The sequence below is a fragment of the Neomonachus schauinslandi genome, chromosome 9, assembly GCF_002201575.2.
Source record: "Neomonachus schauinslandi chromosome 9, ASM220157v2, whole genome shotgun sequence".
Lineage (NCBI taxonomy): Eukaryota > Metazoa > Chordata > Mammalia > Carnivora > Phocidae > Neomonachus > Neomonachus schauinslandi.
In genome coordinates, this window is record NC_058411.1 from 90,921,562 (window position 1) to 90,993,650 (window position 72,089).

At 42.7% G+C, this 72,089-nt stretch overlaps 1 protein-coding gene across 2 annotated transcripts; it reads right to left on the reverse strand.

Annotated features, from left to right (window-relative positions):
- Nucleotides 1–10,408: 10,408 nt before the first annotated feature.
- Nucleotides 10,409–42,897, reverse strand: LOC110583928 (aromatase). Of its 2 annotated transcripts, XM_021693972.1 has the most exons (9): nt 42,745–42,897; nt 37,038–37,188; nt 27,787–27,941; nt 22,180–22,356; nt 19,634–19,748; nt 15,619–15,733; nt 15,020–15,182; nt 11,906–12,147; nt 10,409–10,704 (listed from the first exon to the last, which is right to left on the reverse strand). In XM_021693972.1, the coding sequence occupies exons 1-9, from the start codon at nt 42,887–42,889 to the stop codon at nt 10,456–10,458; spliced, it is 1,512 nt and encodes a 503-aa protein (XP_021549647.1). In that variant the 5' UTR covers nt 42,890–42,897; the 3' UTR covers nt 10,409–10,455. The 2 variants fall into 2 exon arrangements, with proteins under 2 accessions (XP_021549647.1, XP_021549649.1); XM_021693974.1 differs by lacking the exon at nt 22,180–22,356 and having other exon boundaries at nt 42,745–42,892.
- Nucleotides 42,898–72,089: the final 29,192 nt, after the last annotated feature.

The window sequence follows — 72,089 nt, forward strand, 5'->3', positions numbered from 1 at the left end:
GGACCTTATGCTAGGTGAAAGAAGCCAGTCACAAAAGGACAAATACTGTAGGATTCCATTTATATGAGATACCTAGAATAGTCCAATGCATAGAGACAGAAAGTAGAATGTTGGTTGCTGGGGGCTGTGGAGCTCAGGAAATGGGAAGTTATCATGAAATGGGTACAGAGTTTCAGTTTTGCAAGATGAAAGAGTTCTGGAGATGGATGGTGGTGATGGTTGCATAACAACGTGAATACACTTAATACCACTGAGCTCTACACTCAAAGATGATTCAGATGGTAAATCTTGTGTTATGTGTATTTTATGATGATAGTATTTTTTTTAAAAAGGAAAAAGAAAAAGAAAAGGTTTTCAGTTCGTGTCTCCCACATCTCTGCATCTCATGACTGTGTTTTTACTACAAGCTTGATGCCAGTCCCTTAGAAACGCAGGATGACTTGAAAACTTCAAGTGCCAATTCATTTCCTCCAATTTCCCCCATAATGAATAGAACTATAGTTCATGGCGAAAAGAAAAGTGACTTGAATATGGGCCAAGTAGACCAAGGCTGGCTCACATCCAGACCTTGGTGGAATGAAGTGTTGAAGCACTCAGCTGCATTCATCAATGGGAAAAAAATGTCTTTTGCCATTTCTATGTCACTGTTCACAGCCAGGCGAAGGCACAGTCTTCTTTATGCTTCAGGGAGACAGGGCCGGGGCCAGGCTGGGAGCAGAGGACAGGCAGGCCCCTGCACCAGCAGGTGGCCTTGAAAGCTGAATGAAATTTAGATCCCATCCTTGGATGGCAGTACCATTGCAGAGGTGATGAACAGCCTTCTCTGCTAGGCAGAGGGTAATCTGAGCCTTCTTGAAGGGACAATGAGAGTTTCATAAGCATGCAGTGGACTGAAAATTGGGAGACTGAGCTGCTTTCTCATCTTGCTGCCCAGGAGCTGTGAGGCCTTAGGCAGAGTTCGTCACCTCTAGGCCTTGAGGGTTTATAGGTGGATTGTGTCTTCCCCAACAATGACATTCCATGAATCTATGAAAACAGTAAAAATCATATAACGAATTTCTCCTGAAACCCTGAGATATGATTAATTCCTAAGAAAAGATGCAAGTGTTTCATCCTAACGAACTTAAGTCACTTTTATTTCCATAATCTATAATTGCAAGATCTTTCAAAAGAAGTGGTAGATTAACTTATTTTGTGTGTGTGTGTGTGTGTTTGTGTGTGATTAAAAGAGGGAAGCTGGGGCGCCTGGGTGGCTCAGACGGTTGGGCATCTGCCTTCAGCTCAGGTCATGATCCCAGGGTCCTAGGATCGAGCCCCGCATCGGGCTCCCTGCTCGGTGGGGAACCTGCTTCTCCCTCTCCTTCTGCCTGCTTCTTCCCCTGCTTGTACACTCTCTCTCTCTCTCAAAAATAAATAAAATCTTTTTAAAAAAATAAAAGAGGGAGGCTTCTTTGATTGCCCTTATGGCCCCTTTTAAATTATTTGAATTCGTTTCATAAATAACAAGAAGCTATGAGAAGTTATCAGCATTGAGTGTACATTTTCTTAAAGCTGAGTAAAAAGCAGGTTGTTTCCTGAGAACCGTTTTTTTTTTTTTTAAGATTTTATTTATTTATTAGAGAGAGAGCACAAGCAGGGGAGGAGGGGCAGAAGGAGAGGGAGAAGCAGGCTCCCCGATGAGCAGGAAGCCCGATGTGGGACTCCATCCCAGGACCCTGAGATCATGACCTGAGCTGAAGGCAGATGTCTAACTGACTGAGCCACCCAGGCACTCCGTGAAAGCGGTTTCTTGATCTGCTCTCCTTAAATGTTCCTAACCCAAGTGGCCTTACAGGGAACATGCTCATAAAGACTGCAGAGGGTGCTGAGCAGGATGTGTGTCATCTGAAAACATGAATAGCAACCTAGAAAATTAAAAATATACTGACGGATTGTGGAGAGTGGAGTTTATGAGCTGAAGCAACATTGGACTTCAAAAAAATTAAGATGACCCTATTTGGAGATAAGTGGACCACCGATTCTCTTGGAAATGTCCCTTCTCTGCTCTTATAGACCAAGTCACAGGTGATCAACCATGGAGGCAAACCACACCAAGAGGATCAGGGCAGCCAAAGTTCAACCTTAGCGGACTCCACAGTAGACACAAGTCATAATAGTCCTAAGTTCTGATTGTTTAGTGATTTGCAGTTTGTAAAAATGTCCTGCCATTGCCACTTGTTCCTGGCCTCCACTGAAGTAAGAATGGCAGGACGGTCTTCTGTGTTCACTAGTGCTCAGCCTTTCCGTGTAATAGAAACAATACTGGACAAGGAGCCAGTGGCCGTCTGTGCTCTTCCCCTGCCAACTCTCTGTACATCCATGAGCAAGCCACGAAGCTCCAGGCCTCAGTTTCTACATTGAGCAGAATGGGGGTGGAGCAAGGGCTCAGCCAGATGGTCTTACAGGTCCTTTAACTCTGAGAGTCTTTGAGGCTCTGATTCATTTTTGGGGGGTCTCAACTGTGAAGCCTGATACTGATGGTTATTTTGAGTGAAGAGGAGAGCTGGTTTACTGATTGAAAGTTCAGGAAATCAGTCCTGGGAGCAAAAATTAAAAGGGCAGGGTGGTCTGGGTTGAGGGAGAAGAGCCTTGATTTATAGAATTTGCCCATTTCCATGGTGTAAATACTCCCACTGAGGCCAATCTCAAGCCACCAACTTGGTGTTTACTGGCTCACACAATTTCTGAAAACTCAGCATTGACCTTTGTGAGCTGCAATGAGCCAGACCCAGCATACCTCTGCTCAGCTTTTTACTGTGGTCCCTGTGGTCCAGCTTGGTCTGCTGTCTCAGTCTGCTCAATCTGCTGTAACAAAATACTATAGACTGGATGATGTAAGCAGCATAAATCCATCTTCTCCCAGTTCTGGAGGCTAGCAGTCCCCGATCAAGGTCTGGCCAAGTCAGTCCCTGGTGAAGACTCTCTTCTTGGCTTGTGGATGGCTGTCTCCTCACTGTGTCCTCGTGTGCTGGCAAGACTCTCACTCATCCTACTGTGTTAGAGCCCCAACCTGATGGCTTCATTTAACTTAATTACTTCTGTAAAGGTTCTACCTCCAAATACAGTTACATTGGGGTTAGGGCTTCAGTACACGGATTTGGGGCCATGGCATCTTCCTACCTCATCAACCCTGTTTCATGCTCCCTCTGATTATGATATTGCAGCAGCACTGCTTGCGAGCCCTCAAGTACTCCAATCTTCATCCCACCCAAAGGCTTTCTCACTGGCTATTCCTTCTATCTAGAACTTTCTTTTCCAGATCTTGACTAGTTACTCTTTGTCAATCTGGTCTTAATGTCAGTATCTCAGAGAGGCCTCACCTGACCATCTAACACTAAAATAGGGCCCCTTCCCCCATCATATCTCATCACTCAGTTTATTTCCTTCGCTGTCCTTACCATCATCTGAAATGATCTTTTTTTTTTTTTTTAAGATTTTATTTATTTATTTGACAGAGAGCCACAACAAGAGAGGGAACACAAACAGGGGGAGTGGGGGAGGGAGAAGCAGGCTTCCCGCTGAGCAGAGAGCCCGATGCGGGGCTGGATCCCAGGATCCTGGGACCATGACCTGCGCCGAAGGCAGACCACTAATGACTGAGCCCCCCAGGCGCCCCCTGAAATGATCTTGCTTATTATCCAGATGGTCCTTTCAGCAGCCAAATTGCATGTCTGAACTGCAAGTGAAATTGCCTTATTCACTCAGTTTATTAGAGCCTAGATATAAAGGGGGAAATGGTGTTCTGTTTATGAAGCAAAATAACAAGTTAGAATGAAAGCATTGAAAATGACTAGAAGTCCTCTGGTGTAATCTGCATTTACAGATGGTCCACCGAGGTTCAGATTGGTGAGAGGACACCACAGTCATCTTCAGAAGATGGCCAGCTATGAAGGGAAGTTGGGCTGGGTGAAGTCAGACTTGGAGCTGGGATCCTTGGGGGGAATCTTAGATGTGGTCTTTACTGTGTGACATTGGACAAACCACTTGACCTCCCTGTGCTTTAGTTTCCTCATCAGTGAAATGAAGACTTCTTGCCTTCCTCACAGGGTGGTTAGATGGGAAGGGGGCATCAAAAAAAAAAAAATGGGTGTGAAAGGGATTGATGTTAGAGATCTTAAGCCATCAGCCCAGTCCAGCCCAAGGATGACTGGTCTGGCTGGCACTGTGCTTTAAGAGCATTGAACTTGAATGCCTTTAGGTAAGAATGCTCCTTTTTTTACACAAGCTCTACTTAACAGCTGGCCTGATCGTCTGATCTATGTTACCTGCCTGGCTCCTCAAGACATTCTGATTTGGGACCCCTAACAACCTAGACACTACTGTATAGGTAGAACCAGCTTCCTGTGTGGGTGAAGTAGGTGCTGTCATTTTAAGGGGTTCTCAAAGGCACTACCTCCTTTTCCCTCCTCTCTTTCCACAAGCCCAGCTTGCTGATGCCTATAATGCTTTTGGGAAATCCTCTGGACAAACAAAAACCTATGTTGGAAGGGAGGATAACATTTCAAGCCTTAGCTTTGCTTTATCATTTATAACTTAGGTAGATCTAAAAAGCAGATTAGAGGGGTGCCTGGTTGGCTCAGGTTGGTGGGAGTATGCAACTTTTGATCTTGGGGTTGTGAGTTTGAGTTCCACGTTAGGTGTAGTGATTACTTAAAAATAAAATCTTAAAAGAAAAGCAGATTGGATAAAAGCAGACTTAAAAATTTTTTGGAGAGCAGGTTTTGATAAGAGAACCTGAGACACTGACCATGTGTGTTGGGATATGTATGGGTATCAGAGAGAAACTCTAGCAAGCAGGTAGCAAAGGAATATAAATGGATGGATGGGGGAATTTTTCTGGAAATGGGGATAGTACCTGCTGCATAGTATTGTTGGGAGAATTAAATGAGAAAGTAAAGAACTTAATAGAATAAGAAAGTAAATGCAGGCATTATTGTTTTCTTGGTCTGAAAGAAGAAACACACTTTCACAATAACCTGGAGTGGAAAGGAAGCAAAAGGGTGATGTGCTCTGCTTCTTACCCATCCAAGCTTACCTAGGCTAGCAGCGGAAGCCTGTATGCACTATGTCTGTTTGCATCTCCTCCAGGCCAAACCCCTGACTATTTGGAAATAATGAGATGAGGGACTGAATAGTTCATTCATATCTGGAATCCTTATCAAATGAAGAAATTGCTTAACAGCTGTCCATCATAGTGGGCTTCTTAGCATTTTCCAGTTTGGCCAAAATAGAGGTGATTTTATGGCCATCATAAGGTGCAGTTTGCCCACCGTGTGTTTATAGTAAATTACTATTTTTTTCCTCCACTCTCCTTTTTTTACAGTGCACATCTGAAATGAAGTGAAATTGTGCAAAACTAGAAATGTTCCTAGTGGTTAGGGAATAGCCTAATGGCATCTGATAATTTCCTATTGAGGCAGATGTTGGTATCCACACGTTAGATCCCCCACCTTATACTAAGAGAATTTTTATAGCACTTTCCCGTGGACTATCTTTTTTTTTTTTTTTTTTGAGAAAGATTGTCCAAACATACCTGTGTGTGGGGTGGGTAAGGCAGAATCATCCAGATTTTATGGATGGAGAAACTCATCTGTTTCCTGTGTCAGATTCCTTGGGTAAGGAGGCAAGGAATGACAGGTCTCTAAAGGGGTTTACCTAGCATCACAAGGTGGGAGAGCTGGGAAACCGGGACTGACCTCCTCAGTCTTCCAGCAGTGAGTCCTGTTGCAAAGAAGCAGCTTGATGAAGGGGCCCAGGGCTTTGGAAGGAGAGGTGGACTTGAGGGTAAGTGTCCTAAACTCCCTGGGTCTCAGTTCTCATGGATACAATGTGGGGCTTCCTGGGGCAATCATACTAACATGAGAGTTGTCATGAAGCTTAAAATGAGAAAATGGATGTAGAAGTATCTGACACATCTTCTGCCCTCTCTACTGCATCGAGGGTGTCATGAGTCAACGTAACGACTGAGCATCATCATTATTATGCCTATGGTTTTTGAGAGGTTGCCCTGTACCAGACACTGTTCTAAGAGCTTCACATGAATCATCCCTTATAATCCTCACAGCAACCTTCTGAAGTAATTATTATCCCCATTGGATTGATGAGAAAACTGAGGTATGGAGAGATTGAACAGTTTGCCCCAACTATGCATTTAAGAAAAGGCTGAGGCCAGATTTGGCCTCAGTGCCTCCTTATTTATGGTGTAATAGAGCTGAAAGGAACTTAAAAAAACCACTGGGCCACAGGCTCAACCTCCAAGTCTTGTAATTTCAGATCTTCATCCCAAGAAATATTTTACTAATACAGTAGTCCAATTCATCCATGGGGGATACATTTCAAGACCCACAGTGGATGCCTGAAACCGCAGATAGTACCAAACCCTATACATACTGTTTTCTTCCTGTACAAACATCCCTATGCTAAAGTTTAATTTATAAATTAAGCACAGTAAGAGATTAACAACAATAGCTAATAATAAAATAAAACAATTGTAACAATAGACTGTAATAAGTTATGTGAAAGTGGTCTCACTCTTTCTCGGAAGATCTTATTGTACTGTACTAATCCTTCTTCTTGTGATGTTGTGAGATGATAAAATGACTATGTGATGAGCAGAAATGAGGTGAGTGATGCAGGCACTGTGACATGGTGTTAGGCTACTGCTGACCTTCTGATAGTACGTCCGAAGGATCATCCTCTCCCTGACCATGGGTCACTGAAACTGCACAGAGTGAAACCGTGGATAAAGGGGGACTACTGTAGATTAAAGTACTGAAGTTTGTGAAACATTTGCATTTGGTTATAATTAGAGTGGATTCAAGGTTATTCTTATAATAATTTTTATAATTATATTCTTTTTTTTTTAAAGATTTTATTTATTTATTTGAGACAGAGAGAATGAGAGACAGAGAGCATGAGAGGGAGGAGGGTCAGAGGGAGAAGCAGACTCCCTGCCGAGCAGGGAGCCTGATGTGGGACTCGATCCAGGGACTCCAGGATCATGACCTGAGCCGAAGGCAGTCGCTTAACCAACTGAGCCACCCAGGCGCCCTATAATTATATTCTTATAACGATTCCCATTTGTTTTATGCTTTAAAATGCTTTCTTGATAGAAGAGGAAGGGCAGAGTATACCTAATGGGCTGGGCTTGGTGACCAGGTTGACTTGTGTGAATGCATTATGTTTGTTTGGTTGACTTGGTGGAAACAAGGTATGGCCATTGGCTTCCTAGATATAGGCCAACATCTGCAAAAAGCTGCAGAAAAGTAATGAGGGAGTTCACTAGGGCAGGCCCTATCTGTTGAGCCCTGGAGAGTTCAGCCTTTGACTTTGCTTTTTGTGAGCTAAGTCCAACTAAAGTACCACAAATTCCATGTCACTCATTACTTTGACAGAATTTAATTTAGCAAATCCTTCTTCAAGTATGGGTGAGAGATTCAGTCACAGAGCCCAGCTGATACAGGAGATTGAGGAGGGTCCAGCTAGTAGTATTCTTTCTAGTGGGGCAATGCCACACACTTATGGGAATATTAGCATCATGAGTGACTAAAGGTGCTATTTAGAAATAAAAGTGACGACTTCCAACTGACATTTCTCAATATGTGGGACATTCTGCATAGGATTATTTTCTAGTTGGAAGAAGAAAGAGTGGGATGTCAAAGAAGGCAGATGGGGGGTGTCCAGTAGTCCTAAAGATAGGAGGGCACAATTGTCCTCACGATTTCACAATAATAGAGCCTTTATAATGCATGCATTTCACTGACAGTTTCTTTGAAAACTGGTGAAAACCGAATCCACAGCACATTCAAGATGACAATTAAGTACATAACAATGAGGCAAAATTCTGAAAACAGGATTTTCAAATATATGTTGATCGGCCTAATGAAAAGTCAGTGATATTCCAAATTCCTTAGGCAAAGCCTGTACAAACGTATGGGGTTTGTCAGTACAGACCAAGCAAGGTGAAAAGTTGAATGACTACCCAGATGATTTGATTCCGGGAGTTTGCTTGGATCATTCAAACCAGTACTTCCCCTCTTCCTATCCTTCCCTGCCCCCCACCCCCATCCCTAGCTTTTCCCCAGCATATTTTTATATCTACAATGTCTCTATATAACTATATAAACCTTCCATTTCACTTTGACTGTGTAGACATAGGCCTCAGCTACATATGTACATACAAAATACAGTAGAAGTTCCAAGGGAACTGGATGGGCGAAGTATACTGATCTGAAACTGTTTTCCTCTACCGTGCAGCTCCAGCAAGAGGCAAAGTAAAGTGTGTGAATTAACTTGGATACATTACATCTAAAATCCCGGCCTTTCTTTCCAGGGTCTGAATTATTTGGATGATTGTCCAGACCTTACTATGGATATATATCCAGGTACATAGGCATATTTCTGTGTATGTATAGGCCATATAAATGATCTATATAGTGCCAAGTTCAAATATTTCCTTCTTTACTAATACTTATCCTTGAATTCTTAGAATACCTGCCTCCCCTTTACTTGGATTCTGGGACGAGTTAGATTATCTATGAGCAAGAGTGTCTGTTCAGAGCTATCCTTCCTCCAGAGTAAATATAGGGAGTCAGAATGGGGGATTGGGATGGATTACAAAAGAAAGAAAAGAGCTCCTGCTCTCAAGGTGCTTACACTCTCATTTTATACTCAGCTGTTGTCCTGTTACCAAACAGTAGGATGAAAAGAATATTCAAATGTTGAGATGGCAGTTGACTCAACGGCAAACATTTACTTACTTGTAAATGAGTTTTTCAATTTCTTTTTTTTTTTTAATGTTTTATTTATTTATTCATGAGAGTCAGAGAGAGAGAGAGAGAGAGGCAGAGGCAGAGAGAGAAGCAGGCTCCCCGCCTAGCAGGGAGCCCGATGCGGGACTCGATCCCAGGACCCCGGGATCATGACCTGAGCCAAAGGCAGACGCTTAACCATCTGAGCCACCCAGGCGCCCTGAGTTTTTCAATTTCTAAATGGCATTCAGTAGATACAATCATATTGGCTATATAACACAAGTGGAGTGGTGTTTGGAAAATTAACTCATCTACTTGATTCTTTTTTTAAATTTTTTATTATTTATTTGTTTGTTTATTTTAGAGAGAGAGCACACGAGAGCGGGGCGGGGGGCACAGAGGGAGAGGGAGAGAGAGAATCTTAAGCAGGCTCTACACCCAGCACGACGGAGCCCAACAGGGGGCTCGATCTCACGACCCTGAGATCATGACCTGAGCCGAAACTGAGAGACGCTTAACTGACTGGGTCACCCAGGCGTCCCATACTTGATTCTCTTTAAAGAACTAATTTACAAGGTGTGCATTTTATCCATGGCTATGTATAATGATTCAATAAACTCAACAGCTGTTAAATCTCTAAGGTAACTATTAAATCCGAGGTAGGATAAAAGATGATTGCAGAGCCTCTACCCTGACCATGTTCTCTACTGATCTGTTGCTGTTGACTTCGGGATCACGGAAAGAAAGAGGGGGGAAACTGTTGAGAAAGAAGATGGAATGGGTTTGAACCCGCTGGGTTGTGGAATTAGATGTAAATGTAGAGGAGTTGTCCTCCCTCAAACCACTGGGGCCATTGTAAGAGTTAATAGATGTCATTATTTAAAGTTATCTCTTGGTTAGCACTAGTGGAGCTAAGCAATGATGCGAACATGAAGAAAAGAATTTTTATTTGAATTTGAAATGCATTGTGTGATTTTTTTTTTTTCCTACAGCAGATGTGTGGTCCTGACAATATTTTACTCAGGCTATTACTAAGTTACTTTATGTTACCCGAATCTGTATCTATTGTAGTGCAGGTGAGTGGCTGAGGCCAGTTGAGAGACTGGGAAAGGATAGTCCCCTATTTAACTTTTGCCACAGGCAAGTCACCTGTGGGTAATCAAGAGTTAATTGAATAATTCATAGGAAAAGTCAAATGTTGAATTTGTAAGCAGTTCTCCAAAGAATGTGAATGTTGGGGAGCCTACCACTGAAAACTAAATCAAAACACTTTTATTCACATTAGCAGGTATGTTTGGCCCTAAGTACCCAAGCATCAGGCTGACCTTTCCAATAGACTTGAGTGCTTCTGCCCCAGACATTAAAATGGTCTTGGGGCAGGGCAGTGGAGATTTTGTGGGAAGGAGGACCTAAGTTTTGCTGGTGGCCTATCTTTTCCAAAGCATGTTTTGTGGGATTGACCATTTCCCCTGCAAACTCTATTTTCTCTGGAAGTCTGGTTTGGACAAGAACAGATGACCCACATCTCCTGACTTGCTGACAGTCCATATGAGGCGTGCCTATAAAATGGCAGAGGCCACCGAATGTTCACCATGATGGTGAACGGGTGATTTCTATGTGAACTCCTAATGAGAAATGCTCCAGAGTAGGTACTGATCAGCCTTCTTTAGTGTTCGAGGCACTTTTCTGGATTTCTTGGGATAAAAACCATTTCCAGCAGGTTGCTAGTCTCCTCTGGGTGTAAGGACAAGCCATATTTTTTCCGTAAACTTTCAACACACTCTCCTCGCAATGTCTGCACGTGGAATCGTCTCAGTAGTGTAACCAGGACGACTTTCATCATCACCATGGCGATGTACTTTCCTGCACAGCTGCGGGGCCCAAAACCGAAAGGCTGAAAATACCTGTAAGGAACCTATGAAAACGATCAGACAGTTAGCCAGAGTCATGCAGTCTCTGATTCACCCTGAAACCACTGATGGGTCAGAACGCTGTGACAAGGTCCAAACCATACTGTCCCTCACTGAGATGAGTGACTGTAACTTCTTTATCCAATGTGATTCACCCCCTGTGATATATGCCCAGTTTGCACAGTCCCCACTTTTGCTTTTCACATAAATTTGCTGGGGTAAAGCAACACACATCATCTTATTACAGCCAGTGTTATCATACTCAACTAGGTCTGTGGGATGGGCCACAGCTTTACTACTCTTCTGCATGTCACCAAGGCAAAGATTGTTTCTGTGCAAAGATGTTGACTCCTGGCCTATTAGCACCAAGCATCCAAATATTTTTAGTTCTGCAAAAAATTAATGGGGACCATATCTGTCTGTCTTGTTACCACCTGTGCTTACATAGTACCTGGCACATAGTAGATGTTCAATAAGTTTTTGTTGACCAGTTGTCAATATAGCACGGGTTGCTCACATAGAAACGGAATGAATTAGGGAACTGGATTAATTAAGATCATGTTTCTACATTAGATGCAAATGGAAAAATAGAACAGTGAGGGAAATATCTGGAAAATTTTGGTTAATTAACATCATTGCCTAAAATTTGACATAATTGAAGCAGAATCTACAGTATATTTCAATGATAGAAAAAGCTGAAGCTCTTCTGATTACTGAATTCTATTTAGAATGGGAACTAGTGTTCATGGGGCCATTTGGTGAACCAAAGGCAGACTGCGAAAACTAAATCTTTTGGTCTCGTTTGATTTCCATCTGAAGCACAACTGGATTTTCCTTTGCTTAGATGGTGCTAGAGCTGAGTCTATGTGATTACAAAGTGACAAGTTGAAATGGAAAAGTAGGTTGGTTGGGTTAAACAACATTTGCCTCATGGTAGCCAAATTAAGGGCCTGGACTTTTCACATTTTGACCCATTGTGTGGGCACCATGTGGATAATTCTCAGAGCTGGAGACCCAGCATCCTTGGCTTGAGGATGAATATGGTAGTCATGTTCTGAGCCAGAGGAAACATGTTCTTCTGGGGAGGCCATAGAGGGGAAGAAGTAAATAGAATGAAATGTACATGGTGCAAACACAGAACCGGAGAGGGTTTAACAGTTGACATTTTTAAGAGTGGTGCATTTGGTTTTAAGGAAGGGCTCTTACATTCTTTGCAAAGTTTTCAAGAGTAAATTCATTGGGCTTGGGGAAAAACTCTAGTCTATGCATCCTTCCAATATTTAGGATAATGTTAGTCCCCTTTTTCACTGGGTAGCCATCGATGACATCATCCTGTAAGGCTTTGCGCATGACCAAGTTCACAACAGGCTGGTACCGCATGCTCTCGTAGATAAAGTTTTCCACCACTTTTAATTTTTGCATATCATCAATTCTTACATCTCTTTCACCTGCGGGAACAGATAAACAGGACAAGGAGGTAATGATAGTTTCAATACGTGATGGGCATTAAAACTCCCATAGTTTCCATAGAACAGTCTGCTCCTGGCTGAAAAAAAATTTTTTTTTTCCTAGAATTCTAATGCAAACCAGTAACCTGGGCCAAATATGTCATTTAGTTCACAGCGTGTTTTGTAAAAATTCAGATTTGAAGCCAATTACTATAAAACCTAGGAGATTTCATGGAAAAGCCTGGATCTCTAGAAAAGTCAGAAAACCTGGTGATATTGGACCCACATCCCTATATGGCAATGACGGGCTGAACTTGAGTGGCCGAAGAGCCCTTTAGAGGGACATCCACCTGCAGTTATATGTAGACCTACACAGTCTGCTTCAAACATTTATCTGCCTGGCCTCTGAGGTCTTTGAGATTTGTCTCCTCCTCTAAATTCTAGGGGACATTCACTCCTTCTCTAGTCAAAGTGAAATGGTGAATTAAATCCCTTTCAACGAAATTTTCTTCTCTGGTTGCCTGTGCAGTCATCTGCCTGGAACGCATCACTGAGAGTCCCTCCTTCCATCTCATCAAGAACAACCTATTGCGGTAGAGTGGCAAGAACCTCTCTCCCTACCACAGCAAAATAGGTGTCTCAGCTAAACTCTGGGTGTCCTGGGGATTGACAGATACTCCCACTGTTTCAGGTTGGCCTGACACTGGTCAGAGAGGCTTGGATTACTCCCAGAATTGGCAAAGTTTCAGAGCAGCCTTGAATGGGTTACCACTTTTGCAGAATCAAAATCAGTCCGGGGTCCTGAGGCAGCCCTGTCTCCTATACTACTACACCATTCAGAGAGGATCTCATTTGGTCAGAGAACTCTAACAGCCCTGCCCCTTGCATACTGCCCTCTGTACACTCAAGGTCTAAGGGGGTACATTTATCTGGGGTGAGGGGGTAGAAGGGAAGACGACAGAGAAGGTAACCAGAGGCATTCCCTAGGAAGTAATTAATGTGTGTGTGTATCTAGAGGGAGCACGAACACACGTACAAATGGTTCAGCTGTTTTCCATCTTTGCAGAGGTTTATTAAAGTATCAGGGGGACGTCATGGGACACAAACACTTTTCACCTCTCAAGGAAATTGTATTAAAGGCTCATGGTTTCAAGAGCATTTTCTCACTGTTGCCTGAACTCCCTCATTCTATGACTCTTCACTCCACTGGGTTTGCTTGTTAAGTTCTCTTTCTCCTGCCAGCCTGTGAGCCCCATAAGTATAGGAATAGCTCTGGCTTAGTCACTGATGTGTCCCTGCACCTAACCCACAACCCATAACCTGACGGGGGCACATGAGAAACCATTCTGGAATTTGGGGCTTGGATGTTATTCTGGCTTCCTGCTATCTATCTTCCCAGGCAATTTCCCATTTACAGCAACACATCTGTAGACCCTTTCTCTCACGTATTTAACTCTTCTGTGAAATTTCCCCTTATTATCAACTATTTCAAGTAGCACTCAAATGGCTTTATTTTTTTTTTTTTAAGATTTTATTTATTTATTTGAGGGAAAGACACAGAGAGAGAGGGAACACAAGCAGGGGGAGTGGGAGAGGGAGAAGCAGGCTTCCCGTGGAGCAGGGAGCCCAATGCGCAGCTCTATCCCAGGACCCTGGGATCATGACCTGAGCCAAAGGCAGATGCTTAATGACTGAGCCACCCAGGCGCCCCTCAGATGGCTTTAAAAAAATGGTGCCACTCTACAACCAAATAAGTCATTTCACAGGGATTTTGTATAAGGTCAAGAGAGAAAAGTCTATGTCATTACTGATATCTCCTCACATGTCAGAAATGTGTTCCTAAAAAGACTATCCACGTAGGGGCGCCTGGGTGGCTCAGTCAGTTAAACTTCTGACCCTTGATTTCCACTCAGGTTGTGATCTCAGGGCTGTGAGATCAAGCCCTGCCTCAGGCTCCACGCTGTCTCTCTCCCTCTCCCTCTGCCCCTCCCCAACAACCCCACCCACCCCATGTGCATGATAGCTGCACGCGCTCTCTCTTGCCCTCTCTCTTTCTTAAAAAAAAAAGATTATCCATGTGAAGGACATTTCAAATAAGGAACTCTGTTTTTTCCCCCCAGAATGCAATTGTGATTTCTTCCGAATGTGACAGTGTTTGTATGGAAGGAGGTGGCAGCGTCAGGAGCAGTGGGCGGAATGATGCTCAGGGAAAGGCAGAGCAGGGAAAACGTAGTGTTGGGAAGAGCTGAGCAGGGACCTGGTGGAGGAGGAGAGGGCAGGGGGAAGAAGGGTCCGGCATCACTGGATTTGGGGGGAGGGAAACTGATCACTCTCCTGCCTTTGCTGTCATCCTCCCCTTGTCCTTCTGCCACTGACTGGAAGTTCACTTGTGGACAGACAGCTTGAAACCCAGAAACACTGCTGGAGATGATAGCCAGTTCCCTGGGTGGACCCACAAAAGCATTTGGCCCCGGTAAGGTAGGCAGAACATTTACGTGCACATTAAGAAAGACCTTGAAGAATACACAGCAAAGTATTAACAGTGGTTCCCCCTGGGGAATGCAAATGAGGCTGGTGAGGAGAGTGGAAGGGGTAGGGAATGTCACTTTCTGCTTTATACATCTCTGTGTTATTTAATTTTGTTTCAATGAGCATGCATTGTTTTTATAATGAAAAAAAAAAACCACAGTAAGAATGGAACTAACTTTGCAACCTATCTGGCATAACAAGTGTGGCAAAATGACTACCTTTATTGTTCTCTGGGTGGATTACAATAAAGATTTTGTTTGAAATCAGATTCTTAGGACATAAAAAGCTGACGTTCAGAAGGAATTGTTATCTAAAGCTCTATTATTATTTGATCAGTTCTTACCAATAACAGTCTGGATCTCCTTCATTATTGCCTCTTCAACCTTAGGGTGCTTTGCAATGAGAAATAGCATAAAGAACACAGAGACAGACATGGTGTCTGGTGCTGCAATCAGCATTTCCAGTATGCACTGGTTCACATTCTCTCTTGTCAGGTCACCACGTTTCTGAACAATTGGAAGAAGGGAGAAAAATTGGAAAAGTGAATCAAAGCTTCCAAAAAGAAGGGAAAGGGACAGTCGGGATCAAAAACATCAATGAAATGAAGTCATAAATATTAAATCTCTGTAATTGACTATGGACATTTTTCATAGTAGTCTTCAGCTGAAAGAGGAAAAATTTAACCAATTATCTACGTATTTACTGTCTCTGGGCTCTCTCATTTTCATATTTTGTATTGTCCAGACACAGTAGTTTCAGTCTTAAAGGTTAGTTTTGCCAGAATGTCTAATGAGTGGGCTCTTTGGGTCATCATTATAGAAGTACTAGAGCAGATACTTAAAAGCAGAAGTATGAAGCAATTACAAGAGGGGGTCTTTACATAACCTACACACAGTCAAGTACATATATTGTATGGGAATTATGGTTAATCCAGGTCAGTACCTCAGCAAAGATCAACTCGGTGGCAAAATCCATATAGTCTTCCAGTTTCTCTGCTGTGGAAATTCTGTGTCTTTTTTCTTCTATCAGAATTTCCATGGCATCTTTCAAATCCTTGCTAAAAAAAAAAAGTGAAAATATAATCTATCTGTAGTCAGTTAAGACATCTAGAAAAATGAATTCACTTGCCATTTGTTTAAATAAAATTATCTGCTTTAATTGAAGCCATTAGCACTCACGAATAACTGAATTTAAACTTAATTCTTCATAAAGATCCTTAAATTACATATTCATTATACTTCATGTTAAGGAACCAAATTTAGCTAAGGTTTCTAGGTACTGGCAGCAAAATGAAGGCTGTAACCTCTAGTTAAAGGTTAAAAGCTGGTACCAAAATGGTAAATGTAGCTGTGTTTTCTGATTTTTGATGTGTCCAGTACAGTGTCTAAATTGAAAAACAAAACCAAAAGCCAGTGAAGGTCTTCAGTGGAGGCAGGCACTCTCCAATTTGCCCCCAGCACCTTCATTTCCAGTGGACTTGTAACCACCCAGCCCATTTCTCTTTGCCCAGTTCTGGAAACAATTGAGTTTGAGATTTCCTACTCTAGAAAGTGAACACAAGGGATCAAGTATTATTCTTGATATTTATTCTTGTACCTTGCAGTTTCTGCCACATAGTAAACATGAAGTAGATATATACTGACTGACTATCCGCATGAGTATGTATAGCATATGCATTTTGACAGTGTAGTAGAGGGAAGAGCACCTTGGAAAGAGAGAGTCAGGTTCTAGTTCGGATCGTTCTCTTTCTATGTAACCTACTTTACATCTCTTACATCTCTTTTAAAGGGAAGGGCTCAGACTCAGTGAACAAGAAGTTCATCTTAAGATCTAGATTCTGCTATTCTTGCCTTTGTCTTAAAGTGTATGCCTCCATGTGTAAGTGTATTGTCCCCTAATCTCAGGGAATGGTATTCTGCATTACATTAAATGTACAATAAATCTTTCTTTGAAATTTTTGTTGACATGGTCACCTGTACACCCTGTTGATGATGTTGACGTGAATAGCCTCTATGTTTACTCCAGTGCAGTAAGAAAAGTAAGGGAAGATTCTTTAAGATTCCTCCCACTTTTTAAAGTTTCTTTTGGGCATCTCAAGGAAGGTGTTTATTTTTTTTTAAAGATTTTATTCATTCATTTCTCGGGGTGGGGGGAAAGAGAGCAAGCAGGGGGAACGGCAGTCAGAGGGAGAAGCAGGGTCCCCACTGAGCAAGGAGCCTGAGGTAGGACTCGATCCCAGGACCCTGGGATCATGACCTGAGCCGAAGGCAGACGTTTAACTGACTGAGCCACCCAGGCGTCCCTCAAGGAAGGTGTTTAAACATTTGAAGAGGTATTCTTCAGGCTAGTATAGTAATTGTGTCACTCAAAATGAGGTGCCATCTATTGTGTATCTCTGTAGGTGTGAATATAGATACATACATACCGCCAGGAATACACCAAGGATATATTCACATTCATTCATTCATCTACCAGTTCATTTATTCAGCAAATATTTGTTGAAACCCTTACATAGAAGGGACGGATATTCACTCAGTTGGTGGGCTGTGAATGCTCGTAGCATTCCTACCTGAGCAATTGCCCCTAAATGGTCTAGGAGTTGTTGAAATGCCCTAAGACTATAAATTCATGGAGAATTCCTTGATGGAACTACAGCCACTTCTGAACATATACTTCCTCCCTGGGCCAGAATTGGGGGTCTGTGAATGCCCATTGGGATCCTCCTTATTCAGGTTAATGTATGCATCTGAATTTATATGCCCTTAAAAACTGGGAGAATTGAGTTCAATGACAGTCTTCAGGGAATAGGAAATCTGACTTACAAGCATGTATTATAAGAATATATCTGTGAGTCTGTGTTTTGGAACTCTGAGCGTATTTTTCACGCAAACAAGGGTGGCTAGGTTATCAGTCCAGGCCACAAACACCTATTTAAGGTACTCTGTGGCTAAAAAGCCTTAAACTTGCCAGAATAAAAAGTAGAAAACAATATTGCTGCAATATTGGGAATCAAGACAGGCAGAAGTATAAAATCAAATAAATAGGGATGGGAGTAGATGTCCCAGAATCCTTTCCATCAGTATATTTCTAAAAAGTATTGGCATGACAGAGAAAGACAACTAGTATATGATCTCATTTATATGTGGAATCTTAAAACAAAAAAAAACTCTAGCTCATAGATACAGAGAACAGATTGGTGGCTGCCGGAGGTGGGGGTGGGGGTAAGGCTGGGCAAAATGCCTGAAGGGAGTCAAAAGGTACAAACTTCTAGTTATAAAATAAATAAATCATGGAGACATGATGCACAACATGGTGACTATAGTTAATACTGTATTGCAGATTTGAAAGTTGCTAAGAGAATAGATCTTAAAAGTTTTCACCACAAGAAAAAAGTTTTGTAACTAGATATAATGGTGATCATTTCACAATATATACAAATACTGAGTCATGATGTTGTTTGTATACCTGAAAGTAATATAATGTTTTATGTCAATTATACCTCATTTTTAAAAAAACCCGAAACATTGACATTATTGCAATGGACATGGATGGGAGAGGAGATTAAAAGATTTCTCGAAGTCTTTACTGCTCTAGGATATAGGAGATATAGATTAATGTACTGACCATTGGCAAATATTATATACAGAGGGAGAGTTGCAGAGCTAATTTCTATAGAAACCTAAGAGAAACCATTATACAGTTTCATGCAATAAGTTTCAGTGGGCTTGCTGGCCAAAACCAAAGCCATACTAATGACCAGGAACTATAAAATGAGACTCTTCCAAATTTGAACATAGGGAAGAGATGAATCCTTCATCTCATTGATTCAAGTCACAATAAGGTCTGGTGGAAACTAAATGAAATGTATAAAGACCCAGGTGTCCAAATCACCTACCTAATACTCACCAACCACATGAGAATATATAAAGCAACATCAAGTTGGCTTCCTTCCTGGAGACTAACGTTACTAAATTTCAAAATACACAAACAGGATAAAGTTGGGTCTTTGCACAAGTTGGGAACTTTTAGAGATGGAGAATTTAAGATCATCAGGGACATCCGGGAGAAGATACGAACAGAGGGAAGGAGAAAACTAACATCTTTAGCGCCTTCCATGTGCCATCCTCTGTCTTAATTGCCCTGTGTATAGGATCTCATTAATCTATATCTCTATTCTGGAAGGTAGGTTAAATTTTACTTTAAATAACTTCCCAAACCCATTTAGTTACTAAGCGGTAGAGACAGGATATAAACCATGTCTGTCTGTCTCTAAATCCTGTAGGCTTTTCACTAGGGGTTAGAGGGGGCAGTGTTCAGTGGCTGGCTACTTAAACTCTAGAAACCTATTTTTTAGTCTATAGGCCATTGGGCATTTGTCCAATTTTTGTCTAGACTCGTCTATAACCAAAGCAAAGTCATTAATGACGGTTTCAGGATTCCCCAAAGACTATTATCTATGACTAAAAAAAAAGGAAATCACACATTTTATTGAAGTCCATTATATTCATTGTGAAAAAATTCTTTTGAGACTACTGTTAATTCCTACAAGTTGAATTATGTTAAGTTCATTCAGAAGCAATATGACTATAAAATGATTTTGTGTTTCCATTTTCCAGATATGAAAAGAGAATTTTTACAGATAATAATGATAGGTTCAGCCAACCCTTCTCTTCAACTCAAACTACACTGCAGTGTCCTAATTCCAGACATGGGGCTCGCAGACCACCCACTTGGCCCCCTTGTTGAAAAGCTGCCTGGGCCCAACGCTTCCCTTACTCTTGGGTCTGGCCACCGCATGCAGCCAAATTGCTTACAGTGTTTCATCAGCAACTTAATCCACAGCTCCCCTGTGGGTTCTGAAGAGCAGAAAGCTAGCTGAAGAGGCCAGCAATAGCAAAGACACAACCCAAAGTCAATCCAATCTCACTGGTAAGTTTTCCAAACTTGTGTTACTTACACAGACTTTTCATACTTTTTGTATAGCCAAGAAATCTTAAAGAAGATGTCTGGTTTGAGAAGGAGAGCTTGCCATGCATCAAAATAACCCTGGATTTTAACCACGATGGCACTTTCTGGAAAAACAAACAAACAAAAAAGCAGAGTAGTTGAGCAAAAATGTGAGCCCGAGAAGGGTATTCTGAGAAGAGAAGATCCCCTGTATAGAGTCTCTTACCAGCCTAGGCTTCAATGGGTGTTTCAGCCATATGAATGCCACTAGACAAATCAACATTAATTTATTCTGCTTGACATCTAAATCAGCCAAGTTAACCAGAGATTTGCCACTTTTCAAGTTTGTGTTAGAGACAAAGCCTAGAATCTCACATGCCCCTCTTGGACTGAGTGTCCAACTCCTTCCTGTTTTTTTGGATGATGGGAAATAAGAGGGACACCAGGAATTATGGCTGTTATTGGCCTCAATTCTGGCACCTGCGAGGGCAAAAAGCCATGCCACTTTTCTGGTTACATTTTGGTCCAGAGTATAGAATTCATCTTAGTATCCCTAATGTCTTGTCCTGAGCCTCATGCATTGTCAGCTCCTAATGAACGTCCTTAAATTGCATGTTTAGGGAAACAAAACCCCTGCTTTTTTCAAACTTTACAAAAAGGGAACAGACATTTCTTTTCAACTGCTAAATACCAGTCACCATGCAAAACGCATTACAGAAGAGACCTCATTTAATCCTTACAGTCTTGCTAGGGGAGTGATATAGTGTCATCACTTTTTCAAATGAAGAAACTGCGGTTCATAGAAAGGGAAGCTTGGGAAGCTTGCCTAACACCACGCAGCCAGTGTGGCAGGGAGGCCCTCAGTCTGGAGCCCAGCCTATCTGACCTCAGAGCAATGTTCTTTCTCCTTGTTGCACTGGTTCCCTTAGGCAAATGTAGAGTTTAACCAGGACAGGGTGTGGAGAAGAGGAATCAAGGTACTCTGCATGGGTTATGCAGGTTCTTAGCATCACAGCCTGCATCCCTAAGTTAACAGAGAGATTTACAATTCTGTTTACTTCATCCTTCCTAAGAGGCCAGCCGGGGACCATGAAGCAGGGTCTAATAAAATACAGACTTGCCTGACCTTTGGGAGAGCTGCATGTAGGACAGGCCAGCTGGGATTAGAGTTTCTGTCTGGAGGGGATGAGGCAAGGGGTGTGATTAAAAATACTCAGAGTTGAATGGGGCTCCCCTTCAAATGGCAGTCAGATGAGGTTTCTGTGACTCTTGTAGGAAATAAGTAAAGAGCCGGGGACATGAGGTAAGCAGAGCTAGAGAGGAGAAAAGGAGGGCTTATAGCTTGTCTGTTCTTCCAAATGTGGCCAATGAGGCAACAGGTGTTATAGCTCAGCTCCTTTGGGCCAGTGTTAAAATGAGGTGCTGTTCCTTCCCTCAAACCCGGATGTGGCTCCTGGTCTCATTTCATTTAGGCTGATGTTCAGGTGTCCTCCCTGTGCCGGCCCTTCCTGACAACCCTCTCTGGGATAGCCACCCACTCCCCATCCTTCTTCACTTCCTATCCCCTTGCCCTGCTTTGTTTATTCTTCAGGGCACTTAGTATTGCCTGATGTGTTATGAGATATTTACTTGTTTGCTGTTTATATTGCCACTGGGATGTGACCTCCCTGAAGGCAAGGACTTTATCTGTCTTGTTCACTGCTCAATCCCCAGAACCTAGAACAGTGCCTAGCATAAAATAGGCAATTAGCAAATATTTTTAAACAAAATCTTTAAAAAAAATATTTTTTGAATGAATGCATGAGTCAGTGAACATGCTAGAATTCAGGGAAAATTACATTAAGCTGGACAATAGCAGCATGGAATTAACCCAACTGATTGTTTATTTTTTGATGGTGATAGAGTTGCATGTATATGTTTTAATATTTGTTTCTGTAGTATAGTGACGGGAGTAGCTTTTTGAGTGGGACGTTTTTGCCAGAGTTGTTATAATGCTAAGTGACAAACTATACATAAAGCAACTTTTTTATAGTAGATTCTAAATTAATGGTAGCTATTTTCATCATTTCCAGCAGCACCAGCACCAGCACCATTATCATTGTATAGACAGAGTCCAAGTTTTCATGCTTAGTAGCTTTGAGGGAGGAGGGTACATGTATATTTATGTACATATGTATGTATGTATATCTCTGTGTGTGTGTGTGTGTGTGTGTGTGTGCCCACAAGAATGGTTGGAATTGGTTAAATTTATCAGTTTGATTGGTAGTAGGGTGTATTCATGGCCAAATGAACTGATCACATTTGTCAAGTTTTGACTGTGGGTAGAATCATATTTCCCAGAGCAATGAGGAGAGATACAAAAGAGGAGATGGCCCCTACTTACAGAAACTTCTGTCTTATAAATGAACAAGGCAGACACACTAGAAAAAAAATCATAAGAATACTTGGAGATGTTTGAACAAGAGCAATGTACAAAAACAGCATTATCTTTCCTTGAGTCTCTTATCCCCTTCATCCCCTTGTTCAATAAAGGGCAGAATGTCAATTCTCAAGTACCGTCCAAGGGGATCCCCAGGAAGAGAATGTTAGAAGTGTCCAGCATGATGCGCCGCATGAGGGTCAACACGTCGATGTAACCCAATTCGTTGCTGACCTCCTCCAACCTGTCCAGATGTGTGATGATGGATCCAACACAAATTGTCACCATGCGCACAAGGCCGGGGCCAGACAAAGCTGAGGGTAACACAGAGAGTGAGTCACATGAACTCAGGGGCACACACAATCAGGTTATTTTGGCCTTTTCTGTTTGGAGTTTAACTATACATGATTTTTTATTCAGTAACTTGGCAGAAATTTTCATGTTCTTTTTTATACTTTTCTGCATTCTCCTAATTTTCTACAAACATGCATCACCTTTATGGGTAAAAGTGAATGAATGAATGAATAAAAATCTTATTTTAAACAAAATATTCAAAATTAAACTCTTCTTCATGTTATGGAAAATCATTTGTGAGACTGCAAATGAAACATTTAGTACTTGCGGTCATGAATCACACATCAGTGGTTTTCCATATTTACTGTATATATATTTCTCTAAAGAAGGTTTGGATTTGGCCAGGGAGATACTTATGTTTCAACAGGTGGCAGGGTACTGCTATCGAACTACTCAAACTGGACCTTAACTATTTGATCTAAAGTGCTTCCTGTTTAATTGTGGTTTATGTGGTTCAAAATGCTAGTCTTACAAATTATCAAAAGGGTTCTTAATTTTGGTTTCTCCTCAAACTACTTCTAGATTTGTTTTACTCAACCAAGGTCATGACAATTAAGCAATTTTTTTGTTTGCATACTGTCTTCCCCACTGGTTGGGAATTCTTGAAGGGCAGTGACAACCTCCTATTAGCACTGTCCTTCAAGTCCACAGTACATGGTGGCCTTCAAATCATATTTGTCAAATAGAGGAATGAACAAATGAAAGGATGGGTGAATAAATGAGTAAAGACAGGTAGAGTGAATTGGCTCTGCTCTAGATCATTTGGGCAGCTAGTGGTTCGTGGTGGTAGGTGATCTATCTAGAGAGTTTAACTCTTAAAGCCCTACTTTCTCCTTTGTTCTATTTTTTTTTTAAGCTTTCTTTAGGAGTTATCTCTCCTATTTATGTATTTTATTATTCAGACTTATGTTAAAGTCAGTTCTTGAAATGCAATGAAAAATCTTGGGGAAATTTGTAACCATAATTCTTTCTTTAAAAAAAAATATATGAGTTGCACAACAGAAGCCCCTGAAGGCAGACTTTGCAAATAAGAAAGGAAGCCTGGTGAGCAGTTCTAGATTCTTAAGATTTCTACTTATATGTAAAAAGGAAGGTTGCATTGGTAGCATACTTTCTGACTGTAGGAAATACCTGGCCGATATGAAAGGCCAGGCTGTTGTTTCCTGGGTGACTATCACATTCACAGGTGGGACGCATGATTCCTTAATGACTCAGCACTTTGTGTGGAAGGGTTGGCTTCGAATATCACTGGTGGTTTCCTCCCAGACCGATGTATGACTTGTCTCTATCATCCTAGAGCTGGAAGCCATGTTTCAAACGTATAAGCAAAATGTAATATCATTGCTTATAGGCAGTGGCATGATGTGGATATAATTTTAATTTTTAAAATGTGTAAAAAAGTACTGAATCTATCCAGGTTTAAAAAAGTGAGCAAGTAATCAGCATAATTCCTTCACTATGGACAACTCTCTTGGCAGTTTCAGGAAACAGAGGCTATTTCTTGACCCTCCACCTTCATCTCTCCAGGATGGGCCATTTGCCTAGGCTGCACTTCACTATTTCTCCATAGATACACCCAGGCAATCAATGCCTTCATTAATGTTACTACTTTAGATACCAAAACATACCCCCAAATTTCTACTATATCAGGAAAACTAATGAGAAACATAACTCTGAAAGGAAATTCAAGAAATGCTTGGGGGGCGCCTAGGTGGCTCAATCAGTTAAGCGTCTGCCTTCAGCTCAGGTCATGATCTCAGGGTCCTGGGATCGAGTTCCACATCGGGCTCCCTGTTCAGCGGGGAGTCTGCTTCTCCCTCTGCCTCCGCCTCTCACTCATGTTCTCTCTCTCTCAAAAAATAAAATCTTAAAAGAAGAGAAATGCTTGTAACTCATTGATTACTAAAAATGTCAGACACAACAGGGAACTTTTAATAAGCAATTAGACTTCTATTATTTTTTTTAGACCTCTTTTTTGGCATTTAATCGAGTAGTTTTGTAATGTTTTTATTAGAAAATCTGATCTTCTATATATATAGGGCTTATCTTTAAAAAAGATTTTTTTTAATTGATTCCAAGTGCCGTAGATTCTACTCTTTTTTAAAAAAAAAATTTTTTATTTATTTATTTTAGAGAGAGGGAGTGAGGGGTAGCAGAGAGGGACAGAGGGAGAGGGAAAGAGAATCTTAAGCAGACTCCGTGCTGAGCACTGAGCCTGACTCGGGGCTCGATATAATGACCTGAGATCATGACCGTGAGATCACCACCTGAGCCAAAACCAAGAGTCAGACACTTAACTGACTGCACCACCCCGCTGCCCCAGATTCTACTCTTTTAACATCTCTTACACTGATGACTTCCCTTCCATCCACCCTGTATCACTGCAGTAGCTCCTAATTGTTCTCACTGCTCACAGTCGTGCCTTCTGTCAATGAATCATTCATTCTGCTACCAGAGGAATTTTTCTAAAACTCAAATATGCTCATGTCATTCTGCTTAATATCTTAAATGATTTACTGTAGCTTTTGAGATAAACTCAGTTCAGTGCCTTCCCCTTGGCCTCATGCCTACATGTATCCATGCCAGGCATGAGGGCCTACTTACCGTTAGTTCCCTGGACATACAGTGCTGATCTACCCTTCTCTGTCTTGGAGTACCCTGTTCTTTCCTTCTGTGGAATGCATCCTTGTCAAACTTTCTTAATGTAGGTAGCTTTTACCTTCTTTCCAAACTTATTGTAAGCATCCACTCCTCAGAAAGCCTCCCATGACCCCTGAGGATACTTTAGATGGCCCATTTTTTCTGTGCCCTATAACACTCTGCACACACCTCTAGCATAACACATCACCTAGGATGGTATTTGGTGATGTATTGATCTGCCACTCTGTCCCTCCCCCTATTATAAATTCCTTGAGGGCAGGGACCATGTCTTGACTATCATTGTATTTTAGGTACCTAGTTCAATGATAAGAACACAGTAGTTTGTTAAACAAATGGATGAGTTTAGAAAATTCTATTAATCTAAAAAGTTTAAAAATTCTATTAATTTTTGCATGGCAAGGTAGAGGATGTTGGTATGTGAGAGTTAACTGCTCCTAAATACTAGTTCACATGTTCCTAATGTGCCTGGGCCAAACCGCAAAGTAAAAAAAAACTTACATTTCAAATCTTGTCATTTGCAACAACATGGATGAACCTAGAGGGTATTATGCTAAGTGAACTAAGTCATACAGAAAAAGACAAATACCACATGACTTCACTTATATGTGGATTCTAAAGAACAAAACAAATGAACAAACAAATGAAAAGGAATAAACTCAAATGCAAAGAACAAACTGGTGGTTGCTAGAAGGGAAAGGGTGGGGGGATGGGTGAAATAGGTGAAGGTGATTAAGAGGTACAAACTTCCAGTTATAAAATAAATAAGTCATGGGGATATAATGTACAGCATAGGATATATATTCAATAATATTGTCACATTTTTGTATTGTGACAGATGGTGACTACACTTATCATGGGGAGCGTTTCATAACATGTATAATTGTTGAATCACTAAGTTGTACACCTAAAACTAATATAATACTGTATGTCAACTATACTTCAACAAAAACAAACAAAAAACCACATTTCTGTAGGATCTTACAGCATTATTTCATTTATTCTTCATAATAACCCTAGAATTAATGTTCTATTGTCTTTATCACCTTTTGTGGAGAAGGAAACTGAAGCTCAGAGAGGAGTGACTTGTCCAAGGTCATATAGCTAGTATAATGGCAGAACTAGGACTTGAACCCAAAACCTATAATCCTGAGGCCTATACTCTTTTCATTAAACCAGTCTGCATTTTTCTAAGGCATGAGAGAGGATTGATCTGCCCCAACACGAGTGGTAGGCAGAATAATAGCCCCCTAAACCTGTCCAGGTCCCAGTCCCTGGAACCTATTAATATGTTACTTTACATGGAAAAAAGGACTTGACACATATGATTCAAGTTAAGGACCTTGAGATGGGGAGATTACTGTGGATTATCTGGGTGGCCCCAACCTAATTACATGAGTCCTCAAAAACAAAGAACCTTTCCCAGTTGACGTCAGAGTCAGAAATTGATGTGACGACAGAAGGATGGTCTGAGAGACGTGATAGAAAAAGGACTTGACCCACTGTTGCTAGCTTTGAAGGCAGAGGAAGGGGCTATAGGCCAAGGGATGCAGGTGGCCTCTGAGGCTGGAAAAGACAAAGAAACTCCTCTGGAAAAGACAAATTCTCCTCTGGAGCCTCCAGAAAGAAACACAGCCCAGCCAACACCTTGATGTTAGCCCATTGAGACCCACATCAAATTTTTGACCTACAGAACTATAAGATAATCGATGTATTGTTTTAAGTCACTAAGTTTGTGGCAATTTGTTACAGCAGCAATAGGAGTCAAATACAGTGGAGTCTACAATAGAGTTGTATGAATCTAGGTAATGGGCAACTCTGTAGAGAGAATCAGTGCTCAGCTGGGACAGACATAGCTTCTCAGTAGCCACATGGGAGGCATCCAGGTTCACTACAGAGGCTGGCTTAGAGGGAAGAATATTGCACTGTCAGACCTAAGATCCATCTAGCCCCAGATTCTATCACTGACAGTGTTTCCAGGACATGATTATCTTCTTTGATGTTGATGTCAAAGACTGGTCATGTATATTCCCCAACTGCTTCATTCCCAACAAAATACAGTAAAGGGGGAAATCACTAGTCAAGGAGTCTTGGGATCAGATCTTTGCTCATTATTATTTGTTATGTTGTCTGAGCAAAAATCACAACCTCTCTAGGACTGCATTTCCCCAACTATAAAATTCAGAGACTGGATGAGATGATATATATAGTCCTTCCTAGTTCTAAAATCTCTAATTTTATTTGCAAATTGCTTTCTGTTAAAACATCTGTGATGTCAGTAAATGATTCAGCAAACACATTGTTTAGCTATGTTTGAATCAAACATGTGACTGACACACTAAATTCTTAATTGAAATGATCCTAAGTACAGAGCTCTATCTGTTCTTCACGTCCATGGAATTGCTTTGTGCATCAACAGGAAGAACAGAGTTTGTGGTGATTAAAAATGTAGGCACTGGCATTGTCTTCTGGGCCACCATTTACTAATTTGGGGACCTTGGGTAAGTTACTTAACCTATTTACTTAAGCTTCAGTTTTCTTATGTGTAAAATATAAGTGACAAGAATATTTACCACATGGGGTTGCTGTGGGATTAAAATATCAAGTACTTAGAACAGTGCCTACCATATCTTATTATTTCAAAATAAGTGAAGCAGCAGAATTTAAATTCCAGAAAAGGGGGGGGGCGCATTTATTGACAAAAGAGCAGAATGTCACCAGCACCTGATTACCTTTTGTAAAGAAAGGTCGAATGGCTTTCCAGAGGGTTGGATTATTGTTAAATATGATGCCGTTTTCATGCATGCCGATGCACTGCAGTCCAAGTTTGCTGCCAAATCGGGAGCTATAGTGACTGTGCTTCATTATGTGGAACATACTTGAGGACCTGCAGAGATAGCAAACTTTGGTGTTAATTTTTAAGGGTCAGGAGAACTCATGGTGATGATTTTGACTACCAGGTGGCTCTCTTAGCAAATGCATGTTGATCTAAATGCAAGGCATTTGAGGGGTGCCAGTTGGTTAAGCATCCAACTCTTGGTTTTGGCTCAGGTCATGATCTTGAGATCCTGAGATTAAGCCCCATAGTGGGCTCCATGCTCAGCGGGGAGTCTGCTGGAGATTCTCTCTCCCTCTCCCTCTGCTCCTCCCCCCACTCACACTCTCTCTCCCTCTCTCTAAAAATAAATAAATAAATCTTTTAAAAAAATAAATGCAAGGTGTTCTAGTATTTATATTGAGTAAGTGTTTGTTAGCATAAGAACATCCCTCTCCAGTTGAAATATTCCTACCTACTGACTCCCTGCTTGAGCATCACAAAAGATAGAACACACACACACACACACACACACCATTCCTTATTTCCCTTTTTTTTTTTTCTAACTCCATGTCACCAAAATACTACCCACTACTGGGGCCAGAGCTGCAAGGCTTTGAGGACCTGAGCCCTCCACACCACCAGAGGGTCCCGAAAGCCTCCAGCCCCACTCCAGATGGTGCCACCCCCTGCTGGAGTGAGTCTCAGAATCCTGAGATTCTGGAGTTCCTGGAATTGCCGAAGTCTTCTTCCGTTTGGAACCAACAGTTCTGCCTCAGACCGCCTATCCTCAGAATCTCTCATCAGGCGTGGCCCCTCCAGTGGGTATCATTCTGGGCTTGAAGGACATCTCCTGGGCACTACTGACTCTGGCCTTAGCTGGCTGGGCTGGGCCTGGAAGGCTCTCTGTGGTGGTGACAGCAGCTATCTTGAGACTCTGCATTCCATCCTGACTCATCAGGGTCTCCAGGGTCACAGAGTTCTCTCAGGATATAGTAAGCATAAGCAGATTTACTTCTCTCCATATGTATTTTTAGCAACTTCAAAAAATTTCCACTCAAGTATATCCAAATGGATCACCATTTTTCTTGGAGATAGAAAAAGGGAGCAGGGTTTGGGAATTAAAAAGAGGGGCAGAGTGGTTAGCAGAGGAGGCGTAGAGGTTTTCGGCATGCAACCATGGGAGTGTGAAGAAAGGGGAGACAGGGTAAACTGTCAGGAGTCTGACTTTTGGCTATGTTAACAGTGCCAGAGCCAGGCTGTGTATAAATGTTGCCTACCTATGTATGCTCTGAGTGGATTGTAGGCAGACCTCAAGTGACATAACCCTTGACCTTGGGGCTGAGAACTAAACTACTCAGGTCTGCCAGGTAAGTTAAAATAGATCCCCCAAAGCTTTTTTTTCACCTGAGGATTATAAATTACTCCATGTCTCTGAGATCAGAGTGGAGTTCAGAGGCAGAGATCATAAAATTAGAAAGGAACTAAATATTTGAGCAGAGGAATAGGAAGAAAATAGGCACATTATTGCAAGAAAGCAAAATATATTTATAGACATCTCTCTGATACTGCAAAGGAGGGAGAACCTGGGCATTTTTTCTGGTGTGGGAGGGGTAGAGGGAAAAAAAAAAGTAACAGAATGGTGCCTTAAATGTGCAAATTCAAAATACATAAAATATCCGTGTTACATTTTAGATGCTGTTGTTATTTTTTTTATGTTGGTGAACTTAATATTTATACAAGTTTTCACATGTTCATTGTGACTTTGGTTCTTCCTCTCCACTTCTCCACTGGAATTTTGTTTCTTGGCTGCAAATTCTCCTACTATAGGGCGTTTCTGAACACATAACCCTTAGAGATGGGGAGTGGCCATTATATAGAATGGCCACTCACATATATAGGTATGTGCACCTCGTTCTTACATTGGGCTGGAGGGGCCATCTTACCACTTGCTCTTCCCTCTTAAGGTTGATACTTGGTTCCTAAAAGGATGACGTTGCCTTAATGAGGTTGTTCAGTTAATGCCTGTGAAAACACATTCCCAAAGAAGACATTGGGCCAAAGGAGCTGTGCTCTGGCTGAGTAGATTAGGCTGCGGGCTAAGTATTAGCCAAACCCTCACATTTATGATGGTTCCATAGTCCCATTTAAATTTTAAAAGAAAGACCCTGAAATAATGGCAGTGTCAAGAAATGAAAGCAGAATTATTATATGAATAAATTAGGTACTAGATAATTTCTTTCAGGAAAAAATATCTTATTTTCAAATCAAAACATTCTCTATTAAGTCAGATATTCTCTTGAATTGATTCCAGATGAAGTTCATCAAATGATCGCTAAGTTTTGGACAAGTTTTTTTCTCTTCCTAGCAACAAAAATAAAACAAAAATCCAGATGCTTCTGTTTGTATTCCAGAGAATTAATTTGACTGACAAACAGATGAAATTTTGCCCTGTATAGAAAAATCGTGCTATGAGAGGACTGAAAAGCTTATTAATAGATTTCAGGATGTTAGCTTCTCTTACCTTCCCCTACTTTAGTCTATAATGACAGCAGAAAGTAAGTAATTTGTACATTCTTTATTCACAAATTCATATCTAAAAATTTTAAGTGCTCAGAGGTAAAACAGAACACTATTTTTTTTCTGTTCTGACCCCTAGAGCTTTTATATACTGCATTTAACCACATTAGCCTGTCCATTGAATTTGAAGAATTACTAATCAATTTTAAAAAGAGAACAAGAGACCCCAGACTTTAACCCAACTAAATGTGTATTAGTTAATAAAGAGCTAACTTCAAACATAAATGTGTTCTTTAGGGGGCGCCAACATCTCAGTGATTTTTGAGTCAGAGGCTCGGACTTGGCAACGGACAAAGACGGAAGTGATACACCTTGCAGGAGAAGAGTGACCAGCTGCAGGTGAGCAATTTAAAACCAAGTCTTTGATCAAAAGGAGGCTGGCTTTATCTAACCAGAGTAAATCGAGAAAGTGAAGAAAAGAAAGTTGGTGAAGAACTAGGGACTCCAGCCCAGAGCGCTCAGGGCATTCAACAAAACAGTAGAGACCTTGCTCCAGCCTTGGGGGCCAGCCTGTAATACCAGTTAAGGGAGATGTTATACTGACTGGGAGAGTAAAGATTTCTTACCACCCAAGAGAGACCAAGGGAGTCCCCAAGCTCAGAAAAGATAGTGGGTAGTGTAAATTGTATGGTAACTGGGGCCATTCTTTTTCTTTCTTTCTTTCTTTCTTTCTTTCTTTCTTTCTTTCTTTCTTTCTCTTTCTTTCTTTTCTTTTCTTTTTTCTTTTCTTTTCTTTTCCTTCCTTCTTATTTGAGTATAGCTGACACAGTGTTACATTAGTTTCAGGAATACAAGATGGTCATTCAACCAGTTTATACATTATGCTGTGCTCACCACAAGTGTAGCTGCTATCTCTCACTATACAGGGCTATTACAGTACCATTGACTGTATTCCCTATCCTGTACCTTTCATCCTTGTGACTTACTTCGTAACTGGAAGCCTGTATCCCCCATTACCCTTCATTATTCTTCTTTAAACATGACTGAAGTCAAAAGACATTGCCAAAGATGGCAAACCTATTGTCTATTCAAAATGAAAAGTAGCCAGAGTAAGTTCTTAAGTAGTAAGGAGGAAGCCACCTTCAGTTCTGAATTTAAAGGACTCACACAGGGGCACCTGGCTGGCTCAGTTGGTGGAGCATAGGACTCTTGATCTTGGGGTTGTGAGGTTGAGACCCATGTTGGGTGTAGAGGTTACTTAAAAATAAAATCTTCAAAAGTATAAAAAATTTTAAAAATACAATCTTCAAAAAAGAAAAAAAGGACTAACATATGTGCCTGGGTTCAAGAGTGGTAAGTACTAGAAATATGGAGGAGAAACTAATGGAATAATTGGTGCCAAACATTTAAAAGTACTTGCCTGTGTAGACCTATTTTGTGCCTGAGACTTATGGTCCATCGATTCCATTGCCTTTCCCCTGTCCTTTGTCCCTCTAATAGCCTCACTTACCCAGCTTAAATACTGGAGTCACTGCAGGAGAAAAACGATCTTTATAACAGAGAGATCTGCCTATAACTACCCTACCCAATGATCACATTTAACATCCCTTATAGAGGGACAACTTTTCCTTGTCTCTTGATGTGATGCAATATGAAGTGCCCAAAACTACCAAGGAAGTATCATTACAAAAGTGTTTAACCTGAATGAAACTGAGCTTTAAGACATAATTTTCAGTTTATAAGAAATACAGGGAATGGAGTAATATGTTAAGTAACACCATAATGTAATGAGAGAAATTCGGAAATATGGAACATCCTATAAGACAATTGACCTGGTCTCTTCCAAAGATCAATGTCATATGGGGCAGGGAATGGGAGGACTGCTCTTTCAACTTTCCTGTTCATTTGAACATTTTCTTAATAGAAAGTTGGAAAAAAACATTTTGTTAATCATTAAAATCACTCTCTTCCCATGCATTCTCAACTCCCTTGACTCTCTCCTTACTTTGTCATAGTTGCCTGGTAAAACCTCACCCCTGGCTAAATCCAACTTTTAGCTTCCTCTGTGCTTGCCCCTGGCAGCTGAATGTGGCTGGGAAAAAAAACCACACATGCATATGTTCACACACACACACACACACACATACACACAGGTCCCAGTTAAATTCAAGGGGGTCCTTAGTGCAGCTGGCCATTCTACAGTTCCCCAAGTCCGTTCACTCTCACTGTTCTAGATGACTATTATATCCTGCCTTCTCTCTCCTCAAATATTCTACTTCCTCAGTCTCAGCTAAGGACTTTATTTCCCATTTTACTGAGGAAAAAGAACTAGAATCTCTGCAAGCTCCAACTATTAGGATATGTGCTCATATATTCAAACTTCCCAAACTTACTGTGGATGAACTTCCATGTCCCTATTTCAAGACCAAATCCACTTGTCACTTGGACCCCCTTTACATCTCACCTAGCACACCCCTTTCTCTTCCATCAACAATTTTGCTCTGTAATCCATCATTGCCATCTCAACACACATGTTGTAATTTCTCCTATCTTAACAGAGACTCCTTGGACCATACATCCCTTTCTATTTCGTTGTTGCATTTCTCTGCTGCCTTTATGACAAACTTCTTGGAACAGTTGTCTACACCTGCTGCCTACAATTCTTTCCCCCCATTCTATACTATAATCAGACTTTTGCCCTCACCACTCCATTGAAACTGATCTTTTCAAGGTCACCCATGACCTCCCTGTTGCTAAATGCAACACTTAAATCTCCCGTTCACCAGGCACTCTCTGGCATGGTTGACAATTCCATCCTCCCTGATATGTACTCATCACCTGGCTTTCAGACCACCACACTCTTCTGGTTTTCCCTTCTTTGGCTATCCTTCTCTAGTTTCTGACTATAGTGGTGAGGGGGGGTGGTCTAAAGACTCAGACCGTCCTTCACAACATCCCATTCAGCTGTCTACTGGGCATGTCAAGTCAAAATACCCCAAATGGAATCCTGATTTTTCCCCATCCGAAACTTGCTCCACTTATCTGAGGTAATGATCCCTTCATTTTTCTAGGTACTTAAGGCAAAAACTATGCTATCACTTTGATTCTTACACCCAACATCCAATCTCCTAGCATCTTACTGGCTTTGCCCTCAAAATATGCCTAGAATTTCACCTCTCATCACCTCTACCACACTCACGTGGACCAGCCATCATCTCTTGCCTAACTGCTCTCTGGGCATTCATCCTTGTTCCTTGTTCCTTGCACCTGTTCTCAAAGAATGTAGGTAGAATGGGAGTAGAATGTGGGTAGAGAAGCCAGTAATGTGCTGAAACATGAATGAATCAGATATGTCACTCTTCTCAAACTCTTCAAAGGCTTCCCATCTCATGCAGGGTAAAATTCAGAGTTGTTACAATGGCCAACAAGGCTCAACATGATTGGGTATCCTAATACCTCTCTAATGTCATCTCCACTATTCTTCCCGTAGCCACACTGATATCCTTGGTGTTCCTTGAACCTTTCAGATGGGCTCCCACCTCAGTGCCTTTGCACTTGCTCTTCCTTTTGTCCAGAATGCTTTTCCTCTACATCTCTGCCTGACTCACTCCCTCACTTCCTTTAGGTCTTTATTCAAATGCTATCTTCTCAATGAGGCCTGCCTCGACTGCCTATTTATAGTTGTACTTCCATCCCTGCAACTGGTCCTCCCCACTTTAGTTTCCTATATAGCTCATATCTACCTGATGATAGTGTGAGCAACCATCTTGGTTTGCTTGGGAATGTCCCAGTTTTAGCATTAAAAGTCCCACATCCTGGGAAACCTCCTAGTCCCAGGCATACCAAGACAGCTGGTCATTCTACTCCTATACTATATGTTTTACTCATCTTTTGTTGGTATATTAACAATACAACAATATATTTCTCCATGAGGATAGGGATATTTAGCTGATTTGCTCATGATACCCAGTGTCCATAGGTAAGTCCTCAATAAATGTTTATTTAATGGATGAATGGGGAGCCAATAATGATTATATGTTAGGATCATCCAGTGCTTAGTATATGTAGTAAATTCTCAACAAATGTATGTTGAAAGAATACATGAATGCGTTCGCTATAAATGTACACATGATTAAAACAGATATACAAATATAATCCTAATTAGTATGTTTATTACTAACAGGTTTGGAAAAATAACCCTAATTAGCATGTTAATTGTTAACTCCCCTTAATGGATGTTACCCGTATTCTTTTTTTTTTTTTTTTGTATTCATTACAAAAACTAATATATACACACAACATGCACAGCATCTGTAGACCCTCATTAATTTAGAGCTCACCTGCCTGGGAAACTGTGCCTACTTTATCTACTGATAATGAGATAAACTTTCCCCCAAAACTCTGAGCTGCTCAGGCAACATCCTGGCCGCACTGACTCCCCCCATGAAGTTCTGCAGCCCCCACCACTTCGGGACTATGCTGGTAGGAAAAGTTGGGTCATAATCTCTACTCAGCTGATCTCAAACTTTTCAAAAGAAAAAAACCTGGCAAACTATTCAACTAAAAATAAAAAGCTTTCCGAGGGGGTATTTTCAAGAGGCACGGGTAGTTCTGGAAGGGACCTGAAGAGCAGGCAATGGAAGGAGATGGGGACAAACATGTCCTATTCCCCGCAGGGAGCTCAGCCCTTAACAACAAAATTGAGCGGCTCAGAGGCAATTAAGGAGAACATAAAGACTCCAACCAGTGAAAAGCCTGTGAGGACAGGATGAGGAGAGAACTGGGAGAGCTGGGGGAAGGGTGGGTTGGGTTGTGGGCTCATCTCAAGCATGAATCAGCACCTGAATTGGTCAGGGTCACTAAGGTCACTTTCTTAATGAAGACAGCAGAGCCGTCAGATGCTACCCTGCACTGTCACAAGGATCCTACTTTAGGAATGGCTTTGGGCTTCCAGGATTGGATCTGGTGATCCAAGTATGTAGTATCTAAGAGCAATTTCTGTTCTCGTCCTCTGGTCCTTTGTCACATTCTTCACTCCAGTTCTTGTCTTATACTACCACCACTTGAGCTAGACTGCAGGGTAAGATGATCAGACAAAAGCAGTCCAACCCTGCTTAGCTGCTCCCCTGACCCCAAGACAAGGCCCCCTGGTGCCAGAAGCTGCTCACCTGTTCTTCTCTCTCAGGCTCTGCAGCACATTGGCATTACTTGGGGAGCTCTACAAACAGGTTGTAGAGCTACAAACAGATGCCCAGGTTCCACCCCCAGAGATTCTGAAAGTTGGGGTGTGGCCTGGGCATTGGGGTTTTTAAAAGCTCCCTGGGTGACTTCAATGTGGAGCCAGGGCGAGAACCACCGCTTTAGGTCCTGAGCTGTAGACGGATATCCTTTTAGAAAAATACCCTGCGGGTCACTTCACCTATCTGTGATGAGGGCTGGAAGGCAACTCACTAAGCTGGTGGATGAAAGAGCAGTGGCAAACGTCTCAAGCCCCCAAGCCCTCATGTCATCAGTCCCAGGACATTTTGAGATTGTAGACCATTGCCAAAGAGAGTAAAGTATTGATGTTTAAAATGAGTACTTATCAAATTCACCTAAATTTGGCTGACCAAAGTAGCTCAAGAGAAGTAAAATCCAAGGGCAATTATTGGTCCCCCACTCTCTTCTGTCAGTTATTTGGTTCAAAGAATTGGCCTTTGAGATTACCATGGTATTTTATGAAATGATGTATGTAATCTTGGCTTGAAAGAAATCAATGTAGTTTCCAGAAATGCTTCACTTACTTCTGGGCAATAGTCTGCATCTGGACAAAAAAATTCTAACATATCAGTAAAACCCTAGTTGGTCTTGGTTTGTGGGTAAAGTCCTGTCAGGGAATATAAAAACTCATTAATGAGACAGTGTTGGCATATAACATTGTTAAATATCCAGTAAAGACAGCTGAAAGTCTAGTGAAATGTGTTCTCTTTGAAATTCTCCATTTTCTATGATCAATAAATAAGAAAACTAGTATTTCACAAAGCTAGTTCTCTACATTCGATGCCTATTTGATTAACCCTGGATGAATTCAATCTGCTAAACTTATCCAGAAAATACAACAAATCATTTTTTTTAAATAGGCAATGTATTTAAGATCACTCAGCTGAGACACCAGCCCACAGTCATAAATAGAACAGGAGCATATGAATAGCATCTTTTTCTACCGTTTACCCTTCTGGAGGCGCTCCGGAGCCTGCCATTAGAAGCCCATTAGCAAACTGGTGCAGATTCCTTTCTCTCTGGTGTTTCGTTTTGTTTTAACTGCTTGCTTATAGAGATAAGACCAAAATCTTAGGAAAGCAGAAAAGATAATGCCCCTCCCTAAAATATGTTTTGTCAAACCCAAATCCTTTGGATTTTAAGTTTCCATTCACCGCTCAGAGAAATTTCAAATAGTTTCCCAGCTTTCCAGAGTTCTTTATCTATGTACCTCTGGGTTTAGGCAAGACCCAATGATTCCGCTTGTCTATAGGTTAGATTTTTACCTCGGAAGTAAAAATACAGCCTTAGCAACAAAAGCATCAAGATATCAAAATAAGTGTGTCACTTAATAGGAAAAAAACACAGCCTTGGTTTTGAAAACCTGTCTCTGATTATTAACAGACTCACTTGCTAATAATGAGTGTTTCCTCTCCACATATCCAAACTCTCATGAATTCTCCATACATCTTGTTGTAGTAGTTGCAGGCACTGCCAATGCCCATCCACAGGAACCTGCAGTGGGAAATGAGGGGCCCAATCCCCATGCAATAGCCAGGACCTAGGAGAGTTATCAGACCACAGTCAGCATTTTAGCAAACACCAAAAAAGAGCAACTGTTTTATGTTATCGCTGCTTGTGTTCTTTGATATCTAAAAGGTCTTGGATACCTTCTGATGTATATCTGTGAATCTCTAAAAAAAACAAACAAGCTTAACACGAAAAAACAGTAGTTCAGTGTCCATACCACACTAGTTCTATTTGGTCTCGAACTTTTCAGTCTGAATGAGCCAGGGTAGGTGTCTGCTCTTTTCTTGCCACATTAAACAATGTCAGTGAGTTTTCAATACAAGTCAGTCAGTCCATCTAGTTACAAGCATGGAAACCAGGACATGTGACAAGCTGACCGATCTGTTTGGCTGCCTAGTTTTGTCTGAAAACTTTTGGTTTGAATGCCCCAGCTGATGGAATGGGCAGGTTAAAATTAGGTTGTAGTTTTGATGTAATCTTTTTAACTGAGAGACATGGTCTGTGAAGATAATGTTCAAACAAAGAATATCCATTTTTTTTTCCTTCAAAAAGGACTCAGTTTAAGAGAAGAATCCTAATCTTAGTCTCATTAGGCAAAACATACAGCTAAGCATTGAGGAAGTAGGCAATGAGTCCAGTCAGTGTCTGGACTAGAATTTGGGTCCAGCAATGTGGTTTTACTCAAGAGCAGTGACCGCTCATGTCCTTGCTTACATAAAGAACGGAGGAATTTTCTGTTGCTTAGACCAGAGAACAAACTTGGTAGCTTGATTATACTGGTGGCTGTAAAAAGTTAGACAAAAACTTCTTGGAATGGTTTTAGGAGTTTTCCTGTGAAGTAGTAGCTTTTCTACATCAAATCTTTCTCCTTTCATTCCATTCCAGTAGTAAAATAGGAAGCCAACATGCATGACTGTTTGAGACAGTGTTCTCACTCCAGGGGCAAGCACTGTGTAAATAAATCTAGATAATCTAAGCTTTTGCTTAAACCATCTAAATTGGATGTTAAATCCCAAATTCGTCAAATAAGATTTAGTCCTTTGAAATAGCTGGATTAATGGGAATAAGACTGTCAGGTTTTTTTCCTTAAAGTGAAGGTCGTTTGGGATGCCTGGGTGGCTCAGTTGTTAAGCGTCTGCCTTCAGCGCAGGTCATGATCCCAGGGTCCTGGGATTGAGTTCACCATGGGCTTCTTGCTCCGCGGGGAGCCTGCTTCTTCCTCTGCCTGCCACTCCCCCTGCTTGTGCTCACTCTCTCTCTCTCTCTGACAAATAAATCAATGAAATATTTAAAGTGAAGGTCTTTGGTAATATCTATAGAACCAAAACGTTTTCAAAGGGTTCTTCTTAATCTTCTGATTGTTCCGATAAACTGTATTGTAAGTAGATGACTGACTTTATACCTAATAATTTCATTAAGTTCTTTAAAAGATTAAAACAAGCAAATTTGAATATGTATTTCCTTAAAAGGTCATCAGATATACAGATCTCTAATCAATTAAAATGTGCATAATAACAAACTACTTTGCTGGGTATTTACAGTTTGAAACATTGTAGATGCCTAATAAGTGTTTCCTGGTGAATTTTTAAAATTAATTAGATATGTGTGTGTAATATAAAGGATGAAGTTTTAAATATCATCCACATTTAGAGTATTTCAGGTTGTATTTACATTTTGATAAAATGGAAAAATATCATTGTATCATGTACGTTTAGTCCATGGGAGGTCAGACATCCGGCTATTTGGGAATAGACTCATTCAACAAACGTTTACTTACTTAATATGCTAGGCCCATGAGGAACAAAGACATGCAAATGAAAGGCTGCACTCTTCATTTTTTATCTAATAGTTTGGTGCCATGTAGAAAGTCTTAATATTAAGGAACCACCATTCAAGTTTAAAATATGACAGTGCAGATCTCTATCCACTGAAAAAGGGAGATGGTGATGAAATTTGCTCAGGTTGAAAACCTGAGTGTTCTGACCAGAAGAGAATCCAAGTCTTGGGTCCCTAGTGATCAATCATGTGTCAGCTTAATTCATCCAACAAACACTTACTGAGACCCTACTAGGTTTAGACACTAGCTACGGGTCAGAGACTGGAGATGGAGTGATAAGCATAAATAGGTTCCCAATCAGAGTCCTGGGCAGGAGAGGAGAGTATAGGGGAGGAGAAAGTACAATATTGAATTATTGTAACACAATGTGATCCTTTCATTTACATGTATACCTTACACCTTCCAGCTGAGAAAAGAATGTCCTAGGAGGGGAGAAACTTTGGTAGGATATTCGAGAAATATTCTGGTTGCATCCGCATTAAGCTGCTCTCTGCCTCTCAGATTTGGGAATGCTGATTTAGGCCTACAGCGATTGCGGGCACCTCTTTTACACCCTAAGAGGAGCGATAAATACTACACTGCATTTTTGTGCAGAAACAGCCTCCCAGAAGCCAACAGCTGGGACCTCTCACCCACTGTCCTAATCAAGAAGCTGTTGCATTCCCTGGTAGGTGTACACCCTAGAGAAACCTGTGAACGGGAAGGCTCATAGCAGCACTGTTCACAATAGTCCCAAACTAGAGACACCCAAAGGTCCACCAATAGTAGCATCAGTAATTAAACCATGAGATGTTTGTGCTACTGCATACCATATGAGCTATAGAGGCATGTCACTCCATGGATGAAGCTTGCAAGCACAATATTGAGCAAAAGAAGCAATATAGAAGTAATGTAGGACTCGATGGCTAAAACATTTAAAACCAGGCAAAATTAATCTGTATTGCTCAGGGATATGAAATTAGGTGGCAAAACTATAAAAACAAGGGAGTGATTATCACAAATTAGAAGAATGTTTACCTCTGGAGGTGAGATGGGGTATGACTGAAAAGACACAAGAGAAGTTTCTGGGATCCTGCTAACATCCTGTTTCGTGTCCTGTACTGTGATGGCATATTTATTTGTACACTTTTCTGTGAAGTCGTTTTTTTAGTGGGAGAAAGGGGAATGTGTTGCCATGTCCTTTTCCCATTGACCCCTCTGGGGACATGGTGCCCAGGGCAGAGAGAGGCTCTGGGGGAGGGAATCCATGCGCAAAGCTGGGGATGGCTCAAGAGATTTAGCTCTGAGTCCCAGTTTCATCACTTACTAGCTATGCACCATCGATCCTCTTTAATCTCAGTTTCTTCATCTGCAAAATAGGCATAAACACACCTACCTCATCAGAGGACTATGAGGATCACAAGAGAGAAAGAATGAGAAACTGCTTTGTAAATTGTAACTAACTTAAGGGCTTTTAAATCATTGCAACTTCTTAACTCCCCTTGACACTCCCTGACCCTGAGCTTCCTGCAAACCTGTAAAACCAAGAATCCAGAGAACCAGTGATTTGAGGAAACTGGCAAAAGGAGTTCAGGAAGAACCACCCCAACAAAGCCAATTTTCTCACCTTTCCTTCCCCAGCTGGGCACCATGGGACCTTAGTCTGTGCCACGAGAGGATTCTGACCAGAGCTCACATTTTCAAAGGGAAAGCATGGAACTAGAAGCTCCCTGGCTAGCAAAATGATCACCAACCTGGGATTTAGGAATTCCTGGTTGTTCCCCTCCCCTGCCTTTCCTTTCAAGCTGAGATGCTGATAAGCCATTTCCTTTCTCTGGGCTTTAACCCTCACCTGTAAAATGAAGGGTTTGAACTCCATGGTTTCTTATATTTGTCATAAGGGTTTGCTTGGGTAAGGCAGTTCACCTCTCTGGGGCTCAGTTTCCCCTTCCGTCAAGTGAAGGGGTTGGGCTCATATCTATGGCTCTCAATCCTGACTGCTAATGAAAAATCACCTGGGAAGATTTTTTTATTTTATTTTTTTTAGTTGTGGGGAGCAGTGCAGAGGGAGAGAGAGAATCCTAAGCAGGCTCCAAGCCTAGCACACTGAGCGGGCTCAATCTCACGATACTGAGGTCATGAACTGAGCCAAAATCAAGAGCCAAAATCAAGAGTCAGATGCTGAACCAACTGAACCACCCAGGTGCCCCAGAATTTTTTTTTTTTAATATCAACATGGGGGCCCTGCTCCAGACATAGCTGAGAACCATAGAACTATTAGTGTATGGCAGCATGATGTCCCCAGCACAGGATTGGGGGACAGAGTGAGCTGTCACCTAGGCTCCTGATCCAAAGCTTCAGGGATGCCAGTTCTTGTGCTTGCCCCCACCATAGGCTGACCTCCTTTTTCAAAGGTCCAAGGGACTTCTTCTAAAACTTGCAACATAAACATCTGGGGGGACTTGTTATAAAATACCCTCCACCTCACCCACCATTCATGGATCCTGACCTGGGAGCCCACTGTGGGAGAAGAGATCCAGTGAGGAAGGAGCTGTAGTGGGAAGGAGCTCAAGTTAAAGGCCATGAAAGAGTCTTCCCTCAGACCGCTCAGGGAGTAGAGAACAACGTTAACTGACCTCTCTGTTTAAGTGGACATGAAAGCAACCTAAAATACCAGGCTGAATCAGATAGACAGGACAGACAGTTCTCTGGAAAATTTTGGAAGAATCCAGACGCGGGACACTTTGCACCAGCTTCACATTCCTACCCTAAATCACTCTATGATGAGGTCCACTGCACTTGGAAGTGCATAATGACTATGCTCTTGAAGTAAAGCCTTGTTGGAGGGCTCATGGGACTGGGGATAGATGCTTGCCATGAAGAATTTTCACTGAAAACTGAAGAAATAGTTGGATATTTCTGGTAATTCTGAATTAATCTGATAGTTGTAGAGTGGTAGGGGTTTCTATTGGAATTATCTGGATAATTATATGATACTCTACTTTTGATTAATCCACAGACCTTGTTGAAGATTCTATCAGGGTATGATGTTCCAAGGGAACCATAGTGGTCTCCATTTTTCTTCCAGTGCCCAGGTCCCAGCCAGCTCTTATGGTGGCATCACCATCACACCTACCCCCAAGAATAAGAGAAAATGAAGAGTGGGATGAAGAGAGGAAATAAGTTCAAGAAAGGAAGAGGGCAGAGCACGGATGAGGCAAAGCAGCAGGGAGAAGGAGAGGAGTATAGAAGGCATTCCGGGTGTGCCTGGCTGGCTCAGTCAGTGGAGCGCGTGACTCTTGATTTCGGGGTTCTGAGCTCAAGCCCCACATTGGATGTAGAGATTACTTAAAAATAAAATCTTAAAAAAAAAGAAGGCATTCCAGAGACATTTTACCTTCAGAGCAACATTGGAATGAATTTGAATAATAATAAAAAAAAATGCCTGGTTTACCTTGCTTCACCCCATCTCAAACTTACTTTTTTTTTTTTCAAACTTACTTTGAAGGATACTCATGCCAAGTCTACCAAAGCAAAGCACAGACTGGACGGGATTATCTAAGATATTTTTTTGAAATGCTTTCATTTGAAATGTGCAGCTAATTGGTATAAAGTTTTTCACCTGAGTTTTTATTTGCTAATATTGCCGTGGGCTTCAGCCATTTCACCATGTTTTTGCTCTTTGTCCTTTTGCAAAATTTTCTTTACCCTCTTGGACCAAAAGCCCAAGTAAACAATCTCCTTAGTTACAGAACTAAATGACTGACTTACCGGGTATTGAGGATGTGTCTTCATAATTCCAAACCAAAAGAAGAAAGCCAGTGAGCAGCAGGATCGGCATGGTGGCCACAGGCATGACTTCGGGCATCATGCTGGTGATGTTATAATGCATTGGGTTCAGCATTTCCAAAACCATCTTTTGTTCCTTGATCTCAAGAGAAAAAACTTAAAGTCCTATGGAAATCAGAGGAGCAAAACAAAAATTAGAGAATCCCCCAAAGTGTACATCCAGGACTCCTGTTGCTTCAGAGGATGCTGTAGTGCAGAAATCAGCGTTTGTTTTATAATGTGATTGGACACCTAGACAAGACAAACTTGTGGTTACAAGTCAAAACAAGCAAGCCAAAGAGAGATCTTTTGGCTTGAAGTACAGCATTTCTGACCTTGGTAGAGTCTCAGGTTCGTTTAGACGCTTGGTTTGATAGAACCTTATCATCTTGCCCTTGAGTGGGTAGAGTGGCTGAATTCCCAATTGAGAATCAAATTTCTTACCAAAATACAAGAAAATGAAGCTCATTCCAGAGGTGAAGCCTTTCTGTGACTTCATCAGCAGATATTGCTTAGGCAATCTTTTTCTCTTGATGCCAAATCAATTTTTTAAAAAGTAATCCCTAACCCCCTTCCTTGCTCAAAATTAATTCCCCCAAAGAGTAAGTTTCTCTAGAAAGAATAGTTGCTTGGGCATTGTCGAGGTATCCTCAGAGACTTCTATTGGGTTGTTTGTTGAATTCAGCGTGACTCACTCAGGACGATCTTTTCTCTATTGGCTTGAATAAGGCTTAAAATCTTTTGCACCACAGGCTGGATGAAGCAGTACTCATGGGGGCCAATGTCAGAAGTAGTTAGGAGAGAAGAATGAGAGACGGAGATTCCAGGGAGAGGAGAAAGAGATGGAATGGGGGAGGGGGAGGAAAACAAAGGACAGAAAGAGTAGAATGCCACCAGCAATAGGCTCAGGTCCACTCATGCTTTGCCCACAGCAGCTAACCTCCTGTGCAAGACAATTTTCAGTTTGATTTGCTGGTTCTGTCATGTTTCTCAACAATGTAATGTTGAGTCTGTCTTTTCAGTAAGGTTTTCTAAGACCAGTACTCACAGAGGAGAGTTTCAGGGATGATGGTTTGTTGAAGAGACCTAGACTGAATAAACTTGCATAGCAAGGCAAGAGCGACCATTCAATGTGGTTCTGGTGGCAGATGACTGCTCTGAGGATTACCCTCCCTTGGAAAGTGACCTGAGTTTGCAGGACTTATAATGGCTCTGAAACAGATTTTGGCAGGATTTTATCTAGGAATAGTTCTAGATTTTTAACCAGGGCTTCTAATTGGATTTTGGTTGCTCTGTGAACTCCCTGAAATGCTGCATAAAGTATTGTATCTGCTCACCTGAACTTTTAGAGGGAAAGAACTTTTATCAGATTCTTTAAAGTATGTAATTACATTTCTCCCCTGATCTATGTGAGATCTTAATTTTATTTTATTTATTTTTTAATTTATTTGACACGGAGAGAGGGAGCACAAGCAGGGGGAGTAGCAGGCAGAGAGAGAGGGAGAAGCAGGCTCCCCTTTGAGCAGGGAGCCGGATGTGGGGCTGGATCCCAGGACCCTGGGATCATGACCTGAGCCAAAGGCAGAGGCTTAAACCAAGGAACCACCATTACATCATTCTGAATAAACTCCCTGGAACTTTATGACAGCCAGGATCCTCAAGGTTTCTGTTGATATTGATGAAACCTGAAACCAATGCTAAAGGTGTAAGTGAAGAAGGTGGTTGAGACAAAAAGGAGGAAGATGCACCAGAGGAAGTGATCCTGGCAGAAAACTTCACATTAAAGAAACTCTCAGAAAAAAAATTTAGAAAAAATAAAATAAAAAAACTCTCAGAGGTATTTCGCAGCATTGAAGTCACAAAGAATAACATGTTGGAAGCTGACACAAATTTATAAAGGAGTATGACGATTCACCAAGGCTTAGAAAAGATGCTCCGTCCATATCATAAGTTACACAAGGAGGAGACGGCAGCAAGAGATATTCAAATACTCTCATTTTTTTTTTTACAAACAAATAAAACACTTTTAAGAATTGCAGTGTTTCTAATGTTTACAGTGTATTATGATATAGGTCTTACTATTTTTTTCATTTCCATATACACTTAAAACCTGTAGTATGAGAGTTTTTAATGTTTCAACAAAAATTTTAAAGGTCTGGGCGCCTGGGTGGCTCAGTTGGTTGGGCAACTGCCTTCGGCTCAGGTCATGATCCTGGAGTCCCGGGATCGAGTCCCGCATCGGGCTCCCTGCTCGGCGGGGAGTCTGCTTCTCCCTCTGACCCTCCTCCCTCTCATGCTCTCTGTCTCTCATTCTCTCTCTCACAAATAAATAAAATCTTTAAAAAAAAAAAAATTTTTTTAAGGTCATGGAACGCTTGTATTTTTTCTCTCGATTTTTTTAAAGATTTTATTTGAGAGACAGAACAAGAGAGCACAAGCAGGGGGAGAGGCAGAAGGAGAAAGAGAGAAGCAGACTCCCCTCTGAGCAGGGAGCCTGATGTGGGGGCTCAATCCCAGGACCCTGGGATCACGACCTGAGCCGAAGGCAGACTCTTAGCCAACTGAGCCACCCAGGAGCCCTTTTCTCTCGATTTTTACCCAGTTTCAATTCTTATGGTCATTATTATGGTCTTGCACTACTGTGTAAAGCAAAGACTGCCTGTATATCTAAATGTTTAATAGGGCTTAGAAGCCTGGTTCCTAATCTTTCTCAAAAGTATGTCCTAAAGATGTCCCAAAGAGTGTGAGAATTTTTTTTTTAACGCTTACAGAGCACTTACTACGTGTCAGACATTGTTCCAATTGCTTTACAAATACTAAGTCATTCATATTCACAACCACCCTGAGCTAAGTAAGAGGATCCCCATTTTACAGATGAGGAAACCGAAGTGTGATAAGTGGGGCACCCAGCTTGTTTGTTGCAGAGCTGGGATTAGAGTCCATGTAGTCTGTCTCTGGAACGCATGCTCTTTTGGTTTTCAAATTTTTATTTAAATTCCAGTTAACATAAAATGTAACATCATTAGTTGTAGGTGTAGAATCTAGTGATTCATCACTTACAACACCCAGTACAGAGCTGATGCTCTCAATCATGCCATTTTGATGCCTATTATGGGATTTATTTGGTCTCTACATTCAGGGACTTTTCAATCCTAAGCTATTTACGTTCATTCCTAAGCTATTCAGAATGACTTCCTTTAAAGGAGTAAGCTTTTCAGACCTTCAAATATCACAGCTGGAAAGGTTCTTTCCAATTCTTTCCTACTTGCACGTTGGGTTTTCCTGTTCAGTAGAACATTCTAATGGGCCGCACAGACAGGTTGGTTGAACAGAGGTCTTTGAGTGGTGGTATAGGGATGTAGGAAGGTCCTAGAACTTCATAGGGGATGCTTATATGTCCTCTGTGCCAGGAATACCTCCCACACACCCCCAAACACACATACACATACGCATAGCCCTCAAGTGCCATATTCCTTCAAATGCCATCTCAAATGCTTGGGGCTCCAGGCATTTGTTTGCCAAGCGGTCTCTACTCTTCACTCACTGGGCCTCCCACATGGATCCTGGTACCAAACAGGAACCAGATCTGTGTTTCTGTGCTGTGTGGAACCACGGGTATCCTAATACCTTCACTTACTGCCCCACGACCTCAGGATGAGGAAATGCCAGTCCTACACCCACCAGTGCAGGGTAAAGGCTGCTGGGGACACTGCAGAGCTTGGGTGTCCTGGTGCTCTGGGTTCGGAATACACTCTGGGCCCTGCAGTGCCAGGAGGGTCTTCCAGATGTCCTGCTACAGACTTGACCCTCTGCAGGATGGTGAAGCAGGCCTCAGCCTTGCAGGAGTGCCACCCGGCCTGGCCAGATCCTACCAAATCCTACCTTGCAGTATGGGGGAGACCTCTCCAGAGGACCCAGCCACCCTGGGTCTGAGGGCCAGGTGCCAAGCCTGCCCTTCCTTTCCTTCTCTTCACTACACCTGGTCTGTCCCTCCTTCACGTCCCCACTCACAGAGAAATATGACCCAGCTACCTTGGTTCTCCCTGTGAGTCCCTTACAGAATAAAATGAGGCATTCATTCTTAAAAGTTCTCTCCCTCCTTTTGTTACCTCTCCTTCTAGAAGGTGAGTTCTCCAAGGCCAAAGATCTGTGTCTTTCTCCTTCACGACTATATCCCACTCCCAGAATAGGGTCCTGGACTTTACTTTGTATATGCTCACTACAAGCCTGTTGCCTGGGTTTGCAGTTTCCGCATTCATTCAGATTTTACTCCCTGTTGCAACCTTCCCGAGACCCTTCTTCGCAGACCTTCCCTTTCAATCCATCCTGCGCACTGTTGCCAAGCTGTTTTTCAATTCAGTTTTCATGACATCAGTTCCTTGCTAAGCCTTTCCTTGCTTCTAGTTGATTGCAAGGGTTCCAAATTCATCCTCATTCAGACTTATTTCTTGGCTCTCTGCACCAACATTCTGACTCCTCACTGACCCACAGACATCCTATCTGGGAGCTCTCCCTCATGCCTCCCCCATATTTCCCCAGCTTGGCTGTTTCTTCCCCACAGGCCTCACAGGAAAGGTTTGCTTCCTCCTCTCCCATCTCTGAGCCTTCTCTTACCTGGTATAAATACCCTTCTTCCTTTCTTTGACATAAGTTCTGGGACACTGTTACTTTTTTTTTTTAAGATTTTATTTATTTATTTGAGACAGAGAGAATGAGAGACAGAGAGCATGAGAGGGAGGAGGGTCAGAGGGAGAAGCAGACTCCCTGCCGAGCAGGGAGCCCGATGCGGGACTCGATCCCGGGACTCCAGGATCATGACCTGAGCCGAAGGCAGTCGCTTAACCAACTGAGCCACCCAGGCGCCCGACACTGTTACTTTTGACTGCCAAGTCACTCTATAACTCAAGAGTCTTGGATAGTTTCATCAAACAAACATTTATTAAGGATCTTGTCTGAGCAAGGTGCTACATTCAGACATGAAAGGCATAAGACAAGTTCCAAGGAAGGTGCTGTTAAGCCAGGGCCTGGAGTGAGAACCATGGGTCTCTAAGATGACAGGCAGAGCTGCCCATGAACGGCCGCATCAAGGAAACACAGCTGGAAAGAAACTCTGAGATCTTCCAATAGTACAGTTCTCTCCCTTGAAAAATGAACCAACCACCTGAGGTCCAGGGAAGTAAAGATCCACTTGTCAGTCGTCCCTTAAAAGTGGGAAAGGTTTACCCACGTGCACATTCTACGATTTGATTTCCATGATGCCCTCCTTCTGGGGTCATGACCCTGCAGGTTCTAGTCTTTCTTCCCAGCAAACTTCCAAATGAGTCTCTGGGAGTTACTTGTTCTCGAGCAGGAGAGATAATAGGAACCAACAGGGGACACCTGGAGGGAGAAATATTGTGTGGTCGGCCTGGACTCCCCATTAGGGACCACTGGCAAGACCTCAGCCACTAGCATTCCAACCACAAAAGGAAGACTATTGACAGTGCATGAAAGGCAAGTTGCCCTCTCTAGTAAATGCACAGCTGCCAAAACCCACATTTCACATGAGCCTGCAGATCCAAAGCTCTTGGGCATCAGGCAGGACTGGGGCTTTCTTCCTCATCTTTGAAGTCCCATGACTTCAGTGCATGTTTGTGGAAACGCTCCTTTCTTTGCAATAGCTTACTGGTCAACTACCAGTAGGCCTGGCTGCTCTGTTACCTTAGCTTTCATCTTTGCCCCTCTGAGGGTGCCCTCTTGTCCCTCAGATACTTAATCCATTGTCTTCCTGATGGGCTGTATCTGATATCCTCTTCCAAGACAATTTGTTTTAAAGCACAGTCAGCAGAGACCCCTGGCAAAGCTTTCTACATCTTGATCATTAAAAGCCTTTCAGGCCACTAGACAAGGTGTGGGTATTGTGGGACCAGAGGCCCACCATGGGGCCCTCAGACCCTCTTGTACAGGGGCTGCCTCACATGAACCCATACTTTTCTTCTCACTAGGACCTGTCTCATGGAGGGGGTCGAAAGGGCTGGACTGGGTATCATTCCCACAGTAGCAGTCATTTCTCTAACAGGTTTCCTCCCCCTTTACTTTTCAATTCAGTTTTATGAGACCTAACATGTCGTCCGGCCTCTGAGGGAACAGGTAGTGGAATTTTTCAGCCTAATTTTGGCTTTTAACCTGAAGAGGGAAAAAGCAGAGGTGACAGTATCACAAGATCAGGATTTGGGGCGGGGGCCTGAGTTCAAGTCTCAATGGCTAACCAGTCCTGTGAGCTCGTTTGCTTCCCAAGCATCCCTGAGCCCTGGCTGAGGAAGCCAATTCTCTCTACCTTACGACATGGAGACAAGGGTTAAAGCGAAACCTCCAGAGCCAGCACCAGTGGTGTTGGCTTATGTTCCTCAGGCTCAAACTCTCTGTGGCACATGGAGTTGTGGGACTCCAGGACTCTGGGAGCAACCATGCCAGGTCCCCAAGTGGGACTGCCTAGGGTAGCCCTGATGCTACCAGCTGGAGAGGCCCAGAAAGAGAACCTCGTTCTTGTGGTAAGTTCCAGAGCCCTACCTGAGCCTTGGTGTCCAAGATTTACTACACCGAGGTCCCAAGTGGCCTTGCTTTAGCTCACCTACCTGGATGTGATAAGCTCTTGTAAGGGCAATAACAAAGCTGCCTCCTGTATAGAACACCCAGCTGCTTCTGCAGTGGGATGTCTTTTGTCATTACCACGGCATAAGTTCCTCCAGGGCTAACAGTCACATCTTTCTCCTCTCTGTGGATCCCATGGAGGCTACATGAGTGCCTTGTACCTAGTAAGTGCTCAGGAAATGTCAGTGACATGAATGGTTAGCAGGTTAAACTTTTGGGGCCTGGGGTTGTCAAAGCACGATGTTCTCACACATCCCCAAGGGAATGTTTTCCATATCATATCTGTGATTGCACATGCCAAGTTTCAGCAATGCAGTGGCCCACAGCCACCACCCAAACAGTCAGATAACAGCGGCTGGCCTTTCCTTGTGAGCTTATCTGTTGTTGAATGAGCAAACTGTGAAGCCACAGAGATGGCCTAGAGCAGGGCCAGTCTCTGACAAGGGAGCCACTGGCTGACCCCAAGTGCTCGCATTACTTAACCCCTCTGGACCTCCTTTCCTTATCTCTAAAACACAGGGATTGGGCCATATGACCTTTCTTAGTTCTGTGTCTGATGCCCAGCATTCTTACCCTTTATCTTAGCTTCCCCTCCTGCCCCTCTCTTCATCTTCCTTGATTCTTCTTCCTTGTGTATCATTGCCTTAGGCCAGTCAGTGGTGCCTCTAGGCCCAGGTGTCCAGAGCAAAACTGGGATGTCAGGGAAGCTGGGGTGCTCTAGCTCTTCTCATTCTCCTTAGAGCCCCAGGCCCATTCTGAGAACCTAATGAAAGAACTTGTGGGACTACACTCTGGGAAACACACTCAGGAATCAATGTGCAATGCTTTTGAATACAGTTCTGGGTTCTGGACCCCCTGAGGCCCATCCACAGACTTCAAATTAACAACCTCTGGGATCAGTTCCTTTCTCCACCTTCCACCTCAGTTTTTCCAATATCCCAGAGTCTCTCCACATCAAAACCACCTTCACTGACCAGTAGAGTGTGATTTTCAGGTAAGTGAATGAAATTTCCTTTGGGAATTTTACGTTTCCCCTGGACCCTAAATCAACAGGTGAAGCCTTGATGATAAGGTGGTAGACTAAGCAGCCAATGGAATTGGTGAGAAAAATTTAACGGGAGAATGTCTGATAACCTGAAATCCCATCTGTGGCCTACCTCTCCCTGACACTGTCTATGGCTATACTTTAACCCTTGGTAGGCATCAAGGCTCATAGGATCTCTGCACTTCTGCCACGGAAGGTCCCATCTCATGGGAGAACACATGTACATGCAGACTACTGTGTTCACTCCCCAAATTTAGTATCTACAACATCCTGGGCACTGTTCTAGGCTCTAGGAATATAGCAGTGAACAAAATGAGGTCCTGGCCCACAAGGAGTTAATTTGGAGAAGAAAGAGCCATCTGTATTACTATTCATATAAGTCAAATTACAAGTTTAACCAGGGGCATCCTTGGGAAGAAAGAGAAACTGATTATCATGGGAAGGTTGGCTATGGTTTAATGAGCAGGCCTTGGAAGAGAAGCATTATTTTCAAGGTATCAAATTGAAAGAAAGGCATTGCAGCTTAAGAGAATGAGAAAAGAATTGACAGGGGAAACTCAAAGCTGTTCCTGCATCCTTCCCCATGCCATTAGTTTTCCTGTGTTCTGATGGATCCCCATCACTGTGTATGTTCACTGCTACAGCTCTGCCTCAGTTTCTTCATCAGAAAAAAGGAGAGAAATAGTGTTCCTTGATAGGGTAACTATAAGGAAGGAAAGAGATAAAGTGTGTTGGGGCCTCATCAGCGTATCTACCACATAGTAAGAGTTCAATAAGTGTTATTGTTATTAGTCTTCAGTGTCCAGCAAGAGCATAGGTCATAAGGGACAGTCCTGGGAATAGCTGGAAGGAGCAATCTCTGGAGTGTAGTAGTGTCCTGGGGGTCACCGAAGAAATCTGTGCTTTGGGGCAGGTCACTACATCTCCCTTGGAAACTGTAGGCCCCATTAGTGGGTGGTCTGGAGATCACTGATTCTGTGACCCTTTTGTCATGGAGTAATTGGGGATCATGTGAGAGAGGCTGAGGTGGCCTGAACAGAATTGCAGAGTTGCAGAATAATTGATGTTTGCCTGCAATATCCCTCCTCACCCAGACTTCGTTTTCTGTGTCATTTGCCCACATTTTGTATCCACCCACTTTCTTCTCCCCAGTCATAAGAAATCATCTCACCAAAATAATTGGTCTCCAGGGGCTAATCTTTCAACTTGTTCTCCCTCCTAGGGATATTTTCATTTTAACAGGTGCCTGGAGCAGTTTTTTTGGAGAGCACTAAAGAAATGTTTGGCATTCTCTCAGCTCTGTGGGAGCCTGCAGTCTAGTAGGAGAAGAAAACTAATAAGCATGACACTGTTAACAAGTACAAAGAGATATTAGCACAGAGATGTGGCCAAAGAAGGCTTTGCGTGAATGGTGAGACTTGTTCTGGCCCTTGAAATGTGGTTGGAGTTTTAACAGTAAAAAGAGGACAGGGTTTTCTAAGTGTTGGAGGCAGCAATGAGTAAGGTGATTAGGGGCAATGAGACTGAAGAAGCTGGATCCATGTTGGGAAGCATTAATATCTACTGGTGGAGCTCTAAGCAGAGGTGGGGATGATGAGGATACAGGAGAGGCAGGATTCTCTTAGTCGACCCCCTGGCTTCTAGTTTGTTCATGTACTCCTATGGAGTACATAGGAAACTAGAGGAAGGTTTGAAGAAACAGAAAATTCCACTAGCTAAACTGCCTGTGTGGGTGCAGGCATCCTCAGAACTAGTTTGTGAGCCTTGCAAAAATGTTTTAAATTCACATCTAATTTAACTAACAGCTCATGGTCAACAAGCACTGAGTTTGATCATCCATTTGTTCCACCACGCATGGCTTCAAATGACCTTTTACTGCTTCCCAAATCAAGTCTATCATTGGTGAATGAAGAATTGGCCCATTGAGATATCTGTATGTGACTTTATACGGCTGAGAATTCAGGCAGCCCCCCCCTCAGTTATGGGGAATTCTTGGCTAATATTTCTTTGGATGTTGTCTCTCCTCCATTCTCAGTATTTTTGCTTCCTAGAACACCAATTAGACAAAATATTGAGTCTTATGGATCCATTCTTCATGTTTCTTACCTGCTCTTTTCATATTTCCCATCTCTTTTATCTCTTTGTGCTACATTCTAAGATAATTCCTTGATTGAATCTCCCAGCTCTTCAACTGTTATTTGGCTTTCAGTCCATCCATTCAGATTTTCATTTCAAAAATCAAACTATTAATGTCCATTATATTTAATTTCTTTTTGGATGGCAATATCTGCTGATGTCTCTTGAGGTTGTTATTAATTCAGTGTATTAGAGGGCCCTGTTTTGATTGATCAGTAAGTCTGTTTCCTCAGGTACAAACTCTTCTGTTTAGTTTGTGACTTCCTCATATGGTGTTGGCATTCATCAGATTTTGGTCTTAATTACGTGCTCGTTTTTGTGGCTGAAATTTCCTGTTAGTCATCCAGCTACCTCTGTTTGTCCACCTTTTTGGGGAGGAAGAGAAGAGACAGGACGTTCTGGTGCAGTTTGTATTCCAATCTGTTTACAGGAAGAGTGAGAAAGGGGTGGAACATGCCACTAGTCAGAATATCTTAGAGCTAGGCTTCTGGGCTTGGGTGTACCCTGCATTTCCAGCTCCAGCCCTCTGTGCCAATAGCTTCTTTGGAAAGCGTCCCTACCTCAGCTGCTGTTTGATGGGGGGAAGGAGATATACAGGAACTCCTGAAGCCAGTTCCTCAATCTGCTTGTTGCCCCTAGTTTCCTCCTGCTCTCATAAACCTACTCTCTCCACGTATGAGACCCCATTTGGTTTTGTCTTGCCTTTGTAGGGATACTTTTCTGTGTGTATTTTGATTTGTTTCCTCCATTGGGTTGATCCCATCAGTTTTTATACTTTCAGAATTTCTGGCCCAAGGAGGGCTCTCTTCTTGTTCTAGAGTTCAGTTGTAGATTTTAAAAATATCTTTTCTATCAATTCCAGAGATTTGGGGTGACAAAGAAAGGCTGTAACATGTGCTTCATCCACTATCTTGAACCAGAAATTTACTGAGGATATTAAAATTGCCACAGACTTCTGAAAGCAATTCCAAAGAAGGGGCTCTGGTGATGTTTTGGCTTCTATCATTGAAATGAGTGAGTAGGCTGCATGGGAGTGTCATCTGTTTGGTCCTGTAATGTCTGATGTAATAGTTACTCATCAGTCCCATGGCTCTGAGGCCAGACACTGTGACAATAAAGCAGCATTGTTGGTGTCAGAGGTGCTCTAGACTTCACCCACGGAGGGTCCAGAGTTGGATATGGTAAAGAGGAGGGAGCAGGGGATAAAGAATGTAGAGAGATATACTCGGGAGACCCAGAAGAGCAAATATAGGTTAGACATGGAGGTCAGTGACACAACTGGAGGGAAAAGAAGCAAGCAGAAATGCACACACATAAAAATGGCTTCTCCGAGAGGGGGTGGAGTAGAGAACATGGAAGATTTTGGCCAGGCATGAGAATTCCAATAAAATAATCAACATTTCTATAAGGCAGGGTAAACTTGGAAAAAGGCAATGGTGAATCCTTCATAAGTGATAGAAGCAGTTTGCACAAGGCTGAATGATCTGCGACCAGTTGGAATGTGGAAGTAAGACATAATCAGCGTTATAGTTTTTATGACATTATATGTAGTTTGTCATAGTGGGGAATAATTTACTTTACAGCCCCATACTGTGTGACTTGAGGCAAGTTACTAAACCCATCTGAGCCTTCAGTTTCCTTCCCAGTAAAATGGAGATAATAGAGCCTTCTTTGCCTTGAGATAACTTAGATGAAATATCTACATAAACTGTGATAGAGTACAAATGGCAGGCATGATTTTGCCTGAGGCTCCTTCTAACTCTCTTGGAGTTTCGGAGCAAAGCAGAAATTAACAATCTAGTGTCCGTTGAAAGAGAGAAAAAGCCTCAGGTAAGCATTCCAGAGATCACTGCAAGGCTCTGAAATGCCACAGCCAGTGAACCAGACACATTCTCCCAAGGAGTCTACTCCTTCACCAAAGGCCATCTGTTCTACGTACCATGCCAGGTGATGGGCACCTGAGGAACATGGTTGACAGGCCCCGTCCCTAGAGCTCATGACCTAGTAGTGAAGACAGGCCTTGAAGTAAGCATAAAATTGAGACGAGTTTTATCGGAGGGAGCATGTGGGGTCCTACAGGAGTATGTAACAGAAAACCCCTTCCAGATTTCCCAGGTGAGGTCAGGTACCCACGCAAGCTCAATCTGAAAGATAGTATTTTCCAGGAGAAGGAATGGAAAAGGGGTGACTTATTCCAGAGAGAGGGAACAGTGTGTACAAAAGCTCTGATGGTTAGGAAGACAATGCTCTCACCAAAAGTAGGAAAACTTCTTTCCAAATTATGCAGGCACTATTCCAGTAATTGGGGCAGATATTATTTGTGCTGAGGGTCTCCGGAACAGCTGGGCTGTAAGTTCTTACATGATTTCCTGACTTGTCAGGGGAGCAAAGTGGGGGACTGGCCCCGTGTGCAGGTGCGCTCACCTGAATTGATTTCCGCCATTTCTCATTAAAGTCACCAATGACCTGGGGCACAATGAGGGATCCCTGTCTCCCATAAAAGCCCAGTTAAAGTAACTCAAAGGAATCTTTACTCAACAGAGTATTTTGAGAAGAAATCTCATTTTCAGTTTGTTACACTTACAAGTGAATGGGGAGGGAGGCTTTCTGGTGTTTCCACTCCTCAGGAAAGTTTGGAAGCCTTTAACCCCATGGATGGAACAGTCCCTGAGGCCCAAGTTTAGCTGAGACAAAAGTTGTGACTTGCCTGCTATTGATCCCAAGTTCTACATGGAAGCTGCTAATAGGGGTCCTAAGAAACCAGCCAAGTGGTACAGAGGAAAACTCCCCCTTGCTGGGACATGATGTAGGTAGAGAGTACTTCTGGAAGAGCACCCTGAAGGTGACAAGCTCTGTAATGATGGATGAGTAAGGTGTTTGCTAAAGAGCTCTTCCCACACTCCTGCCAGTGCTACAGGAAGCAGTCGTTTCCTCACATGGTAGGAACAATCCTCCTGAAAATGATCGCCCCAGAAATGATAAAGTGGCCCAAATAGTTCAGCTGAATCCTGAGTATTATTCCCTCGATTCACGGGAGTCCTAACATTGCTTACATGGAACCAGACATTCAGAGTTAATATTTTCCGCCAACACATACTTACTGGGTAAGGCAGTGTATCTATATCACTGTGGCGGAATCCAAAGTAGGCATTCCTGAAAGAAGTGTTTCTGTACAGCTTATCAATAAAAGCAGTGGGCCTAGAGATACTACCCTCCATCCCCTGCTCCCACCCTAGGAATCTTAAAATGGGGAAAATAAATATAAAATCTGCTGCCATCTTAGCTGTACAATCTTTAGGTCTTATGAAAACTACACAAGATTCCATTTACGATGAATCCAGGAGCAGGTTCAATAACCTATATTTACGAAGCTCCCATTTCTGTGAAAATCAAGACAGCAGCCACTGGTTATTTTGCCCAGTTCTCTGACCTGAGGATTTGGAAATTAGCATTTATAGGAGAGGAAGATATTCACCTTGGCATTCACCCCATAAGTCCAACAGGTGAGGGGTGGGCATGATGGCACTGCATAAATCATTCTGGGCTCACCTCTAAAAATTCTGATCCAGTAAAGGCCTGGCTTTGGCCTATGTGGTAAATCCCCGATATACCATTTAATAGACCTATAACCTTGGTTGGACAAGTTACTTAACCTCCCTGAGACTCGGATTCCATAGCTTTGTAATGGAGGTAGCACCTACCTTCTATAGTGGTTGGTGAGGATTTTATTTTTTTATTTTTATTTTTATTATTTTTTAAGATTTCATTTATTTATTGAGAGAGCGAATGAGATAGAGAGAGAGAGCATTGGGGGGGAGGGTCAGAAGGAGAAGCAGACTCCCCACTGAGCAGGGAGCCCGATGCGGGACTCGATCCCGGGACTCCAGGATCGTGACCTGAGCCGAAGGCAGTCGCTTAACCAACTGAGCCACCCAGGCGCCCAGTGAGGATTTTATAGCTCATTTACTTAAAGCACCTAGTACAATGGTTAACAAATATTCATTCCCCAGTAAGTGGTAGCCAACCTTAATGGTAAAATAAATCCCTGTCAAAAGACAAAGATGTCAAGAAGAAGAAAAATATTCAACCAAGAACTATGTTTTGACAAAAGATGTATAGTCGGGTAGCTTGGCATTGGAGATGAGGGGTAGACAGTAGATAGAGACTCACAGACTGGGTTGCCCAAAACAGTCCCAATTACGCCTGTTGTCCCTGCACCATTATTAATAGTATTCCCTTTACTCTCAAAAGTGCTCCAGTTTAGAAAATAAATTTTATGATTCTCCAGTGTGCTTCCAGAAGCAGCCACCCCCTTCTCTCTGCCTGCAGCATCACACTACAGTGACTACAGCTATTAATTATTATAATGGCTACCTTTTATTGAACACCAACCTTTACCTTACTACATCTAAGCCACACAACCAGTCCCATAAAGATTTTACTTTATATCCATTTTACATATGTGGCTTAGAGAGGTGAAGTAACTTGCCCAAGAGTCCAGATTTTGCAAAGTGTAGAACTCGGGGATGGATGGAATAGCAGGCTTCTGTGTGGCCTTCAGTCCAGGGAAGGGCAGAGCAGGTGGTGATTCTGCCAGGGTGAGGAAAGCCACTCTGGAAATTTCCCTCGTCAATGGAGCTGATCTCCCACAACCTCCAGGGTCTGAACCACAAACGCCTCTGGGAAGGGGGCAGAGCTCAAAGGAATGTTGGCTCTTGGTTTGGTGGCCAACAGTTTTGCCTCCATGCCAGAGCGTGAGGAAATCCGAACAGACCCTAGCTTCTTAGACATTGTGCTCTAGTGCCTGAGCCCAGGGCACTGAGGTCAGTCTCAAACAGCACCATTTTCATTGCAATATTTCCTTCTAAATACTATTCCAAAGTGCTAAACCATATAAAAACAGCAGCAACACAACGATCAAGCCCTCTTTACCTCTTGTGGTATCTTTTAGACTCTAATAACTCAATCTGTGGGTCCTAATCCTACTTGTGGATCACAATAGGCCCTTTGTGCCTGCATATGTGTATTTATATCAGTAAATGTAAATAATAATAGCTAACACTTATTGAGCACTTACTGTGTGCCAGGCACTGTTCGAAGCACTTTGTAGGTAGTATTCTCACTTAATCCTTATACCAACTCTAGGAGACAGGCACTGATACTGAAGTCCAGAAACTAGCAGCAGCTTGTCCAAGGTCACTGAGCCACTGAGTGGTAGAACGGGACTCAGATCCAGGCAGTGTGGCTCAGAAGCATACTTTGATCTTCTCTACTGCTTCTTGCATTCTTCTCTCTCCTCTGCTCTGTACTGGTAGCTAACATTACATATCCTACCTACTTCCAAAGGACCAGAGGCTCCTTGAGCAGGCACTAGGTAGGACTCTAGAGCCCTGTCAGGGGATGGGACTATGCTCTCCTCCTTTTAGATAGGATTGTGTGCTTTCCAAATCATTGCCTCTTCTCCACAAAGCTTTCCAGATCTTCCCAGTCACCTCTCCCACCTGTGTCCTCCTGTATTGCCCACGACCAGGGTCAGCACTTGGTGGACTTCTTCGGTGACATTTCTAACATGTCTTTATTCCAGTGTAACCCAGGTGCTTTTAAACATGTGGCTTGACTCTCAGGTTAGATTGTAAACTATCGTGTCTCTCTCCCCAGTCACCTCCCAGCAGGACCCCTATCAGCCTATACAGCACAATTGCATGATTTAGAAAAATCCACATCTGAGAGGAAAACTTTGGAAAAGGCTCCCCTTCAGTCGAGCTTGGACTGGATTCCAGTTCCTCCTGCCCCTGCATTTCTTCCCCACCCTATTTCCCACCCTGTGCCACCCCACGCCATCTTCTGTGTGTCTAGCAGGAGGGCTAAGAAAGAGGTGCTCAGTATGTTTCTATGCTTTGGCTGCCTGGAATTCTAAGGTAGGGCCTGTTGAAATTGTTACAAAAATTTACAAAAACTAAGAGGATTATAAGAGTGGTTTTCTCTTTAAAATGTAAATCTGATTTATCCAATTAGAAGAGTTCAAATCCAAAAAACTAGGGGGGTCATCCAGCTTAAGTAGATGACTGAATGTCCAAGGAACCAAAGTGGGCCACAGCAAATGATGCTCCTGAGAAATCTGACAAAAGCTTGAGAAAGTGGGAAAGTCTTAGGAAGCTGTGAGTTTAAGTAACCCCCACCCCAACCCCTACCATGATTTACAAGCTGTGGCAGTTTAGGAAAATCACAAAATCTCTCTCCTAGCCCCAGATTGTACATCTGTAAAATGGAGCTAATGATCCCTGCCCTCTCACCATCCAGAGGATGATGTGATCACTGGAGGAGACAGTGAGTCAGTAGTAAAAGCACCCAGAGAATCGTGCTAGGCAGAGTTAAGGTTTAGCATTAATACCCCGTAACATCTGTCAAATAATCAAGTAATCACCAAAGCAAAAGAAAAAAAAAAAGAAATTATATGAAAAATAATGGAGAATTCATTGCACAAGGATCAGATTCTGGCAAATGCTTAAGTTTAGGAAAAACTGGAGATAGCTGGAAACATTTTAGCTATGCACAAGAAAAGATGGTATAAGGAAATTACCTAGAGAGAGACCACATTGAGTTCTTCAGTTTCAAGGGAAATTTTAGGGGTGAATTTTACACTACACATAGCTTCTTTTGGTTCTAAGACAACCAGCTACTTTGCCAAGGGAGAATTCATAAGGCTTTCTTGTAGAGTTGCCATGGGTAGGGAGGTGCGGGGGGCAGGGGGGGGCAGCGTTCTTAGGGCTGGAGAAACCAGAAGCAGTAGGACAGTTCTCCAAATGGAAGAATGCTAAACCCTGGAACTAGCCCTATTAAAAAGTTTTAAAAATGAGTCAAAAGAGGGAGCAGATTGGAAAGCTCTCTAGAGGTAGAGGGAAATGCCAGGCAGATGGGGAGAAACTATAGGAAGCCAGTAGGAGTGGGCAGAGAAGAGGCTGAGTACTTTCAATGTGGGCAAAGAGAGGTGATGCATTTTGCAGAAAAAATGACCCAAATTATGTTTATGACTCATTTGTTGACTTTTCTAGAACCCTGATCAACTAAGTACAAGGCATGGTATTAAGCAAGGCATGGGTGGGTATGGGGGGGGCAGGTAGGGAGGACACTAAACAGGTACCGTCTGTGCCGTTAAGGAGGTTTTGATACAGCTAGAGAGAGAGAGACATGAATACAAATAAAAATAGCAAGGCTTTCTGTGATAAACTCCACAGGAAAGGAGTATGCAAATTATGACGGTAGAACAGCAAAGGGATTGACTGATCAGAGGAAGGAGATGGGAATCAGGAACCATCTCTCGAGGAGGCAGTCTTTCTGGTCTTGTGGAATCATTAGGATTCTGCTGGAACTAGATGGCAGAGTGCTCTTGGCAATGGTGTAGGACACGAACTCAGTATTTTGAGCATTTTCATGGAAGGCATTGGTCCTAAAGGGCTGCTGAAGCCTTGGTGAATGTTGGGAAATTTTAGGAGAAGCGTTAACTATGAGGAAGTCTGTGTAATTCAACCCAGAGCATATATGAGTTAAACCATGTGATAATGTGTGTCCAGGGTGACTGAAAATGTCTGGCGCCTTTGCTACATTGCTAAAGTATGCACACACAGATAGCTCACAAAAAGGTTAATTTGAACCAGCTGAGCTGGAGAGCAATTACCATGGGTTTTCAGGATACAATCATCACTTAGAAGCTCAGAGATGGTGTCTTAGGCTATTCTGGAGTTAAGAGGTTATTGACTCTGAAACCAAAGTAAGGAGCAGGCCAGGATCAGCCAAGACCTTTGTATAAATCTTGTCGAAGAAATGAGTAATTAATGTTATTAACATACCCCTCCAGAACTTTGTTTGATATAAGAGATAGTTTCAGTTGATTATAGGTCAAGAAAATAAAGATAGTAAGTACGTTTCTCTCATTTATTTATTTATTTTTTGGCAAGTGTTCTAGTTTGACCTAGCCAGTTCATCACAGATGGCACAATGCCTTCATATGATCAACTACAAGAGCATGTGTGTTATATACAACCAGCAATAACATTGACTATTTGAACAAAGTGCCTTGGTAATGAGAGGGAGTCATTCTCCCTGGGGTAACCAAGGAGCACTTCATAGAGATCACGATGGAGCAATAGGATTCCAAGGAGGGAAGTGTGGGGCAGGTCCTTCCAGGGAGAGAGAACTGCATGGCTGTGAGGGCCCACTGAAGTGGGTGATGGGCAGAATACTAGAGTCCTCTGATTCTGGGCAATCTCTCACTGCCCACCATCCCACCCCTCTATTTAATTGCCATTTTATCTCTGCAAGTCTCGCTTCTCCCCTTCCTCTCTGTTCTCAATGCTGCCTGTGAGCTAAGGCTCTCGCCAGCCCTCCCTTGGAACAGAGTCACACAAATGACCCTGCCCCTCTTCTCTCCTTCCACCAATTCTTCCTCCTTCCTGCTGACAACTTTTCAAAATGTAGAGCTCACCATGTCACTCCTCTGCTTAAAAGCTTGAAGACCTCCCCTACTCCTCAGTGTTAGGTTTACTTTTATTAATACAAGATTCCCCCATGTTTGGCAAAAGAACACATCTGGACTTCCTGCTCTGCAGTAAAGAGGAGATAGTTGTATGCTGAATCTGGAGAACAGACTGCGGTGACAGGTTCTAACTGTTAGACCATCCCAGGAAGGCAGAGCCGGGAGGGCCCATTGAGTAGCAGTCAGCAGGGAAGTTCAGTCACTGAGCTGGCCCCAGTGGATAATAGAAGTGGTGAGCAAAGAAGACATTGCCCACCCTCAGGGAGCTTACAGGTCTAGTTAGGGAAACCAACAAACAATATACAGGTAATCACTCAACTAAGTACTTAATTACAGTTCTGTGATAGAAAAGGTGAGGATTCAGGAAAGATTAAACCACGTTAGAGATGGTATTTTAAGGCCTTGGGAGAAGCCGAAATTGCCTAGGGACACTGTGCTATGAATGAGAAAAGCTCCCAAAGAACTCAGGAATCCAGAATTTGGGAGGAGGAAGAATAGGCAAGAGATCCTAAGAAAGAATAGTCAGAAGGTGGAAGGAAGAAATAGCATTTTATCACCAAAGAACAAGAGGAGAGAGTGTTTGAAGAAGGAGGATATGGTTAACTGTATCAAATGCTGCTGGGAGATCAAGTCAGATGAAGACAGAAAGTTTATATTGATAAAGCAAGGAAGCTACTAGAACCCTGGCAAGAGCACTCTCCACCAAGTGGTGAGGTAAGAAGCCAGACTGGAAAGGAGAAGAGAAGATAGAGTGGAGGCAATTCCTGTGCATAACTCTTAAAAAGCTTGGCTATGGATGGAGAGTAGACAGATTAGGTGAGAGCTTGAGGGATGTGTTCAGTTAAGGGAAGTTTTGTTTACTTGGCTTTGTTTATAATGGAAGATTCTAGCATGTATTTAAGTGAAATCTAGGTGTGAGACAGAGGTTGAAGATTTGGGCGGGAGAAGGGCCTGAAGATCATGATGGAGCAGGACCTTCTCTTAGGCAGGAGGGGATGAGATCAGGACACCTGTGGAGGGACTGGCTTTGGCTGGAAGGGAGACTTACACTCTGCTGTCATATAGGTACGAAGAGAGGACAGGTGAAAACCCAACTGACCAGTGTTCTCTGCCAGGCCCTTCTCTGGGAATAAACGGGTTGGAAGCATAAAACTCTGAGAAGAGGAAATGAGATCATGATTGTGAATGTAGCTTGAGAGCTTCTAGAAAAGCATGGTAATACTGCTGGCCAGTGCTGAGGGCCCAAACAAGGCTGGAGAACATGAAGTGAGAGCCATGCCAAAATGTCCAGGCAGGTCATTTTCTTCAGTAAGGCTTGTCTGCTCAGCACAAACATGGATAGTTCTCCAGGTCTTTGCCAGGCAAGGACTTTTGGAAGATACACGATGCATTCAGTAATCTGTTTAGGGCACTCTGAGAAGAACTATTACCTCTAAGGCAGATATGAAGGAAGTAAAGACAGAAGGAGGCTCACAGACAGAGAAAGTGGAGGGACCACTGACATGGAGATCTTGCAGTGAGGACACTTGAGCAAATGAGCTGGAAGAGGTGGCAAGAGAACGAGATTTCAGAGGAGGTGAAGATTGGGAGGACGCCAAGATCCTGGCTGTGCCCATGGGAGCATGCTGAGGCAGAAGGAGACGGTCACAGAAAGTGCAAGTGTCATGCAGCGCTGCAACCAGGGCGTTCTTGCTTCTATCAGCCACAAGGACATTTAGCTGCTTCGGATGATGTGGTAGAGAGGAAAACGTGGAGAAAGAGATTAAAGGCTTCTGTGACTAGGGGAGACAGGGTGAGTGGGTAGATGCTGTGAAACCTCAAGCAGGTTTCAGCTCTTTAGAAAGAAAAAGCGAATAATGGTCCAGAGGCAGCACTCTGGAAGACACCAACCCCACTTCCCAACAGGGACACTGGGAGATTGATGATTGAAAATAACAACCTTTACATGAGCAGACAGACAGGAAAACGGGGTTCTCAGGGGTAAGCCCGAGTATGGTGCAGAGACAGAGCTGAAAAGATTGCTGGGGAAGAAGAGGAGTTGATGGAGCCTGGGGAACCGGGGAATGGGAGCTGGAGTGGGAGGAGGGCAGGCAGAAAACGGTAGCAGTTCCAGGAATAGCAAAGTTCAGTGAAGGCTGTGGCACATGGCTCAGTCAAGTCTGGCATTACCTAATACACTCAGTGCAACCCATAGCAGCTTTAGCTACCTTGTAGAGGTCAAGACCACCCAAATTATGATGGGCGTGGTTTCCAGATCATGGTTTCGGAAGCCCTTTATGTCACTTCAGAGTGCATCAATGATAAATTACACCCAACGGGATGAAGGATTAGTCACCAACTTTACAAAATAACTACAAAAATAACAGAAGTAATCAGACACCTTAGAATGAACAACTTTTTTTAATATTAGGTGCCTATTTTCATCTGCCTTTCCAGTCTCCTCCCCTGCCATGCGCCCTACACTCCACTCAGCTATACCAAACTAGTCCTAACTTCCCAAGCACACCATCCCCATTTGGGCCTCTTGAGATTGTGTGGGTGATGTTCCTCCATCCGGTCTAGCCCCTGGGGTGGGGGCAGGTTAGCTAGTGTTAACCTGATCACTCTTTATGCCCTCTCCTTATTAAGTCAGCTGAGGATTTTTCATGCTTCAGGGAAGCAGGACACAGAAGGAAAAAACATTTTCCTGGTTCTTGAGTTTCAAAATCCAGGCCCTGTAGGGGTAGGCAAGGACTGGCCACACTCATGGCTTTGGGGAAAGGCATGGCTTATAGGAGCAAGGCTTCTCACCCCCCACCCCCCACCTTCCACAGAAAGATGAAATCTCAGGTGGGAGGGAGGAGTGACAGCAAAGGAGAGGCTGAGGCAGGAGCCAGGCAGCCTGGGTGAAAAGGCTCTCTCTAGGAAGCAGGGTACAAGATGGCCCTGTCGTGTTTCCCTGCCTTAACTCAAGTTTCTATCTTTAACACACTCACCCTGCTAACCTGTCTCATTTTGGCTTACACTGTACTTTAAATTTGCTTTGGCTGCCATCATTTAAAATTTTGAATATCTCAAACTTTAAAAGTCCAGGTCTCAGGCCTCTCTTGAGAAAAACTCAGAGGATCTGGCCACACTAGACTCACATTCCCTTGTGGCCACAGTCTGTTGACCCTTTTGAAGGGGCAGGCACCCTCCATCCCCCAATCATTATACCCTCATCGTTACCTGCCTGACCTTTGTAGCTCTCTGAGCTTTAGATACCCTGACGCCCAACAGGCCAAGTGCCAGGCTACAGGTTAGTGACTATGACAGGACTTGACAAACCTAGTTATAGCCTCAGAGACAAAGCAAATCTTAGTTTCCCCCAACACTAAGAAAAAGAGTCGGTTTCCTTTGCGCCAAGGTGCACTAAGCCTCTGTTCACTCTGTAAATCTGACCTGATGTGCAGCCCAGACCCAGCTGAGGAAGACTTAGCATTTTTTCCCCGGGCAAAAACCTGCCAGATCCAGCCCTACCCTGCCAGGCTCAGAGAAGGGCAAAGAGGAATATGTGATAATGCTCTCACACGTCACATTACGTGCACAATGCTTTCCTCTCCCTAAAAGTCAACTTGCATAAATGCCGACAGAGCCGCGAATTTTAGCGTATTCTAAGAAGTGAATCTATGTACCCAAGGTCTCCCAGCTCATCAGTGACTGGGGTAAAGACCCAGGCCTCCTCTCTTGCCAGCCAGCACCCTTGCAGATTATACTGCTTCATCCTGCCTTCGAGAAGGGCTGGGTGCGAGGTCCTCCCCGCCAAGCCGAAGGAAAAGCACTTCCCTCCTCACATAGATGGAGGCGGATAAGCTTCTGCCGGTTCCTTCTCCAACCCACGGAGTCAAGGACTAGTCCAAAGTTTCTATCGTGCCTTGACTCATTTAATGGAACTTTCCAAGTTTATTTTTATTTCTAAATCCACGAGTTTAACAGATTTGTAGGGCCTGTTTCCTAAAAAGAGCTCATATCTGCTCTTGCCCTTTTAGAATAAGCTTTCTAAACCTGACCAGGACTACGTGGAAAAAGCTGGAGGCAAAGAACTGGCAAATCAAAGAGGTCCAGCCACTGATCTACGATGGGCTAGACACACGAAATTTCTCTAAGGTCTGGTCTTTTGTTGCGGCTGGATCATTGTCTGACTAGGAACATTCATTCTGGAAGGAAAGGCAAGGTATTGAAAGTGAGCCTGATGCATTTTACTACTCTCTCTGTGGACTTGGCTGTTGTCATGGTTACTTTTTTCAAAACAACAAATTGGGACTTTCACCCTTATTCCACACTGGAGAGGAAATCAAAGAACAGAGAGGACTATAACCAGAAGAATCTAATGAGAGCAGGACTTGCCTTGCTTCTACCCTGATATACTTCCTACTCTGTAGAGCAAGTCTGCCCTACATTCCAGACTCTCCATCACAGGTTTTGGTCTCTGTCACTCCTGGTGAATTGAGCCAAATCTTTCCCCTGATGGGCACTGGAAGCTTTCTGGAGTAAAATCAGTCCAGCTCCTCTCCTGTGACAATCAGTACCTGGAGCCCCTGGGCAGGCAAGGTGGGGAAGGAGTGCAGTGATCCCGAACAGGCTGCTCTGCAGCCAGGACTGACCACAGAATTTGCAAGGCCCAGTGCAAAATGAAAATGCAGAGCCCATTCCTTGTTCAGAAAGCAGGCAAAAGGACTTTTCCTTTCTTTTGCAGTCTTTCTTTTCACCTGTCATGGTGTCTTTCATTTGCCATTTAATGTTGTGCTATCTCGGGCACAAGAATATTCGATGGGCAAATGTAGACCCTCACAGTTGCCCAGGGGCCCCCACCCTGTGACTCAGGCCCCTGGCTGTGCACCCAGCCCCGTTTGTCCCATGCCTGGGCCACTGACGGGCAGAGGGCAGCAGTATCAGCTGGGCAGGGAGGAGAAGGATCAGGCAGCAGAGAACTTGTCTCTGTTCCCAGGGAAGCCGCAGAAGAGGTGACCCTGCATGAGCTAAGGGTTCGGGTTCCTAGTACATCCACTATCCCATTGGACTTGCGCTTACAAGTTCAAAGATAAAATGATTAAGAATTTCTGTCCTGGGACCACAGAGCACTAAACCTGCTAGGGGGTACCCCTCCTGAACGCTGAAACCTGTGTGACCGCATTGGCTGATTGGCCGCCCAAGCAGCTGGCCTGCCTTCTCCTCCTCGTGCTCAAGGGAGCTGGAACACTGCGGCTGGTCCTGGTGGGCTCTAGGCATCGCTCCTCCCTCCACTCCCTCCCCCAGCCTGAGGGAAAGGTCCATACTAAAACAGACAAAGGGGAAAGCAAAGTAGCAGACTCACTGCTCCCTACGTTTCTTCTAGGACACCGTTCACACCGTTTTGGTGTATAGGGGGGGTTACATCTGTTACATCAGACCCTACCTCCCTCCAGCCTTTTAAACCACTTTACCGAGGCGTAACTGACATACAATAAACCTCAAATACTTAAAGTGTACAGTCTTATGAGTTTTAGCATATGTGTACACACTTGTGAGATCATCGCCAGAATCAAGATAACATTTCCATCACCCTTTTGTAACCCATCCCTTCCTCCACCCCGTCCCCCAAGCAACTACTGATCTGCTTCCTATCACTATTAATTAGCCTGTGTGTCCTAGATTTTTATAGCAGTGTAATCCTACAATCTGTGCTCTTTTCTGTCTGGCTTCTTTCACTCAGTATACTGATTTTGAGAGTCATTCATGTGGCTGTGCATATCAACAGTTTGTTCCCTAATGTTGCTGAGTAGGATTCTATTGCATAGTCCAGCCATGGCTTACCCATTCACTTGTTAATGAACATTTGGGTTGTTTCCCAGTCTGGGCCATGTCATATAAGGCTACTATGAACACTAGTATACAAGAGCATTGTATGGTAAATATAGGTTTAACTTTTTAAGAAACTGCCAAATTATCTTCCAAGTACCCCTACATTCCCACCAGTAGTATATGAGAGTTCCAGTTGCTCCACATTCTCACCAACTGTTCGGTATGTGCCAGTCTTTTTTTTAATCATAGCCATTCTAGAGGTATCTGATTGGGGTCTTAATTTGCATTTGCCTGATTACCAATCATTTTGAACATTTTTAGTAGTTTACTGGCCATTCATATATCTTCTTTTGTGAAGTGTCTGGTCAAATACTTTCCCTGTTTTTAAAAATTGGCTTGTCTTGGGGTGCCTGGGTGGCTCAATTGATTGAGTGTCCCAACTCTTTTGATTTCGGCTCAGCTCATAATCTCAGGCTTGTGGGATCAAGCCCCGCATCGAGTCTGCTTAGGATTCTCTCTCTTCCCCTCCTTCTGCCCCTCCCCACCTCCCTCTCTAAAAAACAAACAAATAAAAATTGGTTTGTCTTACTGAATTTTAAGAGCTTTTTAAAAACTTTATTTTCAGTTCAAGTTCTTTGTCTGATATGTGTTTCAAATATTTTCTCCTAGTTTGTGGTCTACTTTATTTTCCTAATGTCTATTAAAGATCAAAAGTTTTTAATTTTGGGCGCCTGGGTGGCTCAGATGGTTAAGCGTCTGCCTTCGGCTCAGGTCATGATCCCAGGGTCCTGGGATCAAGTCCCACATCGGGCTCCCGGCTCAGCGGAGAGCCTGCTTCTCCCTCTGACCCTCTCCCCTCTCATGCTGTTTCTCTCTTGCTCGCTCTCTAAAAAATAAATAAAATCTTTAAAAAATAAATAAATAAAAATAAAAATAAAAGTTTTTAATTTTTGATAGGCCCAGTTATCAAGCTTTTCTTTTACTAATGGTTCATGCTTTTTTGTGTGTGTTCTAAGAAAATTTTGCCACTCCACGGTCACAGAGATTTTCCTCTTGTTTTCTTAAAGTTTAATAGTTTTAGAACTTACTTTTAGGTCCCTGATCCATGCTGAGTTATTTTTTCTGAATGGTGTGAGGTAAGGGTTGATGGGGATCTTCCCTTATGGATATCCAGTTGATTTAGTGCCATTTGTTGAAAAGACTTTCCTTTCCTGTTGAACTACCTTGGTGTCTTTGTTAAAGATACCACCTGGGTGGCTCAGTCAGTTAAGTGTCTGCCTTCGGCTCAGGTCATGATCCTAGCATCCTGGGATCGAGCCCTGCATTGGGCTCCATGCTCAGTGGGGAGTCTGCTTCTCCCTCTCTCTCTCCCTCTGTGCTCTCTCTCTCTCTCTTAAATAAATCTAAAAAAAATTTTTTTTAAATTGGCAATATATGTGTGGGACTCTTTCTGGACTCTCTATTCTGTTCCATTGATCTATGTTTATTTTTTCCCAATACCAAATTGTTTTGACTACTGTAGCTTTATAGTAAGTCTTAAAATATAAAAGGTAAGATTAGCAAGTTGGAAGATAGGTTCTCCAACTCTGTTCTTTTTAAAAATTACGTTGCACGGTAGCCATTGGAGGTGCACTGCTCAGATTTCCTTCAAACGAACCTGCTGTTGGAAGTGGGGTTGACAGCCCTACCCTATGGATTCCCCACTAAGTTCACAGAAAAGCCCACTTTCTGGTAGCTCCTAACCAGTGACTAGGTATAGTGGGGGTGCTAGTGCTATAGCCCATCCCAGGCAGGGCAGGACTCTTCCAACAGGAAATCTTTGCTTGGGGACTCCCCATTTCTGGCCAAAACTCTTGCTCAGAACTACAATGTGGTCTGAAGCCTTCTCCATACAATTATTCCTTCCCTCTCTCCCTTCACAGGTGTCAGACCGGCACTGTGTTCTGACTGCTTCCGTACCTGTTCCTGCTTCCTCCTGTTTTATCCTTCCCAGTCTTTTCCCCTATAAATGTCTTCTTGCATGTCTAATCTAGTCCTGTTGCCTGCTTCTCAAAAGTCCTTAAATGACATACTTTGGTTATTCTAGCTCTTCATATTTCTATATAAATTTTAGAAATAAGCTTATGAAATTCTACCAAAAAAAAAAAAAAAGGAAAAAAGAAGAAAGCCTGCCAGAATTTTAATTGGCAGTTCATTGACTCTACAATCAATCTGAGAAGAATTGTTACCTTAACAGTATTGAGCCTTATGTCATATATATGTATCTCACCATTTATTAGGTATTCTTCAATTTCATCCAGCAATGTTTTGTACTTTTCAGTGTAGAGGTCTTAGACATCTTTTGCTGGACTTGCTAAGTATTTTTATGTTTTGGGGGACTACTGTATTGGAATTTTTAAAAAATTTATTTTCCAATTGATTGCTATTAGTGCATAAGAATACAATTGAATTTTATGTATTAACCTTGCATCCTGAAACCTTGCTACTATAGTAGTGACAGTAGTTTTGTCTTTGCTCCCCTTACCTTTTGAAATAAAATTTTCTTGGGACCCCAGTGCTGTAGTAAGAGTCGAGTGTGGGTAGCTGGAGCTCCTCCTTCTATCAGCTTCTGTCTCCCTCCCCAGAACCCACCCCCACCTTCAAAACTGATTTGGGGAATTTCTGAAGAGCTCCAAGACTCTGAGTAACATAGCTAAACAATCCACTGTTCCAGAGAAGTGGGTATTTCCTGAGCATCTCCCCCAATATTTTATAGGTATTTTAATCCCATTTTAGTCTTTAAAAGAAAACAAAAACACCTTGTAAGATAAGTAGAAGTGGTTCCCTTTTAAAGGTGAAGAAATGAGAGATTAAATCTCCTTGAAATGGTCTCAGAATTGGCTTCTGTCTACAGAAGGATTAAAAAGCATCTGTCTGACTCCAAAGTTCATGCTCTTTCCTCCTGTCCCAACCTGGCTATTTCCCAGGCTGACTGAATCAGACAGCTAGGTTTCAAACTGGATTTCTGTGAGGGCCAGGTTTTTAGACTGGCTCATCTTGGCATTCATGTAGCACATGAGCTTGCAGGTCAGGAGGCCTGACTAGGCTCTGGTATTCCACCCCCAGGGCGCCTTCGCCCCAGTCTGGTTTCCCAGCTTCCTCTTCCACCCACATTGCTTTTGGAGGGTATCCGTGACCTCTGTCTCACCCGTCTGATGGACTGTTTGCAAGTCTAAGCACTTTTTACTCCTCTGCTGCCTTAGCACAGAAAATCTTGGACCTGGGTGATCCAGTTTGCTTCTGGTTCTCTTCTAAAGTCTCTAGTCACCTTCCATCTGTCTTCTGATTTGTACTTTGGGGCACATAGTTAACATTTCTAAGGAAATGTCCCCCCCTTGGATGGGCACATTTAGAGTATCTAAAAACAAGCTCATCATAATTCTACCTAAACGGGTAGCTAATTCCTAATTTCTCCTATTTCTAGGGATTCCACCATCCTTTTGTTTCCTTGCCCCCTTCACTTCTCCCATTAAACCACCAAGCCTAGCCCCTCATTCGCTTCGAACCTGTTTTGGGTTGGGCTCTATCTTTTGCAGCTATTGCCCAGGGCAGGGCCACATCAGTTCACTTTTGATTGAGTCAAGGATATCAAAAGACTGATCTTCTAGCCTGTAGAATCCCTCGGCCAAGGTCAATAATACATGGACAAGAATCTTTTACTGTGGCAATTTTTGTCATGGGTATCCACAATCGAGTGATATTCAAAAGCCAGGAGCCTGCACCAGCAGATTTTGTATTGGCTCCCCATTTTCTATTCACTAAATCTGAACCCCTTTGTCAGATATTTCAGGTCATCCATCTATGTCCTGTAGTGTCCTGTATCACCACTGTCATTGTTCACACTATTGCTCCATATGGAACTCTTTCAGCCAAGAGCTGAAACCCAAGCTTTGCTGGCCCTCTTATGTGACCTGATTATTCTCTCGTGCTTGCTTTTGCCTGCTTTATTCTACATGCCATGAATGCCAACATTCTGCCAATCTTCAATTTTCCCCCTCATTATAAACCCGAGACCTCTAGTTTCCTATCCTAGGATTTCTTCTCTAACCCTTTCCAACCTTCAAGATGTGTGTTCTAGGATAAATCTTTTAAGATATGCTTGTAAACATCTTATTTGCTATTAAACTAGCTCTGTTGAATAGAAGTTCCCACATTAACTGGAAATGAACATAAGGCTATGAGCTTCTTCAAGACAAGGACCATGTCTTATTTAACTTTATATCACCAGCATCTAGTCCAGTACCAGGCACATCATTTAAGTACAGTAAACGTATGTTGGATAAATAAACACCACTTTATGGCGCTGCCCCCTTCAGCAAGTTCTTTAAATACAAAAGAGTTTCAGGTGCCTTATCTGGAAAATTGTGCTTAGAATACTGACATCAGAAGTCATGAACACTAAATAAGAAAACCTATGTATAGGTCCTAGCACAGAACTTGGCACAGAGAGCTCCATCCATGGGAGTTCACACATTCCCACTAAGTTTTTAGAAATATTGTCAGAATTGTGGAGTTCTCACAATTGCTTTTGCACATCAAGTGTATTTCTGCTAGATCTTTTTTTTGAGGCAGTATCAAACACAAGCATGGGAGTTGTAATAATCTCTAAGAAAATAAAATCTTTGTCCAACAGAACTACTGTTATTTTGGTGTGGGGCTTGGCTGTGACAATCATAATATGCAGATACATGCTGGTTTATCTTTTTAAGGGATTCCATAAATGCATAATCTGTTTGGATGCCAGGCTTCATTAACAGTGCAGACTATTTTCCCCTCCCCTTCTTTACTTTTCACATGAGGGAGAAATTATATCATCAACAGGATGAACAACCTTTAAACACTCCACTGTGTTCACTGTAACACTGAACTCTGCATATTTGTATCTAGCAGGGGGAATGAGAATTATTAATCCTGAAGATGTGTTAAATGAATTTCATGGATCTAATAATTTTCCTACTTTGAGTGGCAATTGTCCTTAAACTGAAATACGCCCTCATTTTTTCTATCTGTAAACTAGGGGTAATAGTTTATATTCTCACCCCCTTAGGATTAGCATCTATAATGATACAGAGGAAAGAGCACTGGACTGGGAGTCAGGAGAACAGA

Excerpts from the sequence above, each read along its gene's own strand:
- LOC110583928 (XM_021693972.1), bottom strand. The coding sequence starts at position 42,889 with ATGGTTTTGGAAATGCTGAACCCAATGCATTATAACATCACCAGCATG. Across the intron at positions 19,749-22,179 it reads CCTGGGGATCCCCTTGGACG|AAAGTGCCATCGTGGTTAAA; the intron begins GTACTTGAGAAT and ends TTGTTTTTCCAG. Across the intron at positions 12,148-15,019 it reads GGAGATCCAGACTGTTATTG|GTGAAAGAGATGTAAGAATT; the intron begins GTAAGAACTGAT and ends CTGTTCCCGCAG.